This window comes from Cupressus sempervirens, chromosome 3 (genome assembly GCF_028749045.1).
Source record: "Cupressus sempervirens isolate cs-2001-9-10 chromosome 3, ASM2874904v1, whole genome shotgun sequence".
Taxonomy (NCBI): domain Eukaryota; kingdom Viridiplantae; phylum Streptophyta; class Pinopsida; order Cupressales; family Cupressaceae; genus Cupressus; species Cupressus sempervirens.
Genome location: NC_143120.1, coordinates 513,422,333 through 513,494,421, shown reverse-complemented (window position 1 = coordinate 513,494,421; position 72,089 = coordinate 513,422,333). Strand labels below are relative to the sequence as shown.

The 72,089-nt window shown below is 35.8% G+C and overlaps 1 protein-coding gene across 2 annotated transcripts; it reads right to left on the bottom strand.

Annotated features, from left to right (window-relative positions):
* Positions 1-26,524: 26,524 nt before the first annotated feature.
* LOC149567428 (uncharacterized) lies at positions 26,525-60,901 on the bottom strand. 2 transcript variants are annotated; one of them, XM_089820613.1, is made up of 4 exons: positions 60,102-60,901; positions 58,480-58,640; positions 58,305-58,365; positions 26,525-26,980 (listed from the first exon to the last, which is right to left on the bottom strand). In XM_089820613.1, the coding sequence occupies exons 1-4, from the start codon at positions 60,672-60,674 to the stop codon at positions 26,630-26,632; spliced, it is 1,146 nt and encodes a 381-aa protein (XP_089676739.1). In that variant the 5' UTR covers positions 60,675-60,901; the 3' UTR covers positions 26,525-26,629. The 2 variants fall into 2 exon arrangements, with proteins under 2 accessions (XP_089676739.1, XP_089676740.1); XM_089820614.1 differs by lacking the exon at positions 26,525-26,980 and adding an exon at positions 29,642-30,120 and having other exon boundaries at positions 60,102-60,871.
* Positions 60,902-72,089: the final 11,188 nt, after the last annotated feature.

The following is a 72,089-nucleotide window of genomic DNA, read 5'->3' as shown; positions in this document are numbered from 1 at the left end:
TGTTCAAAAAAATATAGAACCTGGTCTTTAGATATTGTTCCATTTAGAATAAAAGTGATTTGACTTCTCATGTGTAAATATTATTGATATCTATGGTTGTAATATAATAGAGATGGCGATGTAGTAAATAATAATATTACGCAACAGAACCCAGTACAATAGAGTGTGGGAAAGCCACAATGTGAAAAATATCAAAATTGAATAGTCAAAATATAATGGCTAAATTGGAGAAAAATAAAGTATTTCTAATCCACTCAATGTATATACTCTCAAACAATTATTCAAGCTACAAGAAAAGCATGCAATCCTACAACCGTAGAAAAAAATTTAAGGCCGCTCATGATAAGGGTCTAAGGGACCAAAATGCCAGTTAAATAGCTTTCTGTAATTTCTCCATGGTGGTCCTTTTGTTGTGTCTATATTAGGAAGCTAATTGTCTTGTGTAATCTTGCCTCGAAAAGTTCCTTCATGCTACTCATTTGTAGCCTATCCTTGTAAAAGGGTCGATAAACCAAACCAATTGAATTGTCTTGCAACATGTTTGTAATGGTTTCAACCATTGATCAACAATGTTAAATTGTTTTCTTCAATCCATGAGACTACCGACATATTAAAGAAATTTGACCCACTATGGCCAATATGGAAATAAAAGAGAATCAACTAAGGGAAAAAATTGAAGAGGTTAGGTCATGGACCCAAATAGTAAAGGAACCAAAAAACACACCAAATAACATCATAGAAAAGCAAGTAAGGAGACATATCAGGGAAGAATTAGGAGATAGAAATGAAAAGGCAACAAACCTTATCATCAAAGGGCTAAGATATTATGGCGAATGTGAAAATACAAAAGAATTAATAAAAGACCTTCTTAGAGACCAACTGGATTGGAATGGAGCATTCTTGCAAACACAAAGAATTGGAAAATGGATAAAAGGCAACAAGGGTAGGCACGTAAGGGTGATGTTGAAAATCTAGAAGAAGAAAAAAAATCCTAATTAGAAAGAGGCTTCTCAAAGGCACACATATTTACTTAGATGATGACCTTACCATAACCCAACAAGAGAAAAGAAGAAAGGAATAAAAAAAAATTAAAGTTGCAAGAGATAATGGAAAATGGGCATGGCTACAAAACGTAAAAGCCCAAATCAGTGACAAAATAACACATGATAAATAGGAATTCAGGCTCACCCAAGAACATTTAACTATGGTTATTTGGAACTATAGGGGTTAACCTTGGAAAAGAGGACCTAGGTTGGGGCCCATAGCTAGAGATAACAACATTATTTTGTTTATAGAAATACATAAACATGATAGGTCTAAAGTTCTAGAATTTGAGGGGCACAAGAAAGTCTCATGTGGAATGAGAGGACATATAGTGGCAAGGGACATGGAGGCATTACCATTCTAATTAAGGAAGCTTGGGACATATTTATAAGTATTGATAAAGAGGATGTAAATAAATAGTAGATATAGATGAAAATAACAAAAAATCAGGAATCTATAAGGGTGGCAACCTGCTACTTTGCTCTTAAAGGCTTGAGAATTTATAAGAAGAAGAATATTGACCAAGAAGATCCTTTTGCTTTGCTCAAAAAGGACATTTCTTCTCATAGCTCTGTAGGCAAAATTCTGATAATTGGCAACTTTAACACTAGGACAACATTGAACAAACAACTAAACTCTCAGTCTCAAAAGGAGTTACAAAGAAAGCAGTGATTCAATATGGTTGGAAGAAGAGGGAAATCAGTACTACAAAAGGTCTTTGCAAGACAACAAGGACAAAGTCAACCACTACGGGGCAAAATTATTGGGTTTTTACTGCCTTTTCAACATGGTTATTTGCGATGGTATTGGAAAATGACCTGATTTGGGCAACATCACGTGTAAAACCTAAAATAGGAAGAGTGTGGTGGATTATGTCATATTTCTCTCAAGGCTATACCATAAAGATTATTAATTTTGAGATAGGAGAATACCCCATTGGGATAAATTCTGATCATAACCTGATTTTACTGAAGCTATCCATTGGGATAAAAGGACAACAGAATATTCAAACCACTTACCAAAAGAGAAGGGGGCCTCTAGTTGGCAGAGTTTTAATTACAAAGGAAAATTAGAATAATTTCAAAGAGTCTCTCAACCAGCTATCTAATAATCAAGGAAATTGTATTAACACTTGAAAACAACACCTCATGGTCAATGATAATCTTGTCCTTATTATTAATAAGGATTTGGAGGAATGTCAAAACTTTAGGATCAAAAGAGACGCTAAGATTACTTTTGTAATAAAGAGCTAACGTAACCTAGAGAAGGCTCAAGCTGATTAGCCTCAGGAAAAATAGTCCCAAGAAGTCCTTGAAAGAGCTTTAACAAAAAAAGAAACAAATAGAGAATAACATCACGAGGGCTTAGTGGATGGAGTATGCCAAGATACTCTATGAATGTGAGTTGGGAGAACATAGTACTGTAGTAATTAAGTCCATAGGTGACCTGTTTATAATGAAGATAATGCATAGGGCATTATGAGGTTAGCAACAGGTAAATCCCAAGATATTGACGGGTTGTAGGCTAAATATTTAAAATGGGGTGTTGATATTCCTATACCTCATATCAATCACATCTTCAACAATGCCAATGAGGAGGGGTTCCCTATAAAATGGACCATTAATGTGGTGATTACTATTCACAAAAGTGGAGACATAAACAACCCTTCAAATTATTGGACTATTATGGTTAATCCACTCCTTAGCAAGCTATTTGGTAGCATGGTAGAGCAAAAAATGAGTAAATAGGCTGAAATAGAAGGAAAAAGAGCAAAGGGGTAGGTAAAATTTAGACCCAAGCATTCCACTATGAATCACATGGTTATGCTAAAATACTTGGTTGAAAAAATATGGGACACTTAGGGGGTTGAGGCCTTTTGCTATTTTGTGGATGTTCCTAAAACTTTTGCACACGTGTAAAATTTTGAGCATACATGCAATGAAAGTACAAAAAATGCTATTCATTTCATTCAAACAATAGAAATGTCATTGCATTTATTTATTTTCAAATATGCATTGATATTTTCAAACAATGAAATGAATTAATATGCTGAACAAAAAAAGATCTCACACAAGCCGTGAGTATAGCTCACTATACTACATTTCTTTCATAAGGAAATACATGAACAAATAAATATAAATGAAAGAAAAGAAGTGTAAAGATAACCACTCATTGCCTGTTGCTTTGACTAGTTATAAATCCTCTGTTTGGCGCACTCATCCGGCTCCGAGCTCCATGATATTCAGCATGTGCAAAAAAATTAAAACAACTGGTGTTAGATCTCGAAGGATCTAAGCAATGACCAATTATCTCTACAATGACATATTCTATATGTTGATGCATTTCACTACAAAAGAAAGTAATCTAAGAAAAAGAAATGAAAGTTATTCGTGAGTGTCACAAGCCCGTGCTTGAACCTCACATAATAATATGCTACAGGATTACAATTGTGCTAAGAGTTAAAGAATTTTCATTAGAAATGAGAACTTGCAATAGGATAGTAAGTACAACAAAGAAGCAATGATTAATGTCATGATAAAATATCACAAACTTCAGAACAGCAAACATGCATATCAAAAGAGAAAAGGCATATGGTTGATGATCTTTATTACAGAGGTGGAATAGACACTTAAAAGTGGGCCAAGGCTCAGATTGGGCAATACCTTGGAATTGATTTGTCAGCATCTGTTCTTAGTAAAAAATGAGATTATCATTAGAGGCCTTACCCTACTGAGTTTTATGAACTGGATCCTTGTATGGAATGTAATAGAGGCAAATCATTTATCAACAAAAGAATAAGGAAGACCAATTTTTCTTACAATCATTGATACTCATAGTAACGCTCTCTCTTATTATTTGAATCTAAAAGAAGTCCAACCAAAGATCTAGTTAAAAAAATGGTATATTGACTGTACTGGCTGCTTAAGTTTCATTGGATTTGTCTATGAGATTTGCCCAATAGATTTTGATCTTAGTTACACTGGTAGTTTACTTAAACTTGTTGATAATCCATACTATGTGAGGATAAAAGAAATACCTTATGTAACATAACAACAAGATAAGGAAAATCAAGTAAAGTATTTCTAAAGCAACAACAATAATGATGCCTTATCTATGGAGCTTCCTTCTAGTAAAGATGGAATTAATAAACGGAAGTGGATTACCTAGTTTGTTGTTCCGAGTATGGTATTTACAGTGATGGTCTATGCAATCATTGGGTTTTTGGTGCTTCTTTTTATAGGGATCAAACAAGTGATAACATTCTTCAGAACAAGTAGATGGAAAGTGGAGTCGGGCAGGGAGCTGCTGGTATCTGTATTATATCACTCACTAATCTTGGCCTAGTGATCAAGGTTCAAGATTGATAAAACAAATGGAGTCATATATGTTATAACCCATAGTAAATGACAGTCTCATGGCAAAATATGAATGCCAACAGCAGAAGGAAATGGTTAAGCTTCGCACTCTAAGAAACTTAAGGCTTTTGGAGAGCCTTTCATTCAAAAATTGACACCCACATGGTGTAAAGGAAAGCAATGATACCTGTTGATTCAGATGTGTCAAGTTAAATTACACAGTGACGACAAGTGAGAAAAGAAACACTCACATATATAGGTAGTAGACCCACGTGTATCATGGCGACTGATGATCCAAAGGGAAAAAGCTCCATCAAAACCCTCATTTGAAATAAATTGCAACTCACATAACCAACAAAAAGAGGATGAGTTAAGTGTTGTTACAACCACATTAAAACCCATTCGGGTTCTTATAAAACATGGCTTTCAAATTCATTCCAAGGGAAAACAAAGAAGAGAAATGAATAGTTCAAATGACAAAGCTTTGATGGCAGCTATATGCAAGAATTATCCAGCAAATTATCATGAAACATGTAAAAAAAATTGTGTGCAGTAATGCATCTTGTTTTAAAATACGACCAAAATATACTGGATATATTATACAACAGTGTACAGGGTAGAAGACCAGCAAAGGAAAAGTAAAATGTTGTTGTAATCTCTAGAAACCCATTTGGGTATTTGCAAAAATGACAATTACAATACCTTCTCATGGTACTTTCTTCATGGCGGCATCAAACATGGAGCCCGAACAACAGATTCAAAATCTTCAAACAAGAAACCCTCATGCTATATGCAAGTGCGGAAAAGAACTTCAAAACCAAATGATATTGTTACCACCAGCAAGGAAAGTATGCGAATGATGAGCAAAATCTCGACAAAGAGACTCCCAGAAACCCTCCTAGTCGTAGCTCCAAAGAAGCCTCCACAATGAGATGCAAAAAACAACAAATGAGTATTAGGTTTTTTTTTCAACCTTTTTTATGCCCTTTTGTTTTTTGCATAAATTTTTGAGATCCGTGGGCATATCATGGGATTTTTATCCCTTTTCCATTATTTTGCATAAAACAAAATGTGACAAGAGGTGTTTGTTAACCTCACGGGCTACTTTTGTTTCTTTTGCATAGGATATATTTTATATAAGAAATAATATTAATGTGAATTTGATATTATTTCTTATTTTAAAATGCAAAAGAATAAAAGGGAGGAGTTTTAATTTAATTGTTTCTTTTGCATAAGTATCTTTGTAAAGGAAATATTTAAATGATATACTTATAAATCATTAAATATTTTCCTTGTTTTTTTTTCAAATGCAAAAAGAAAATATGAGTCATTAGGTTCTTCTTATCATGGTCTTTAAGGCTCAAGTCAATTGGGAACATCTGGAGGAAAAACAAGATTTCTGGGTCGAGTTTGCCTTCATCTTAACAATTAAGAGACATTTTGTTAATTGTTAGAGTATTTTTAGAGATATTTTAAGTGATTCATAGGGTGCTTTATGACTGAATGGAGCTTTTTGAGCAAAAGACCATTATTTTAAAAGTTTCCAACCCCTCTTTTCCAGGCTATCTTTCTGCATACGACTCAAACAGTTGGGGTACTTATTGAATTTTGTAAGTCATTTGTAGAGAGTTCTGATTTTGATAGTGAAGTTTTGAGACATCTTTCTGAGTCCTAAACTTTATTACAGGGTCTGTAATTTAGCATATTTTGGAGATATAATATCAGTAACAACACTGTGATCATGCTTTTGCGGAGTTAATTGACGCTTTTTTCCTTTCTGCAATTCTGTGTGCATCTTTGAATGATTTGATGGATTAACTTGTGAATTTTTCCTTATTCCTTGTCTTTCTGTCTCATTCCAGCACCTTTGTGTAGAAAAGTAATTTTGCTTGCAGGTTGTGATATGTGTTTATAGGTGAAATTAGTTTAAAAGAGGCATTAGTTTATCCTCCTTTTTGTAGTTTCAGTCTGCAACCTTATTACAAATCCTTTGTGCAAGCCTTTACAGGAAATTGTGTTTTATGTATATTTCATAGAGCTATATTATCCTCTCTGTTATGTGTGTGTTACATCTTCATAGTAACTTCTGGTGTATCACCTCCTTAGTTTAGACTTTAGGTTTTAAGTTGTTTTTTTCAGTCACTTCTCACCTTTTCCCTACAAGTTTTTTATTAAGTTTTAGAGTGTTTCACTGAAGAATCTAATAGGAGCTGGCCTAGAATCCAGAGATTTCATTTCATTAGCAAGTCTCACATGGTGAAATGACTCCCATGTTAAGTAAGGGTCATTGAAAATTACCAGTTCAGTAGGGTGCAAATCCTGAAACTTAATAGTGGACTCAAAAAAAGTGTTTGACACATTGCCACATAACAAACTCTGGGATATGATGGAAAAGTTGGAAATTCCTAAGTAGATTAGGACTACAGTTCATAGATTGTATGAACATGTTAAGGCTAGAATTAGAATTATGGATGGGATGTATGAATATTTTTTCATGACATTGGTGTCAAACAAGGGTGCTCGTTATCACCAACTCTATTTGGGCTTTACATTGACAAGCTAGAAGAATGGTTAAATAGGGCCAGTGGCGAGGGGGTGGAGTTGGCCAACTATGTGATAAAAAAAATTTTGTATGCAAACAATCTCATCATAATCCCTAAGACAACTAACGGTTTGAGAAGACACTTGAAGGAATTGGAAAGTTTTTCCTAGGAGGTGGGAATGCATGTGAACACTAGTACAACCAAAGTTAAGACTCTACACTAAGAAAGTGCACTTCTATAAACCCTTCTATCCAAGGTATCCTATAGATTGGAACACTTGAATGGCGGTGTAATGTCCCACTAGGGAACCCAAAAGAAATTAACCTAAAGTTTCACTATGTTTGCCAAACTTTTTTTTTGAAAGATAATAGCAACAAGAGATAATATATAGCGGAAGTAATAAATCACATACATACAACCATCATAAATAGATTACATCTCTTAAGGGTTCCATGATGTTGAATCACATGTAAAAGTTTATTAGTATTAAATGTAGCACAACAAAAATCCACATCATAGAATAATCACAAGTACAAATCCATTTAAAGAATAATACAATTACATAAGATGCTACTTGGCATAACTAGAATGCATGATCATCTATTGTACAAGTCACAGGGTATGAAAAGCTCAAAGAATATACATCATCTCATAAGATCTCTAGAAAACCAAGTATAGTATTATAGAATATAATTATTCAATAGAAATACAAGATCAGAAAGAAAAGATCAATTGCACAAGTACACCCAACAACGACATCCAATGATAAAACGATCGGATCTCAATGGTATAAGAAAAATGCACTACCACCCAACCTTGTGGAACCTAAATGGCCCACTCCCACCCTGTTGAGGAGATAGTGATGAGTCCCAAATAGATAACAATCCACAAGTCTAACCAACATCTAGGTAAAGGAAATCCTGATAGCAATCTATCTCAAAGGTACCAAAACACTAGTATCATCTAATCCCAGAGGCAACAAAGACACGTAAGAAATCTACTATGTAAGTGGGCAAGTGTCATCAATTGAGCCAACTCTAAGGTTGCCCTGGCAGCCTCTCTGGACTTTGACCCTCTAGTGTCTCTATGTGGCACTAGTATCCTTTCATATAAAGAAGGCATACTAACGAAGCAAGGTCACAACCAAGCATCCTCTCTACTCCCATCCTAACCTATACTAGCACTCAAGGCATGGGTGAGGAAAACATTAACTCTTATTAGTTTATTTTAAACCTATTTAATGAAATGTTATCACTTATTAAAACAACTTACAATGGGCTACCCAGGCAACCACTTAGGGCTTCAACCTCCATTGCAAGCCACTTCCCAACGTACGCATAGATTACCTACCTTAGGCTCATAAAAAGTACAACTCATAAAATCACAATTTTCAACTCAATCCTTTGCAAGCGATCGAAAAGCACCTATAGATTAAAACACAATATTCACCTCAGTCCTTTACAAGCAACTGGAAATCCCCTAAAGACCAATTATACTATTCACCTCAGTTCTTTACAAGCAACTGGAAAGCACCATAAGACAAATCACCATAATCACCTCAATCCTATACAAGCAATCGGAAAGCATCTAAAAGATAATTGATTGAAACTCAAAGGTTAAATCAAGAAAACACACCATTCAACTGAGTTCTATACAAGCAACTAGAAAGCATCAACAAACAACAAATGAAATCTCATCAGAGAAGATACGTGACACATCACCGTGGTCGGATCTAAAAGATCGTATACATAACATCATCATAGAACAAAAACTCCCTAAGCCTCTAGTAAACATCCTAAACTAGTCAACACTCTAAGTCAACCCCAAACCCAACACAAAAGAAATCATACAACTAGCAGTGTAGTTTCATAGATTTTGTCTAGTTTGAAAACATATAATTTGATCTAACAGTAGGATTCAAGTTTCTTCGTTTCTTATAAGTTTTTGACTTAATAAGGTTTACAAAACATAGAGGTTCTGTAGACACAAATTGTCCAAAAACCCATTTCTTGACCAATTAGATAAATATTTATTATTTATTTAATTCCCCTACCTTAATTAAATAAATTTTACATTTATTTAATTATGTTTGCCTTACCTTGATTTAAATAAACTAAGGTTTATTTAAATCCTAGCCTTCCCACTTGCATCCTAACCCATTCACTTTAATTAAGTACTTTGTTTACTTAATTAATCCCTTTCCTAATCTCACTTGGAATTAAATATTAAATTTAATCCTATTTGAGCACATGGCTCCTACCTTTAACCCTCACCTAATCTCACTAGCCTACCTAACCCATCATTCTAAACCTACCCACTTCCTTAATCATGCTTGCTTTGCATAATCACCTAGCTAATTCACCTTTTTAATCCTAAGTGTGTGCTCACACATGTGTGAGAGATGTTCACACTTTCCTCATCCCTCATGTCTTCCATGCCTCTTGCACACTTGTCCTCTTGCATGAGAATCAAGTTGTCTCACACATGTGTGAGAAGCCATGCCTTCTCACACCTCTTGCACACTTGTCCTCTTGCATGAGAATCAAGTCGTCTCACACATGTGTGAGAAGCCACACTTCTCACACCCCTTGATCATGTCACCATCAAAGGTTGCTCACACGTGTGAGCATATTGCCCCCTTTGAATGGTCAAAACCCTAATCCATGTGTAGACTACTTGGCCTCCACCTCATTGACACCTCATTGATCCTAAGAGATCTTAGCCCTTCATCTTGCATTCAATCTTAGTTGTCCATTGCATCTCTTTTCCTATAAAAGGAGAGCCCTCTCCTCATTTCCACAAGCACCATCTACCTCATTGTTATGCTGCAGGAATAGTGGGTAACCACATCCCATAATGTGAAATCATCTCCACTTGGTGATTTCATGAGCTTTGCATAGTGCTATTTTGATTTCATGTTATGCTTATTTACATGTTTATCTTTCATATTTTGAGGTTTGCATGATCATGTAATAATAGATGTTAGTTGCTTAATGTTTATTCCTCTTATTACATTTTTATGCAATACATTTTGGCACGTCTGGTGGGACCCACTTCACAGGTTCGAACTAACCATCTAATGTGTTTTTGAGTGTTCAAGCTTGTAGGTTGAAGGCTTGCATTTGGAGATCAATTTTGATGAGGAGCCTCTAATTGAGCCATAAAGCCCATCATCACGTTTGGAGGACATAAGGGAAGTTTTTTGACATAAAACACTCTATATTTTGCTTATTTCTTTATTTTCAAGTTGTAGAGGTACATATACATTAAATATACTCTTCGTTATTTTAAAAAAATAAAAATAAAAAAATTCCCTCTTTGTTGTTAAATAAATGTCTATGCTTGTTGATAATTAACTAGGTTTAAAATTTAAAAAAATGGGAGTCATTTTATTTTATTGTGTTTATGCACTTTTTTTTTTTTTTAAATCATTTACATTTACATATTAAAAATTATAGGGGGGGGGGGCTGGGGGATAAATATATAAAAATAGTTCTTATCATAAGTTAGGTTAAAAATTTCAAAAATCAAAATTTTTAAAAAAATAAATTAATTTAACCCTTTTTGCAGGGTTGGCCACCCGCAGGTGCCACCCGTGAGCACCGCCCCCACGCTCACCACCATCTCGTGGCACCGCTCACTATACATCCTCGGCCACCCGCTTTCAACTTTTTGCATGCGTTGCAGACTCCTTTGCCCCCTCTATAACTCCACCACCCGCAGCCGCATCCCAACCTACGACGTCACTCCTCCTTTCCACTGCTCACTCCCCTCCCCGCGGCCACAGCCCTGCCTCCCATCCGCTGGTGCTCACCCTCGTAGTCGTTGTTGCTGCTCCTTACTCGACCCTTCCTCTGCTGCACCACCTATGACCTCCCACTCTGCCTCCACCCACGGCTAGCCCTGCAACGCCCGCGAGCCACACTTCCAAACGCCACTGCCTTCGCAAAACCCCATCGCTGCTTCTACCAACACCGCCTCCCTAACCTCCGCCCACCTCTACCTCCTCCCCATGGCCCTGCTTCCCATCTACAACCTCATCCTGCACCCCCCATGGCTTACCTTGCACCGCTCACGTGCATTAACCCTAGGTCGTTGCACCTCCACCCTCCTTCCCTCCACTCGCTGTTCTCCACCTCCTCGTCTGCCGTAAAACCCTACCTGCTTCCTTCCCTACTCCATCGTCGCTTCCCTCCCCCACCTCCGCCCGCCATTCTTGTGCCTATTTCATTTTCTTTTCAAATTTTGACATGTAGACTAATATCATAGCGCATAGCACATTAATGTTCTTTTCAAACATTCTTTATTTTTATTTTTATTTTTAAACAAAGTTTATCTTTTTAATCAATCAGATTTGACCCTTTTTTTTTATAAAGAAAAAATGTCAAAAAACCAAAAAAATAAAAAATTGCTTGACGTGCACCTAACTGTCAACTTTTTGCTCACAGGTCACTGACATCATCACTACATCAGCAGTCCACATGCCCATTTAGATCATAAAGAGCAGCCCTTGGTTTTTTGCTCATAACTTGAGCATATGGACTCCGTTTTTTTAAAAAAAAACATCATTGGAAAGTTGATTTCGAGCCCATTGTAATGGTGGTGGTTTTATGAGATTTTGATGCTGTTTATATCTATTTTTTTCTTGTCAAAGACAAAACTTTGTGCTAACCTTTTCATTGTAGGGTTGTTTCACGTTTGTCCTACATTTTTTATGCCCTAACTTGTGTTTTTTGCATGGATATTTGGTCACTAACCATATTTCTTGCAAATTTTTGCTTTAATTTTGTTTTGGGAATGAACTTGTATGCTTAAACACTAGTCTTTGAATGCATGGCTAAAGCTAAAATAATCGAATTCAATCTTGAATGCCTTAAGGGAATGGACATGTATGCTTAGGCTAGCAAACATTTAGAATTGGTGCTTAAAACGAACTCATACAACCTTGAATGCCTTAAGGGAAATTTATTTCATTTTCAACAATTTTGTTTATGCACGCTCGCTTTACTTTCTTGTTGACAAATTCGCATTTTTCATTTACATTGGCACCATTTCAAGTTGGAAAGAACATTGTATGCTATAAACACATGTGTCTTCAATGTAGATTAAAAAACCTAAAGCTTCATTGGGAAAGAACAAGTGTCTTTTAAACCCCAAGGCCACTTATGTATTCTCTCCCCTTGCGCCTTTGAGTGATCTTGGGTGCACAAGAAATAAGTGGTCTTGTTTTTCTTTTTTTAGGAGGCCTGTTTAGGGATTTCATCACCCCTTGGGATGACCTCAACTCTCGTGTTCTGGCGGAGTATAAAAATCGGGAGGTGAATCAAAAGACACCTCTCTTGAAAGCAAAATATTGTCACTCTTGGCTAAGCCCTAAAGAACTTTATACCTTTGGGAAGTGAAGGAGGAGATTTGGGTTACCGTCTCCCCCCGGCTGTGTGGCAATATTTTCTTTCATCTACAGATTTGGGCCTCACGTACCTTGCGTATATCGAGGATGCCCTCTAGTTGATCCTTGTACATCCTAGTTGCAACCTCATAGGATTGTTGGTGTGTTTGACATGCTTGAGTGTTCAAAAACCTCCCCAATTGAATGGGACAAACACCATCTAAACCTGCCTTGTATATATTTCATTGTTTGATTTTACATCTCAAAATTGAAAAAACCCAAAAACATTATAAAATGCAAAAATTCAAAAACATCATAAAACATAAAAATCAAAAAAAAATCAAGCAATCTCAAAAATGACAAAAACAAGTCTTGGTTCAAGTCCTCTTAGTTAAGTTGTCAACATCAATTCCACCTCATCAAAGTCATCACCCTCACACATCTCTTATCTTCATCATTCAAACCATTCCTTGATCATCGCTCTTCGTCCACATCATTTCTTTGTCTTCGTAATCATTCAATCTCATTCACAATCTTCATCCTAGTCATGATTCGTCATCATCTAGATTCAATTTCCTTCGTCAATCTCATAATTCATTTTTAATTCAATCCTTCAACTCATCATCCTTCTGATCTAATCCCTTGTCAAATCCAGTCATTTCTAATCAATTCTTAATTCGATCCATTTACATCTTCCTCCATAATCAATCTTTATAATTTCATTCATGCCTTCTTCTAATTCAGTTTTGCATCACATCTTCTACTTTGAACAAAGGAGCATTTTCATGAATATTGGACTTTCATTCAAATCTAACATTCACTTGTTTGCAATATCATAGGGTTTTTATCAAATCAAATCAAACCCTAGTTCAATCAAATTATATCCAATCAACATCAAATCAAAATCAAATCAAGTCAATATCAAGTCCAATCCATTTCAAATCAAATCAAAACAAAGTCCAAAATTGCTCCTAGTCCTAAGTTCATATTCCATCATCAAATCTTCCATCACTCTTCATCTAACATCTATGGATCCGAGTTGGCTTAATCAAATGGTTGACAATCTTCAAAGACAATATGGAGTTATAACTCCCGTTCAACCTACATATCAAATCCATCCTCAACACTTCATATCCAACTCTCATCCACCTCATGTTCATTATTCTTCTACCTTTGAGAAGGGAAATCCACCTCATTATCCTTACACTACATACGCTTCTATTCATAGCCCACACACTGCCTCCAACACAAATGCCCTTGCCATGGAAATGGAACAATTAAAGAATTATCTCTTAGAAAGTCAACAAAAAGAGGCCACCTTCCATGCCATGTGTCCTCTTCCCCCATGTTTCGAAGATCCTAGTCCTCATGTCCCATCCAACCCCAACCCTCCATGCAATCCCCTATCCATAGTTCCACCTTCACACAATCCTAATCCTCTGAAAACCTCATCCCCACCTCGTAAGGGTTTTTTCACATCACTCTTGGCTAAGTGTAAAATACAAAATGAAGAGAGCCAATCACCCAAAGTCATACCCCCAATTCCATCTCAAGACCTTCCTCCAAAGCATGACATTATAGATTCATCTTCTCCTCTAGATCTGAGCATTTCTTCATCCCATCATTCCCCTATCCCTCAATATCCATTTATCCTTCCTAGTCCAACTCATGATTCCCTTCCTAATCAAGATCAAGGCATTCCATGTACCACCAATTCCATTCCATCTCAAGAGTTAGCCTCCATAGATCCTCCACTTTATGAAGAGGTTCCTTCCATTAGCTCTCCTCCATGTCAAGATCAAATCACTCCATCTCATGATCCTATTTCATCTCATGATCCACTCATTCCACTACATGATCCTCTTTTAAGTCAAGATCAAAGCATCCCTTCATTTGCCTTTCATGATCCCACTCCATCCCAAGATCCTATTATCCCTAATAATCCCCCTTGCAATCCTAATCCTCCACATGATCCTACCACTCATGAACCCCATCTACCTGGACTCGCATCTTTTGTTGAAAATGCTAAGTATCCCATTGAAGAAATAACGTCTCAAGATGTTGGTACACCTTCCACTTCTTCCAAACCTAAAATTCCTCCATCCAAACCCCAATTTTCCCATCCTCCATATTCCAAGTCCTTTTTGGGACCTTATATCCATATTCCCATTCCTTCCTCACTTCCATCCATTCTAGGTCCTTATATTCCACCGCTGAACCCTTCATCCCTTCCTTCCATTTTGGGTCCTTACATACACCCATCCACCATATCCATGTTTTCCCCTTCATCCCCTCATTGATGGGGAAGGCTAGGATAGACTAGCTAGTCTATGCTTCTCATCCAACAATAGAATCTTGGTTTTTTCACTACACCTATATGGTCTATAGAATTTCTTGCAACTTAGAACATCCCCTGACCTTCCCTAACCTTCCCACCAAGTGAAATAATCAAATCTTGCTCCATGACTCACTTATCCTCCTAGAAGTGCAATTCTTCCAAAATGCATATGTAGGTCTACCAGGGTTCCACGATAATACCTAGTCCAACTAAGGTTTTGATGAGTTTTAAGGTGCTATTGGAAAACTTTTAGTATGCTTGAATAGATGCTAACAATGGGTTCATACCCGATTTCTTGGTTTCTTTACAAAAAGGCTACTGGAAGAGCCCCAAATTAGGCCTCCACCTGGATTTGTAGGGCTAGTAACTTATTACCCTTAAGGATTCATCAGACCTGGTCTTAATAAAATTTGTTTCATACATCACATGCTCAAAGATTTTTGAGGTTTTAAGCCACCAAAAAGCTGTACAACAATAATGGTAAAAATGAGGGTTTTGAAGGGTTTTGAGGGCTGCCTGTTGTCCTCAACTTTCAAACACCTTATTCAACTCATAGAAACTTCTCCTCTACAAAAAAGAACCTTCTTATATACCTCTTGAATCCCTCCAAAGGGAAAGTCTTGAATCTTTATGCTTTGCTCTTGAGAACAAATTCTTTGATGCTTGCTCCTAGCCGGGCATTGCCTAGCTCGTCTAGGGCTTTGTCAAACAAATGCTTACACACATTTTCTGGGCCCTTGCTTGCAATATGTTACACATTAGGGTCTGTAGTCTTGGAATCCAAATGGCCATGGAAATCCCACGATGGAAACAAGAGCTACAACCCGTTCATTGTTGACAACTCAAAACTGGACAGCAAACTCTTACTTTGAAAGAAATTCAACAAAACCTTCCAAAACGTGTTTAGAAATCTAATATAATGCATTTATAATGGAGAATATACAAGATAATAACTAGAACATGCAAAAAAATGACATTAAAAACGTGATTTTCTGCCAAACAACACCAAAAACCAGTCAAAACATATTAAAAACCAGTCACAGCTTGCTGTAGCAGCACAATGCAATACAAAAAAATGACTTCCAACCCTTGGTTCATGTTTTTCCAACTTTAAATAGGATATCCCATGGTGTATGGGTTGAGTTAGGGCATTTTTAGCCACTTAAACAAGTTAGCTTGCTCTCTAACACAAGTTGCTTAACACTTTTACATAAGTGACCAGCAACTTAGCAATTTTTAGTTCTTTTTTTTTTTTTCTCTTTGCAATTTTGTCACCAAGACCATTTTTGGGTCTTCTCAAGGAACTCTTGGGCTTCAAAATTCCTCCAATACACCATTCCAATGTTTTAGGAACACCCTATGCACTAGAAATCAAAACATCACAACATGACGATACATTGTCAATCACTTAGACCAAGAGCCTAAACTAGAGCAAAACACACCAAATGAGATAGAAACTCTTATTCTATCTACATACTTCTTAGAAGAAGTTCATCACACCAAAATTTGATATGGTGGGAGCCTTGAAAGGGTGCTCCTGCACCACTCATGCTCCTATTAAAGATCAACAAAGGCACGCATCCTTGAATTCCTTCCAACGTTCACCATCCATACGCTCTCCTTCATACACCCCTACCATAGCCAATGGAAGCAAATTGGATGCCAAAGAGATAGAAAATAAAGCCAAAAATCCACAAAAGTCCAAGGATCAACATGTCCCCTCTAAACGACATGTCCAAGAAACGAAAAATCCGATCCAACGTAAAATCAAAAAGCCACAAAGGCTCAAAATCAAAAATGAAAAAATTTTGTGGATACCAAAGCTACTTAATGTAGCAATGAATCTTAAAGAAAGATTCCAAATGACATCCAATGCTGCTAATCCAAAGGCTTCCCGCATTCATAATTCATCCAAGCTTCCACTTTTTGAATCCATTTTAGGTCCTTATATACCCAAATCCACCATCCTAAATCCATCGTCTCCTTCATCCATTTTGGGTCCCTATATCCCAAAATTCAAACTTTCTCCTACATACCCTCCAAAATTCCCTCCGTTCCATCACCCTTCAAGGTGTGTGCCAATGATGATCTTTTTGTCTCCTTCACCCACCCATCCACAAGTCTTCCAACCTAGCATCCATCAACCATGTCTTTCTCCCACCCCCTCCACCCCGTTAATCCAAACCTTTTCATAAGTCCTTGACCTTCATTCCCCAACCCATTTCATCCTTCTTTTCACTACCCTACCAACATCTAGGAGAAAATAGTAAAAATTCCTTGAAAATAAGAAAGAAAGAGAAATACATATCAAGGGATACCATCCATATAACTAGATGTTTGAGTCCTCCCTTCATTCTCCTATCATGTCTCCATTGTCTTCCACTTCCACTTATCCATCCATTCACTTTGCCTCTTCCACTTGCACTCTACACTGGGGACAAGCTCCATCCGTACCAAACTTCCATCTACCATTCATCATCATTTTCCATCTTTGATCTTCACTTTCACTTTCTTTTCATCCATCCATATGCGCTTTCCATGTCCCTTTCTTGTTGTCCATCCATTATCCTACATACTTCCATAATCTTTTCATATATTTGATCTTGACATGCTATCCATATCTTGCATTCCATAGTCCCTATCATGCTTATTTCATCCATCTTCCATCCATATTCCTACGTACTTCCATCCCCCTTTCATATGTCCTTGATCTTGGTTATCCCATCCATTTCATCCACTTCATATCCATTTCATGGCCATGCTCGTGATCCATACTAGAGGCACAATACCAAATGTTCATACATGCTTTGGAGGAGCACATGCCTCCTCTTCCTCCATATGCTAGCCTTTGTTCCATCTTTCCATTTTCATGCATCCTTTCCCACCACCTTTTCTTCCATTTTCCTATCCTTGGTATGGGGCATTGAGACTCCTTCGAAACATGGTCCTTGGCTCTGCATTTTCCAACACCATATCATTTGGCCCCTCATATCCTTTCACCATCCCTTTCGTCCACCGAATCTCGTTGCTTTTCCTCCATTTACCATGCCTTGGTTCTCCCTTGTCATTGGTCCCAATCCATTATATCCCACATTCATTCAATCACTTCATTTCTATCCATTCTATCCATTCGTTCATATCACATTCAATCTACTTCTTCCACTCACTTCAATCAACTTCATTTATCCTCTAATTCAATCCTTTTCAATTCTTCTAATTCTTTCACATCAAATCCATTCTACTCTCATCATTCTTCATCCTATCAACATCTATTCTTCCAATCTCATCCACGTTCATTCTTCTATCCATCATAAAATCAAAAAATCAAAATATAAAGTCTTAACCAATGTGCAATGAATACTAATTCAATCAATCTAATCTTGCAATCTTGTACATCAATCCTTAATCAATTCATCAATTTGACCCAATCACTTGATAATCCATTAATCATATTCAAACATCATTATCATGGGATGAATCCTTCCCAATCCTTGGATGTGCATTATGCTTATCGTTAACTTGGCCATCCTTAAAAAATCATCATCAATCAATCCATTAATGGGTTTTCAGTTGGACTAGGGGCAAAATGTTGGTTTGCTTTTAGTTTTTCGTGCATGATTGCTTGTTACTTGTATGCATTAGTATTTTTTGCATTTCTCATGGTCTTTGCATCCTATTGTCCCAAGGAATCATGGTCTTCCATATCATGGTTTCACATGGCATCTGGTTGTATTAGACCCCTATTTTCATGTACTTGACACATTGTCATCTTGGTTCCTCATACCTTGGTGCATAGTGTTGAATACAATATCAAACTTAGGTTGTTCATGCCATTGCAGCATAACTCCCTTCCATCCTCCCATCCATTTCGAGAGAACATCTGTGTTCTCCTAACCCACATGTCCTCTTGAGGGGGCATACCCTTCCATCCTCATCATCCTTCCTCATCCTTCCATGACTGGGGCATCATGCTACTAGTCTTATCCTCCTAGCCACTATATTTTATTCTTCTTTGATATAACATTACTAATGCTATATCAAATAGGGGCAAAATGTAGACACCTAAAATTGTCCAAAACCCCATTTCCTGACCAATTAAATAAATATTTATTATTTATTTAATTCCCTTACCTTAATTAAATAAATTTTACATTTATTTAATTATGTTCGCCTTACCTTGATTTAAATAAACTAAGGTTTATTTAAATCCTAGCCTTCCCACTTGCATCCTAACCCATTCACTTTAATTAAGTACTTTGTTTACTTAATTAATCCCTTTCTTAATCCCACTTGGAATTAAATATTAAATTTAATCCTATTTGAGCACATGGCTCCTACCTTTAACCCTCACCTACCCTCACTAGCCTACCTAACCCATCATTTTAAACCTACCCACTTCCTTAATCATGCTTGCTTTGCATAATCACCTAGCTAATTCACCTTTTAATCCTAAGTGTGTGCTCACACATGTGTGAGAGATGTTCACACTTTCCTCATCCCTCATGTCTTCCATGCCTTTTGCACACTTGTCCTCTTGCATGAGAATCAAGTTGTCTCACACATGTGTGAGAAGCCATGCCTTCTCACACCTCTTGCACACTTGTCCTCTTGCATGAGAATTGAAAGTTGTCTCACACGTGTGAGAAGCCATGCTTGTCACACCCCTTGATCATGTCACCATCAAAGGTTGCTCACACATGTGTGAGCATATTGCTCCCTTTGAATGGTCAAAACCCTAATCCATGTGGAGACTACTTGGCCTCCACCTCATTGACACCTCATTGATCCTAAGAGATCCTAGCCCTTCATCTTGCATTCAATCTTAGTTGTCCATTCCATCTCTTTTCTTATAAAAGGAGAGCCCTCTTCTCATTTCCACAAGCACCATCTACCTCATTGTTATGTTGCAGGAATAGTGAGCAACCACATGCCATAATGTGAAATCATCTCCACTTGGTGATTTTATGAGGTTTGCATAGTGCTATTTCGATTTCATGTTATGCTTATTTACATGTTTATCTTTCATATTTTGAGGTTTGCATGATCATGTAGGAATAGATTTTAGTTGCTTAATGTTTATTCCTCTTATTACATTTTTATGCAATACAGGTTCAATATACAAATAGGGTTTTAGTTTGCTCATTTACAAAGTGTCATAATAGCTAAGGTTTTTCGAGTTGCAAGTATCTCAAAAGACTCAACAATTCAATAAAATCACCTTGGTAAAAAACCCATCTGAAAAAAAGAGAAATACCTTTTTAAAACCAAAATCTTACTTTTATAAACAATTATCTCTTATTTAAATGTTGGAAATTCCAATTTTCAATGTAATATTTGTATATTTAAAAATAATGGAAAAAACTTTAATTTAAAATTTATACAAATCTAATAATAATTATAAAATTATTGTTATTAATAATATTAAATTAAAATAACTAATACTTATTAATTATAACTAATATAATTAATTTAATAATAATCATAATTAATATTAAATTTTATTAAAAACACATTTAACAATTATTATATTTAATAAAAATAAATTTTCAAATTAACCTACCTTTAATCCTCTTGTGAAGGGACACGACCTATACAAAGCAGTCGCAGGCTGCCTTTGGTAGCTGTGGACTACTTAGGCAGCCGTGGTCTGCCTTTCGCAGCTGTGGACTACTCAGGCAATTGTGTGCTCCCAACCACTAACCAAGAAAAAAATTAAGGAGGGGAGAGGTGGGGGTGGTGGGCTGCCTCCTTATTTCATTTATATATTTTTGTTTATATAATATGTTTTATAGAAAAGAAAACAAACGATCTCCATAACCCCAACCTTATTTAATAATGTTACCACAGTAATAATTTATCACTGTAGTAATATATATATATATATATATATTGCAAAATTACCAATAGAGATTTAATAGGAAAACAAATACAAGTAATCAAATTTGTAAGTTTAATCCTTGGTATCTTTTTTCAAACCCCATCTCGAATTCAAACATCCAACAAGGGTTTCAGATATAAATTCTTTCACATATGATTTTCGAAGCAAAGAATAGTAAATATACAAACAAGGGTTTCAACCCAAAAAGAATTCTAAAACAGATCCATCAATCACGAAGAAGACAGAATGATTTCACAAAAGAAACTATTGCACAAAGCTCATGAAATCCTACTTGGATCTGATGCTAAATGACGAACGCATAGAACTCGCAAACCATTCTTTTTCTTTTGAAAACCCTCTTCTCGAAAATTGGCTCCTCCAAACCTGTGTGTGGAGAAATGGGCTCTCATTTCATATAAAGAGTTTTTCCCAAATTAGAGCTTTGATTTTGCAATCACGAGAAACCTTTTTTCCTTTATTATTTTGTTATATTTTAATTTCAGTGCAAGCTTTTGTATTTTAATTAAAATAATTTTTAGACATTTTTTTAATAATATATTTATTAATTCAACTAATAATATTATTAGGCAAAAAGCCTACAATGCAACGGTAACTTGCGAACCTCTCATGTGGGAGGTCTTAGGTTCGAATCTACCTTCACTTAACATATAATAATAATTAATTATAATAAATAATAATTAATCTAGGCTTCGACCATTTACCAATTTTATAAATTTAAAAAAAATTAATAATATTATTTAGAGTTTATTATTAAAATGAAACTCTTAAATAAATTATTATTAAATTAAATAAATATAAATATGCCAAAATTAGAACTTTAATAATATCTTTTAAATTTAATTTTCTTATTTAATTAATTTCTCAATTAATTAAATACTGATTTTTTTTTATAAAATTTTCATTAAATTAAATCATTAAATACTCTATTTTGATTTAATTATAACTAAAAATCACAACAAACCCACAAGACTAAATACAAAAACTCATTATAAAGTACAAAATACTAGATCAAACTCAAGTCAAAATCACGAATTCACGTCACTAGACGAATTTGAAAGGGTAAACAACTCAAATACTTGTCATATTTTCTAAGACAAATGACTTAGGATTAGGATTTAGACTCAAGAATTATATCCCCTCTTTTACCATTGAGATATTGCGATAAGGCAAGCTTTTCTTGGCAATTTAAGGAAGTCGATGCTCAATACTTGCAATCTACATAAAATTTGAGCATTTACATACACATATAATCTAAACTAAATAGGCAATGGCAGGGAGTGGTGCATCGTGTAAATCTCGAGGTGACTACGACTCCCTCCCTCAACCACATCAGCAATGTCAAACATAAAGTAAAACATACAAGTACACCATACACATGCAAGTATGGGTAAGTATCCATAAGAACTACATATATTTCATTCATTTAACTAACATCATGAGATAAATGAAATCATTGTATGAACATACATGTATCATCATAGAACTAATCTTGAACACATGAAATAACTAAGTAACTCATCACATATAATTTCACTAAGTATGAAATAACATCTAATCAAATCTGGTAACCATGTACTGATAATTATAAAACAAAATCATAAAACTGACCTAAAAGAATATGGTTAGGAGATCAGATCAAGGTTTATAACTACAATGAGTTAAATCCGTAGTCAACAAGCAAAGAAGGTCTACTATGCAGATTTGTTGTATATGATATCAAATTAGTATCAAAGCTAAGATCCATTTGATCGATGATTATTGACTATTATTGTGTTGATGTCAAATTTTGCAAGTGAATCAATCTCGTGAAGATATTATGGCCCGTACTTGGTATAAATACCTAAGTGTCGAATGGGCAATGAACATAGATGACTGTTGCGTATGTCAGGATGTCATGTGGATCACTTGTGCCAAGTTGAATTGCTCGAATTGGGGAACTCTTGCCACAAGTGCTACGGCTTTTACGATTCAAATCTCGTCATTGGGCATGATCACTATAAGCTATCAAAGAAATCCACAATGCTTGCTCGATCATATATATTCCTTCACACACTGACCAAATTATAAGCTCCCTAGATCTCACACAGATCATGTGAATGTTCAAGGAATTGTTAATTCAAAAACAACAATTAACAGGAAGTTTTTTTTTTATAATAATACAAATGCTATAGTTCAATGAGATTAACACAAATGTTTGATCCCACCTATCGCATGCAGATGTGGGAAGTGGTTAGTTTACCAACCGATATTGTCAAATCATTCACATAGGAGCTCGGGTCATATTGTTGATCTGTTTGAAGAAAAGGAAATGGTGAATAGAGATGGCTTAGGAAAACGTGTGTAATGGCTTTACTGGGGAAAATTTGAAGCTCGATGGAGATATGGAGAAAACTCGGTGATGGAGGGTTGTGAATCAAATTGATGGAAGAGCGGATTCAAATTATTTTCAAGGTGACTCTATTTCCGGTTGCCTTAGTTGCTCTCACAATTGTTTCCATCATAATACTTGTCGCTCCTATTAAATCATCATCAATTGCACCCTTCTATAGCAAAGGGTATGAATTGTGTAGTTTCAGCAATTGCCTAATTTCCATTTGTAGGCTATGAGGTCTCATAGTTGTTGTGATGCTCTTGAGCTTCACTCTAAGGGAATCAATAGGCATGTCGGAGGCCTGTGTAGCGCAATGTGTGTCCTGTGCACTAATTATAAGCTTTGGAGCAGGATTTGGGAAATCATCAACATGTAGTGGAAGGTTTATTTTCGAGGTAATTGGGAACCTCTCATATTGCCTCAAATGCTTACAACCTAAGATTTCCTCCCAATCCCTATGTGAACTTAGTTGAGTTCACTGATTGAAGTGGAATCTATTTAGTAAACTCAAGATTATTATTGGTTTCTAGAACAAAACGCATGGAGTATTTGTCTCTATGCTCACCACAATGGCGTAAGAATTCTAGTGCATAAAGCAATATTCGAAATATCAAAATTGTCAGGAATATATGCAAAAGGGAATTTTGTTGGAACCGGTTAAAGAAGAATTTAGGAGTTGGACATCTATTCCTCCTTTTGGCATACGATTTCACTAGTTGTGACATCTTACTCTTATTGCACAATTGGAGTAACCTTTGTTTCCAGGAAATTTGTGGGCCCAAATTATATTTGGCTGGCCCATTATATATAGTTTGTGATTCTTGTTTTTGTTGTAGTCTGGAATAACATATGTGAGACATTATCAGGCTAGTAGATATTTGTTCCAAAAAATATCACGAGGCAAATGAAAGTTTAGGAATTTGCAAAGGGGCAAAATCAAACATTCTAATTAGTTGGATATCCACCGTCAAAAGAAATTTTATAGCCATGTTTGGTGTTTGAATGTTTAGTTGTGTGACGTTATCATTCCTTCTGTATGTGTTAGCACTGTATCTGGATGGGTTGATTTTTCAATGAAAGTTACCATGCTTGCTAAAAGTTTTATTTCATTATGATCACCTTTACATTATCAGGTTACAGAATTTTCATTAACTTCTTTGCAGCATCTCATCAGGTCTCTTATGGTGTCCTTCGCAGGTCTTATTTTCTCTGAGCCGTATTGTTCTTAATTTGTTGCAGAAGAAATTCTATTGCTGCTATATTTGTGGTTGAATCTCCATATTCCTATGATGGTGAAGTCATCAATTTGGAAAGTATAATCCCGATCAGTGATAATAGGAGTGTGAAGCTAATTTTTAATGGGTCCATTTGAGCCATAGAGTTATACATGCACAAAACTTATTTTGCACTCGCTTTGAATATTTGGATAAAGTTAATAGAGGGGGTTGTTGTAATACATAAGAAAGATGTTACAGGAGATAATGTTGCAAGTATTAAGGAAGGAAAGTCGAAGTTTTATGTTGGCGGGCTTATCATGAATGTGAGTTTTGTAGTATATTCAAAGGATTCCATTGAACACGTCTACATTTGGTATGATAGCCATTATCGTAATTCTACTCAAGATATGCAGATGAGACACAAGACTGAAGTAGATCTTATGGGTCAAAGATATAAGAGTGGGAATTTTACATTGTGGGGAGAGAATAATAATAAATGTTTCATTCCCACTTCAACCATCTTTAGAGGGGAGATGTTTCATTCTCAAATAATCTAAGGCAATTTCTGATTTAATGTTTATGGACTCTCATGTGCAGATAAGTATTTCTTATCCTTGAGTATTATATTTATCTACTTATATAAGTCTCTCTCTTATTTGTAATTCTATATATACTAGAAAGAGTTATTTGTCTTGATATTTACATTTATGTCTAAGGATGTTCTTGTAGGAAAAGAAGTTTGATACTTTACACATGCTACCAAATATCGTGCAGACCCGATCTTATAATACTAGCTCCAAAGAATTTGTGATCTAGAATTCATCAATCATCTCTTGATTGGGCTAGATGAAGTGAGGCTCTTAAAGAGAATATTTTAATGATTGAGATTATAAGTATCCTTCCATATCAAGAGGGAGTCTGGTACTTCATCAGAGGCAACCTTATATGAGGAGGTCAGAAGGTTGATATCAGTTTCGAAGGGAGTGACATTTCGTCAAAAGAAACCTTGGACAGAAAAGTCAATAAATTAAGAGGGATAAGTTCGAGGTGAAATTCCTTATAATGCATACTTCTCTGTGAGAGAGACATTTGAGGTGAAAACCCTTGTTCCACCATCTAGAAGCATCTATGGTGGATCCATCATCTGACACGGTTTATAGTGGATATCATGTGAGTTACTAAATGATTTTCTTGGAAAACATCATTAGAAATGACAATCTTTCATTGATGTATTTGTGAGGTCACTATTGTAAGGTGACGATCTTAACAATGGCTTGACCTATTACCATGATGGACTACATTAAGTTATTTTCATGAAATGTGTTAGAGATCATGATAACAAACGTATCATGATAGACTACATAAAATTGTTGTCCCAGAATGTGTCAAAGATCATAATACTACATTTATTTTTCTTGACTTCTTGATCTATTATCATGATAGACTTCATTAACTTGTTGTCCTTGAATGTGTCGAAGATCATGATAACTAACGTATCACAATAAACTATATTAAGTTGATGTCCTGGAGTGTGTCAGAGATCGTGATACTTGTCATAATGGAGAATACTTTTTTGTCCCTGAGATCAAGGTTGTTATCTGATAAACCACATTTAGTATTGTCCTAGAGTGCGTCGAAAATCAAATAACTCATATCTTTCTAGGATATGATATTCTTATTGATAGGCATCTTGGCACTGATGCTAGTGCACATATCAAAAGAATGTGAGATTGATAAGATTGTTCATAATCATATCATCATTTTGTGAGATGGTTGTGTTGTTTAAATCCTCCCTCACTAAGAGAGAGTGTTGATGAAATAGCATCAGTCAAATCATATCTAATTTGAAGGATATATGTTGATATCCATAAATATGTAATTCCATGAATATCATATTGAGATGATATCTCTATATATGCTTGAGAGCATAATGTGTTTTATAAAAATCCTCCCTAGCTAAGAGGGAGTGTTAATGTTGTAGCTTCAGTCGGATTGAATTGATCTAAAAGCAATTCCCAATGGTTATTGGTTAAACATTATTGGATTTGATTAATCATCCATATATATAGTCTAATGGAAATTAACTTACCATAACCAATATTGATTAACATAGAGACATGTCCCTTGTACTCCTATATGTATGCATGTGGATCTACACTTGAAACACACAGAAATAATTGCAGTGTTATTATATTTGCAACAATCCTATACCTTTACAATTTAGAGACTGTTCTACATTTCATTGCAGCAATACAATCCTTTCATATATAATATATTTAAGCACTTTCGATTTTCCAAGTCATTTCAAGATAATTACTATTGAAACACAAGTATATATCTCACAATTAAAATCTTCAAAAATGTCAATGAAAATTAACTTAACTCGTAGCTTAGCTATTTATTCACATTAGAAAAATAATCATACACAGTTTATTGTGCACATAGCTATTAGTTCATGTCCTTACTCCTCCCTTATTGAAACTCTTGGATAAAGGTACTCATTCTATAAGATACACCATTCATATCCTCTATAATCAACTTCAACCCTGTCATGTCCGTGACCTCAAAATGAAAATCTTTTGAGATATGCCCACCACTCTCTCTAACATTGCCCTTGTGCAGCGTACCTTCAGAAAGTCCTTTAAACCATTTAAAAAGTCCTAGATTATATTTTGATTTTTCCGAATTCTCAACATGGTATAGTTCTTTTTCGGCAGAATCTCCATATTTGGTGTATGATAGGTTTCTGACTTTGCAAACAAATAACTGTGAACCTACAATTGCCTTGCGTAAAGATTCATTCTGTGCATCGTCACCAATGACCTGCGAAAAAGATAAGGCATGTATCCTTGAAACATGAGAGTTTGCCATGAAGAAAAATATACAATCAGTTGAAGAGGTTAGGCATATGAAAAAAGTTATGAACCATCCGCGCACCAATTTGAAAAATATAACTTGTAAACAACCTTTTGATTGCAACATGTTCTTTACAATTTTAGAGATTTATATTTAGCATTATGTCTGCTGCTCACAATATCGAATCTACCTTGAAATTCAAGAATATAATAATCCCAAAAATATATGCCAGCAGATGAAGCACTGTACAGATGGCAACAATAAAGGAGCAAACAGAAAAAAAAAAAATCATTGGTACCATAAGTATAATAAATCTCATACGTTTGAGTATAATAAATCTCATACGTATAATTATAATAAATCTCATACGTTACCAAGATGGTATAAATATAATTTGCTTAGAAGGCATCAAATATTTAAGGGATTATTCTGGATTATTCTCCCAAATGCCCTTCCACCATCCGCGAATCATTTTCAGTTATTTTACATCATGCTTGAGTAATATCTAATGTTTCAAAGGTTATAATTTTTTAATATCGATCACCTGAACTGTTCAATTCAAATAAGGTCTACAATGAACATTAAGAGTATTTTTCGTAAATGAATTGGCTAAGCATAAAATGATAAGAAAAAAAAACTTGCCACCATAAAGAGAATTTTTAGTAAATGAATTGGCTAAGCAGAAAATAATAAGAAATAAAACCAAATTCCACCTATTAGGGAGTAATAATGAAATGGTAAAGCAATCAGGTTCTGAAACATAGAACCGAAGTAGACTATATGAAAACAATCAGTATAATCAGCATAAGCTCTTTTAGAACAAAAGCAAACTATATAAAAGCACTTTTGGGGAAACCACAGAATCTCATTTAGTTATCAAAAGAATATGATGTAAAATCAGCATTACAAGCTTGTCTAATGAAACTCGTGCATTTCATATTGGCTCTTTTTAGTTTTCCAGACTTATGTATATCACTTTTAATATTCTCTAAAACAGGTTGGAACTTGGGAGATATTTTTCACAGTATTCAAATTATGATATTGCTATCAGGATTCAATTGTGTAGTTTTTGGATCAAACTCATTGACCCATATTATGAGTAGTGGTTTACACAAACCCATCTCTCTTGACAATGAATAGAACACTAAGCATTCATTTGATCTAGGTGATGCTCACAGAGGTGAAGCAGTGGGACTTCCTAGGAGGTCACCCATCTCAGTTTTACTCCAGCTTGAGCGCGCTTAAACAAAAACCTTTACCAAGTGTTGTGCCTTATGAACCGTCCATTAGAAAGCCCCTTAAGCTCATCAATTGATAAGTGGGAGATATTTTCCACAGCAAGTCAAATTGTGATATTGCTATTAGGATTTAACTATGTAGTTTTTGAGTCAAACTCATTGACCCATATTTCATGAGTAGTGGTTTACACAAACCCGTCATCTCTCATGACAATGAATAGAACACTTAGCACTCATCGCTGGAGTAGTATTGAGATGGGTGACCTCCTGGGAAGTCCCAGTGCTTCACCTCTGTGAGCATCATCAAGATCCAATGAGCGCTAAGTGTTCTATTCATTGTCATGAGAGATTGGTTTGTGCAAACCACTACTCATGAAATATGGGTCAATGGGTTTGACTCAAAAACTACACAGTTGAATCCTGATAGCAATATCAAAGGTTGGAACTTCTCAGTATCTACAAAGGTGCAAGCAATCCTGAACAAGTTACATTTCTTCCAAATGATGTAGAAAGTAATTTCTAGTTTGTAACTGAAACCAAGATGGATCAGGCAACTCTGGGTGAAACAGCCCAACAGCAAGCACCTGAGTAAGAACACACTGAAAAATTATCCCCACTTTTGGGCCAATGTCATTTCCAAATGGCACCAAAATGGGAGGGAGGTGTTGAAACTCTCTCTTTTTTAAATCTAATTCTTTTGTCAAAAAAATACATGCTTTATAACAGACACAATTAGTTCTGTTTTGAATTGGTTTGGTTTATAAATAATCTTTCAAGTATTTCTCTTCAATATTGGTGTTCTCTCAAAGTCTGAAGAAGTATACAAAAGAATTTTAGTTAGAATGATGTTTGAGACCATGTTTGGAAGCTTGGAAACCAGAGAGAGAGATTTCTACAAGTAAATGAACACTAGTAATAAAACATTAAATGATGTTTCTAGAGGCTACATGCCAATTACCTTCTAAAGCAATTTCTTGTTTACACTTCTCACATGATACCACAACGTACATGACCATGCATCTAAAATCTCTTTTACAATCATTGACTCTAAGTCTGGATCATGATATATTTGATGCAGTTATACTACAGATTCTTGCTATCGATGCTGTCATGATTAATTTAATTGTTGTTGTACTGCTGCACTGATATAATTAATTAACTTTTTCTAATGTTATGAATGATTTATTATTTTATTTATAAAGAATTGCTTTGCTACAGGAGATGATCGGCCATCCCTGGCTGCTTCAAGGACGACCGCACATCCCCTAAATATTGTCATCCCCTAAAATGGAAATGCATTTTTTAAATGTTTCAAGAGTTTGCTTGTTTGGGGAGGGCATCCCCTACCATCATGGTGTCCCCAAAATGCATAAGGAAAGGAAAATAGGCATCTTAAAAATAGGAATCCACCCATGTAACGTCTGAAAATTTAACTGTAATAACCTTAGATCTGACAGGTAAACATTAATTAAAGCTAACACTTCAAATCGGTCCTAGTTGATGCCTGAGAAATTCTTCTAAAAAATCTCAATCATACTTTGACAACAATAGAGGACATTTACTTGCAAAAACGTTAAAAACACTATAACAAAATTGTAGCATTACTGTAGCAAGCTAAAAATATCTCCAACCCCTACACAAAACAACACAATGGTGATTCCCAAGTGCAATAACCCGAAGATTAGAAGCAAGGGTTCTTGATTCCAAATGTGGAATCCAAGAGGACTTATGTCCTCTATGACCATGAACAAATAAACGTTTTTGGCCCAGCAAACATGTCCCTGTGTACTCCTGAGTTTCGCACTTGGATGCCCTAAATTGAACAAACTGCTCAAATGTGAAAAAAGGACATGACAGACATCACAACACCTGCCAATGCAAATTGAACATCAGCACTGATCCCAGCAAAACAATTATGTGAGGTAGGATACTATTGGCACATCATGACAAAAGCGTCTGGATTAGCTACATTAAATAGACATGAACTTGACGTTTGAAGTGGCAGAAATCTAAAATAATCCCAAAAAATCCAAAAATCATAAAGAAATTTTCATCCAACAGTGAAAACCATTATCATGGTACCTTGAGAAGTACTATGATGAAAAGTTCAAATTTCTTTGCAGGCATCAAGCATATATCGTCTATGTTGAACCTTGTACTTGAGTGTAACAACCGGTTTTCTTCTAACTAACTTCATCATTAAACTAACTAATTTCTATTTCATATTCACATGACATAGTATTCAATAACAGATTTAAAACTGAAATTAAATCTACATTGCTTTTCAATTCCATCAAGAATAACATTATCTAATAATTTACATGATAAGATGAAAATAAATACTTAACAATTTATCGTTCAACTGAAATGGAAATGCAGAGCTAAATACGCATGATCGTCTAACTAATTTAAAGAAACTATCTAATTTTAAAATAAATGATCTTAAAGCTTGAAAGGGAAATACTAATCTTACAGGGTAAAAAGAACATACAGTTTTATTTGTGAGACTGTCTTAATTGGTTGTCCAAGCTCTGGCTTTGGTGAGAGGAGAAGCATTAACATAGGCTTAATCCCCCAACCGCAAACCTTTTTACTTATCCCCACAAGTTCTAATTTAATAGAACGGCCCTCCCTACCCCAAGGTCAGGCTTGGGATGTTCATTGATCTAGCCATCAGAGTATTCAGGTGGGTTAAGGTCCTAGCAATTATCTGATGGAATAACTGAAGCGTCTGGACAACAATAAGATCAATTTGTTCTGGCAAGTCTGTCTAATTCCATCCTGGCCAAGGATTTCGAAATGTGGGTTTATAACTCGATCTCCAACACTCAGCTTGACAACTAATTTCAAAAGTGGAACTTGCATGAGCTAAATGCATTAGTTTATTTTTGTATTATTGGTTACTAATTTCATTCTTATATATTTCCTTTACAGGTTCATCTACACCTCCTCACCATAAACAGGCCATCTAGCCGGTGATTCCTCGGTGCCATCAATTAACTTCTTAAATATATCTTGTACCTTCTTCACAATATTCTGGCTCTTTAGCCTGTGAATCCCTTGGTACTTGGATTTGTAACTCATCTCAGATTTGATCATTATTCCATGTTGTATAACATCTTTTATCAAGAAAGAAATCATTCAAGAAAGCTTGGTAGAGTAACACATGTTCAGATATTATGATTATGACATTCTTTATATTTAAATCAATGTTGTGGCAGTCGATTAAACTTGAAGATTTATCAAACTAGAATATTGACTGCAGACGACTTCATTTATGTAACATTAACATTTAAAAAGATGGCTGAATGAAATACGTTTGACTATAATACAGTCGTATTCTCTTTCAAATCAGGAAAACGACAGTTTTGCAATGATTACTTGGAAACGATGACTTTTAAATTGGCTTTACATAAAGTCAACTCAGCGTAACAAGAAGGTAATAAATGGAAAGGAAAGATCACTTCTTACGTGACACACACTGTTACCGTAGTCAGAGGAGACTCCCGCTTGGCTCAATTTGTCTCTCTGTTCTGTATGTAGCGTAACTTGGTAACAATGAATAGGAATGCGACTACTATAAGGCTTCGGTGCTATGTTCAATATTCTAAAGGCAATGACAAATTCAAGCATGAAGGGTAAAATGATTCATTAGTGATCCCCAAAACACAACAAAGGATGAATAAATAAGTTTGAGCCGACCTTACGGCTACCCAGCAGTTACAAAAGATCATGCTCGATTCTTTATTCAATCGGCTAGAAAGAAAATAGAAAGGGAAAAATTAAAAAGAAAGAAGATGAAGAGTTTAAATATTAAATATTATTTATATTATCTTATTTCCTTGATTATGTTTATAGGTACGTAGTTGTAAGGTGGCATTTTCAGATTAATGAACTTAATGTAATGATGGCACTTTATGATTATTTATCTATGATCATAGTTAAGCGAATAAAATAATATTTAAATGATATTATTATTCCATAATTTCTTAAAGGTAAGAACTTTGTTTTTTTTTTTAATATTTATATTGTTTTTTACTTATAGCTCATGCGGTTCCACCATAAAATATATTGTCAAGCCTTAATAACCTTGCCAAGGCAGTTTTTAGGTCAAACCTATCATTTCTGATGACTGAACCTTATGACCATCCCCTTTCGATGACCTTGTTTCATAATGCTTCCCCTCTCTCTTTGATGTCATTTCTGATGACTGAACCTTATGACCATCCCCTTTCGATGACCTTGTTTCATAATGCTTCCCCTCTCTCTTTGATCTTCATCTTGTAAACATTTAAAACAACATTCTCGCCAAAACATCAATTCAAGATTCATAATTTGTTAAATAAAATCATCGAGTGATCGTTAGGAAATTTCATTATAATAGCTAACTCATTCATCATAAATGTACAACGGCTAAAATTAACTGATTCCATTTCACATGAACACAACGGCTAGATTTAACTGACTCGGTTTCATATGATAATTAGATCGATGCAATGGCTAAAATTAACTGATTCAATTTCACATGAACATGAAGAAATAAATAACGGCTATAACTAACATAATATAACAACGGCTATAATGAACTAACTCAATTTCACATGAACATGAAAAATTAATTTGGTTCAACGGCTATAATCAATTTAAAATTTTAGGGCAAAAATTGGGATGTAACATTGAGGCGATATAACGTCTTGAATTAAAAGCCAAATCACAATTTCGCAATGGACAATGCATGGACGTTAACCATTTTGATCACTATGATCCCTATGTTGGCAAGGTGAGAACATGTGGTGAAAGATGTTAGACTCATTATTACGAAAACGTGCTTGATGGCAAAAAGCTGCACAGTTCCCACATAGTACCTGACACAAATTTGAAAGAAATGAGATACTTTTCTTGGTGACAAACCTTCCAGAACCTTAACATTAAAATTAACAATGTTGAAAATAAAAATAATTTTTAATGTTGTGGTGGCAGTCATGGAGACTTGCAATACCAAAAGCATAAATAGTTCTATCATTTTTGGTGATGATCTGCACAAAAAGTTTACAATTAAAATGTTATTCTAATGAATTGTATAGTCAACTTACTAATAACTTCAGAAATGTAATATTTAGATCTGAAATATATACCAGATTAAAAATTCTGCATATACCCTTCATGGTTCAACTGTTCAAATCTGAGATGAGCAGCAACAAAGGCTGTGCACACTTTGATATCCCTCATGCAACCAAAGAACAAATCTTTGTTACCCCTCAAAAGCCTATGGCAGCACCTTGGAAGTTTACAACCAATAGCACTTAAGATTCCCCCTTTTATTTTAGTTGCCACCTTCAACAAGTAGATAAAGATAAAGATAAATTTACTAATGTCCAACAAGTGACCACAAGTGGATCAAGGGGGCTGAAAAGAACAAACAAGGGGCAGTGCTCAGTAGGAACACCAAACAGTGACCAAAGAAAAACACAAACAACAGCCATGAAACAACTAATAGACAAATAGGCAGTGAGGTAGGAGGGGTGGGAGGGGCAAATCGGGTCCCAACCCACCAAGCCAACGTGAAGAAATTGGGGCAGCGAAGAACCCCAAGACCAAGAGGTAAGTCCTAGGGCAATGCCGCTGAATATTTTGAGTCTGACTGGAAGAGGGCAACCTATGCATGTAGCCCTTGCGGGGTCTCACGGACCAAAAAGGACTAGGAGACGTAATCAACAGCCTTCTGGTACTGCGTGTGGGAATAGTCCCCGAGCAAAAGGAGGTAATGAGTTGGCAAGACTTCGGGAGTGGGGTGCTGAAGCGAATGATCACGAAGTCTAACAGCCTCTTGCAGGTAGAGAGCAAGGCATCTTCGATATGTGAACCTGAAGGAGGTGGAGGGAGATCGGGTCCGTCTAAAAAGGCAGTAGAGCCTCCCTCTGATCTCATAGAAAATAGGGCAGCGAAAGATGAAGTGGTCCTCAGTCTCAACCTTGCTGATGTCACAAAACTAGCAAACTCTGTTAGTTTTGTCCAAGTGATGGTTTGTCTCAACCTACAGCCGATGAGATTCAACTCTCAAAGAACCAAGAAGAATACTTAGAGAATATGACCAATGGCAAGAGATGTAAGAAGGACAAACTATAAGCCAGTCTTGCAACTCAAGAAAGTCCTCCGCATAGAATGTCATTTTAAGGCCAAGGTCCCCATGAGGGTTGACCCAGGTGGTATGAATAAACTACTTGTAAATGTCAGTTCTAAATTCTACTACACTTGTTCAGCCCCTGTCTAGAAGGGAGGATGATCAATCTCAATTGCAATAGAACCAAGGAGAGTTGAGGCCAAGGGAGTACTAGGAAGGGGAGACGATCAATCTCAATCCTCATAGAGCCAAGGAGGGTCGAGGCCCCAAAAAACAAGCTGTGATTTCGACCAAAAGGTGCAACATAAAAGGCAATAGACTCTGAGGAGCAGTAAGGAAGTTAAGGGTGCCTATGGCGCCCCATACTAGAATCAGCAAAACCACACAAGCGGTGAAAGAATCAGATGAGATTAAATATGACCTTAAGTCTAAAGGGTTGGGCACTAAAACTCAGGCAAAATGACATTTTGAGATGTAACCTATTTACACTAAATGATGCACCAAAGGAGAAGACTATGAACCCACTCGATAGTTGCCAAGAAAGAAGCTTGCATACATCTGGTTAAAAGATATAGGAAGAAGACCCCGCACCTTAAGTTCACAAGACCGCCTTGTGCGCTCTTCAACGAGCTTGGACTGGACAAGCTCTTCAACCCTAACCAGAGGACTACTATTACTATAAACCGTAGTCTAGGACTTTAGTTGTTTCTCAGTTTCACACTTGAGGGAATCTTGCAAAGTTTTAATCTCAGACTATTTAGCTTTCAATTCCGAAATATTAGTGTCTTTCATAATGGTGTGTTCCATGTTTGTGTTGAGGAGCCTAAGTTTGGTATTCTCCTCCATCAGTGAAGATACTCTGGTTGAAATCCCTTGCAATAAGCATTTCAGAGAGTAGTTTTCTGATTTCAATTTCCCTACAAGGTCCAAATTTTCTTACAAAATATTATTTGTAGAAGACTTACATTGGTAAGTCTAGAGAGGAGTAGAGCACGAAAGCAAGAAGTCATCATCTGGAATCGCCATGGTGAGAAGGAAGCTAAATTGCAAAGATGTGAGCAAACAACCCACGAACAATGAAGAGCAAGCAAGGAATGAACAAACCAAACAAAGTAAAGTGGAGAGTCACGAGCTAACAAGTCCCAAACAAACCATTTGAAAACAATCTAGAAAGCAACAAACAAATAGGCCACATGAGTCGAGCAGCCACACGAGGCAAGTGGTGGGATGGTCATGAGAAGATTTAAGTGAGAAAAGAACTCAACCAATACAAGTCTTACAACCAACGAACAATGAAGACTCCCTACATACTACACCAAACTTCTCTCCAAGTGCTCCTTAGTCTCAACCTCGCTAATGTCGACAAACTAGCAAGCTTTGTTAGTTTTGTCCAAGTGATGGTATGGCTCAACCTAGAGCCGATGAGATTCAACTCTAAAAGTACCAAGAAGAATCCTAAGAGAATATGACCAATGGCAAGAGATGTAAGAAGGACAAACAATAAGCTAGTCTTGCAACTCAAGAAAGTCCTCTGCATAAAATGTTATCTTGGGGCCAAGGTCCCCATGAGGGTTGACCCTAGTGTTATGAATAAACTACTTGCAAATGTTAGTTCTAATACACTTGTTCAATCCCTGTCTAGAAGGGAGGACGATCGACCTCAATCCCAATAGAACCAAGGAAGGTTGAGGCCAAGAGAGTACTAGGAAGGGGGGACGATCAATCTCAATCCTCATAGAGCCAAGGATAGTCGAGGCCCCAAAAAACCAGTTGCGGTTTTGACCAAAAGGTGCAACATAAAAAGAAATAGACTCCAAGGAGCAGTAAGGAAGTTAAGGGTACCTATGGTGCCCCATACCAGAATCAACAAAACCACACAGGTGGTGTAAGAACCAGATGAGATTAAAGATGACCTTAAGTCTAAAGGGGTGGGCACTAAAACTCAACCAAAATGACATTTTGAGAGTAAACTATATACAATAAATGATGCAATAAAGGAGAAGACTATGAACCCACTCGATAGAAATCTTGTTCGACTCCAATAGAGAAGCCCCCCAAACAATAGAACCATAAAGAACCGTAGGATAAATGAGAGTGTTTGGAAGAGGTGTCCTACAAGTGATGCTAGAAGCATTGCCTCTCAAGAAGGAATCGTATCCCTTGTTGATAAAGCAAGGACCAGAGAACTTAACCCCCAAATAGGTATAAGATGAAACAATCTCAATCTCAAAACCATCAAAGAATAAGTGAAGATGGGAGATCTTAAGACTCGCATCACAGATCGTCACCTTTGTTTTCCCCAACCTAATTGTCAGCTATGTTGGTTTCTGAACCCGCAGATTGGAAATCCAAGAGCTTGCCACTTCTCTGATAGGATTCCACAATCAATTTTGGCCAATGAACGAGACTCACCTCGATTCCCTTGCACTTCAAGCTTCGCTACACTTAGGCGGGTAGACCTTCTCCTCGAACCAGATCACTTAGTTCAAAGCTTTTCTAAAGCAAATTTAAGATTTGGTGAGTTCTTCGATTGGAAAAGTCCTCGAACTTGATCAAAATGAAACTTAGTGTTGAGTGTTTGAATTGAACGAAGTATATAAGGTTTTAACAAAGGATTTGAAATTTGTAAGAAGGAAGATAGAGATTTTCTAACTTCAAATATAAATCCAATACTTCAATAACAAAAAAGAACAGTGCTTTAGCTTATTTGGGCAACAGAGTCAACTACAATGAAGATTATAACGTACAACTTTATAATGTTTGATGCACAAACTTTAAACAATTTAATAATCAAGACGTGATGGATCAAATATATATACACAATTCTTAACTAGTCCAGATTACGTTTTAACTCCTAAGGTCGAGGAGGCAGACTGGACATAGATTCGGAAACACTTAAATATTTCACAATATTTGCGATGATCGAGCTTAAAATGCCATAGATGACCTCGTCCACTTATCTAACATAAATTGTTTACAGAATTTTCTTTAAATGATTATAAAGGATGAATCAATTGCGGTTATAATCTCCATGCCTCCAACAAAAATAAATAAAGGACATTTTATTTTGTTATTAAAATAAAATATTTGAATTTACATTACAACGCCATATTATAAGCACCTTATTCCTCCTTGAAAATAAATATATTACATCTTATAATTGCTTGTTCGAATCTGTTATCTGAATATGTCTCCGTATATTTATACCTTGGAAGTAGAAGTAAGGTGTTCCTTCATTCATGAAATGATACAACTCTTCTTCTAAATAATATATCCTTTGTTAAATAAACTTTTAGCAATCATACCTTTTTGAACTTCAAATCACATCCTTTGAAAATAGATGTTCAGCCGCTGAAGTCCTCATGACTATAATTTGGAATTTATAACAATCGTTAATTGAATCCTTCTATCATTATCCTCAAACCATGAGGGATATAATGTCGGATTGGATCCTAACACTGCTGACTGGTCATCTAGATTTCAACAGCATCTCAGTGGTTTGTATTATGGTTTCTGCACTATCATTTAACCTTCCTCCTGTCTTTATTGATGTAACTACATAATCCTGACACCTCAAAATCATAATTGTTGTTGCTGTTTTGGGAGTCAACTTTCAAACTGGTCATCATTTTCTATGATTTATCTCCATTAAAAGAAAAATCCTTCTCATATTCATTTGTCAGGCATCTTATCACATATGCATCAAGAACATATCGTTTAAAGGAAGAATTTGATTTCCATGCTATTATATAAATTCATTGAATACACCATTTGTTATTGCCACTGATGAACACAATATTGATATTGACGTGATTGAAACCCCAAGTCACTTAAATAAATATTTGCATGTTCCTTCAATCACTTGACTCCTGCAAACACACTTGATAAATTTTTGAAGGCTCGTTACCATTGTCTTACTCTGAATGTCCAATATTCTAAGACGTGGAAAGACACATCATGCAAACTTCATCCAAATCGGCGTATATCATAAACGACTGGGATGGCAGTTAATCATTTATTTCTTTACTCATGTTTATCAGGATTTATTGTCTGTGATTCAAAACATGATCTTTAGCAGAGACCGAAAACCATGAAAGATAGGTGTAATGTCTTTTCTGGAGTGACATTGTGAACAGGTCTTCTAGGGACGTTACTAATTCTACATATAGTTGGATCTGCTTCAAATAGTTGGGTTTATGATCTCCACATAATCATTTGGTGTGTTCATCATTTTGTTTTTAGGACCTATGAGATACATAAGGCTTGGTGTGTATTGCATAAGCTATAAAGATTAGAGTATTCATCATTTTTGCTATCTTTGCCGTATTGAAGTTCTCTTGCTTGCAGTCTAGTTGCAAAGCTTCCCTTAACACTTGAACTTTGGCATTTCACACAATAGTATCGAAAGACATCTCGTCTCTCTTCACAAATACCTAATTTGGATTTGAATATCACTCTTGTTACAAATTGTTTCACATTTTCATCAAAAGCTGCTGAAAAAAGAAGAGTCTGAAGATCACTCTAAGATTAATGAATGTCCTTTATAATTCTCATCGAGTCATCTCTAAATCCATCTTGAGCAGTATAATCTGCTTCATCAAAGACAAGAATACTGATGTGTCTCATGCTCAAAACTTTTTCCATCATCCACTTTCAAGTGTACCAGGGGTACCAATTACAACATGCTCAGTAAAAAGTTTGCACCTCTTGACATAACTTTCATCTTCAGTAGGCACAGCACATGCTGAAGTTATAGATCTATGCTTTACCAATTTTAGAAGGACTTCTTGATTCGGTATTCCAGTATCTCTGTTGTTGCTGTGACAGGTCTGCCTAGCATAAGATTACAAGGGGGGGATAAGTCCCAGTAAATTGCTGAGCGTACTTCGTAGTCAGGTTCTTACATCTCTGTTTAGCAAGCCCTGCATGTGAACATAAATCTCTGAATCCATTCGTGCTCCAGATTTCATATCTGTTGTGTCATTTTTGCTTCCAAATAACTCCATTTCATATGACTGAGATTTTACATTCATCATATGCAGACCTGAAATGCATCTACATTCAGGATCATTGCCATCAATAGCACAAGCCATGTAATAACCCCAGCTGGTTATAACTTACACAATCAGCAAATTTCATTTACAACTCCATAATTTGACATTTAATCAAACACTTGGCAATCATCCTCCAATACTTCAACATTAATTAAATAATTAATACTGAAATTAATAGGGCACTAACATATTGACCTTCCAATTATCATTTAGAAATTCACAATTGAATTCTATACAAAATCAATTTAGTTTTTTCATATACTACTGCTGCCACAATATTGAAGCAATTACAAATTAATAAACCTGTTAACTTCCAGCATTTGGTCTGATTGCAGCAATCCCACAATCCTTGCTTTGCATGCCAAACTATCAATCCTTATACAGTCAAAGTGCAGGGAATAATCTCACACACAAACTCACTGTCAATAGAGGCATGAACACCTGTTATGGCTGAACACTAAGAGCAGCAATAGACCACCAAAATCAGAGTGGTATTTGCAGTAATAGACACCAGCCTTCCATCTATATCCCACGCCTCAGCAATGGAAATGGAGTGATCACAACCTTCGGCAATAGACTTCTCCTTAGCCACAAGAAAATACAGTAGGAGAGATGACCAATTGTATACCTTAGCACAATTGCCAATGCAACTCAGAACAAAATCTTTGATTTGAATCTACAATACTTCAGCTGTAGATCCAATGCAATAATTCAAAATTCAGACCCTTCAGCAAGGGCACAATCAGAACTCAAAAAAAGCTACAAAAGCAACGACAGCAAATAAATATCCAAGCATGTTTTTCTCAACAAATGGGTTTGTATTTATAACCTCCAGATTTTCTTTTGTCGCCAAAATGTAACTTCACTCAAGAAGCTTCACCACACAACATTAATTAGAAGCTTCCATTAGATTCTCTCACTTGACTTGGCTTCACTAATTAATAAATGGCTCTTTCCAATGATAACTCAACCTTCAACTCGAGTGAAATTATAAAGTTAAATTATAACTTTATAATAAGCCATTTAACCATTTAATAATAATTTGGCCACTAAAAATACAATAACGCCCAAAATACTCATCAATTAAATATGTCGTTTGAAATAGGAGTCATATCTATTATTTCTCCATGTGACCAAATGCACTTTCCAAAAATAGAAAGGGTCCATCTCAATCAACACCAACTTACCACAAATAGTAGGTACACAAAACTAAGCCCAAACGAAGTCCAATCTGAGCCAAACGAAGACCAACATGTAGCTTACTGAATAGTGGAGAAGATAAGACCTTCCCAAGCCAAGCCACTGCCTCAGAAGACCCTCTATCCACAATGATTAGCCTACGAGGATCACAATAATAGGCTAATCCTTGAAACTCCAATGCTGGCAAAAATGAGGACATTACAGTCCTCCCTCCTCGAGATTGCTTGTCCTCAAGCAATCGAGCAACACAATGAACTCTAACCTCCACCTGGATCCCAAATCAAGAAGTGTGTGACATTCCTATCAACACTAAGCCAATTGCTAACCTGCATCATCGAGACCAGCCACATGTCCTGCAGCCTAACACCCAAAACTTGTGTAGATGATGTAGAAGTCAAAATGTCACCATAAGGCAACTCCATAAACGATCTATGCATCCTCTTCTTCACTGTATCCACCCACATAATATATATTGGACTAGAATCTTGATCATCACCAACAATCGTTGAAAAAGATGTAGCTACAGGCGAACCATATGTACTCATGCCAACTGTATCAACAATAGGTGTAGCCACATCAAAATATGTGGACAGGAACAATTCTAACTGCCGCAACAGAAAACTAAACCGAATCTACATTTGATGAAAACTCATAATCATCAACATGTACATCATCATCAGAAAACACAAAACATCAACAACTGCATGCATATTGCTAAATTCCTCCATAGATGGCTCAACCGACGTAGAAGTAGCCGCCAACACCGATATGACTATATCATCGCATGCTCCTATTCCCACTATCATCGCATCACCATCAAATGCATAATCCTGGGAACTCATGCCAACAACTGCATCATCCAACTCAACCTGAAATGAATTCTCATCACTCCACACCCATTCTAACCAACTCATGCAGTGTCTCAAAAGAAATGTCTCGCTCATCTGTAGCCGCAACTGTATCATCACTTTTTGCTCTTCGAAAAAGCGATATCACGCTTTGCTCAAATCTTGGATTCGAAATCAGTTGGGTCATCCGTTTGTGATTTTGATTCAACTCATTCACTAGCACATCCAACTATTTCACAATACCCCGTATTTCATTTTCTCCATCCCTAGGTGGAAAAGTACGCCCTCTGCGGGTATAATGAATACCAAACCTCTTGTCAGCATCCATAACGCTGAAAACCAAATCTCCAAAATAAAGCACCAATCAAACTGAGCCCAATTCCTGTAGGTTGGCAAAAAACCGCTCTGATACCACTGTAACAACCCCAGCTGGTTATAACTTACACAATCAGCAAATTTCTTTTATAATTCAATTGTTTGACATTTCGTCAAACACTTTGCAAGCAAGCTCTGATTGCTATAAATCAGAATTTGAAGTCAGCCTGTTATACTTTCAAACTATGTAATATAAACATGATTTTACAAATTAAGAACCTGGTCTTTGCCGTAGAATGTAATTACAAAGTCAAACCAAAAGCCACCTGGTCCAATTTCAATTTGGCGTTCACAGTCTACCCTTACAAATTTTGCCCAAAACTGATATAGAAATCACACAGAACATAAGAACCCTTGGCATTCAAGCTGTAAATCCAACACAATAAGTCTGATGCAAATCAAACAAATTAGGATATCTAGAATTACCAAACTCCAATTAGTAGACTAAACTCTCGCCCAGCAACAAAGAAATTATCATATTCAATTGTATAAATGCTCCTAAGCCACAATTATTATAGAAAGAGGAAACGATAATAGAACTCAAAAGTCTACAATACCTCAGATGTGGATTCTCAAAATTAAATCTACAATACTTCAGCAAGGGCACAAAAATCAGAACTCAAGAAAAGCCACAAAGGCAACAAAAGCAAATAAATATTCAAACATGCTTTTCTCAACAAATGGGCTTGTATGTATAACCTCTAGATTCCCTTTTGTTGCCAAAATGTAATTTCACTCAAGAAGCTTCACCACACAACATTAATTAGAAGTTTTCATTAGATTCTCTCACTTCACTTGGCTTAACTAATTAATAAATGGCTCTTTCTAATGATAACTCAAGTGAAATTATAAAGTTAAACTATAATTTTATAATAAGTCATTTAATAATTTAATAATAATTTAGCCACTAAAAATATAATAACTCCCAAAATACTCATCTTTTAAATATGTCATCTGAAATAGGAGTCATACCTATTATTTCTCCATGGGACCAAATGCACTTTCCAAAAATAAAAAAGGTCCATTTCGATCAACACCAACTTACCACAAATAGTAGGTATACAAAACTAAGCCCAAACGAAGTCCAATCTGAGCCAAACGAAGACCACCTTGTAGCTTACTGAATAGGGGAGAAGATAAGACCTTCCCAACCCAAGCCACTGCCTCAGAAGACCCTCTATTCACAATTATTAGCCTACGAGGATCACAATAATAGGCTAATCCTTGAAACTCCAATGCTAGCAAAAATGGGGACATTACAAGCCAACACCGATATAGAACCATGTCTGAGTTGAATACTTGTGAAGAATCAGGTTCTAGGAAAAAGGTCAATAAAGGACAGGGAACAAATATAATAGTCAAGCCATAGAATGTGGTTATCATTTCAGGGTTGAGACAAAATATAAATCAAAATATAGCCTTTCAAATATCTAGAATGCTGAAAGAGATAGTTAAAATCTAAGATTTACTCAATCTGAAAGTTTATGTTCAAGGGGAAAGAATCAGCAATTTTGAAGATAAGATCAATAGTTGGAAAAGTTAAAAAGGGTGGTAGATAAATGAAGACCCTAATTTTATAAATCAAGATTCCATCAAGCTGTCTTAAGTCAGAAAAAGAGGCCAAATAATCCAACTATATTTGTAAGCCCTCTAGAGAGGAGACCAAAAGAACGTTATTTGAGAAAAGAAAGATGGAGATCAAGACCAAGTGAAGGCAACCATCCCCCTCTAACAAATGCTCATGTAAAAAATCCTCTAACTCATCCATGTAGATCCCAAACAAAGTAGCAGATAGGGGGCAACCCTGTTTAACCCCAATGGTACTGGTGATAAAGCTAGAAAACCCACAAGAAGTCCTAAGATGGTCTTGTGGCCTCTAGTAGTCTCATAATGGCAGTCAAAAGAACCTTGGAGATGTCAATTTTACAAAGTCTCTGAAAAGGAGCCCAATATTGAACCATGTCAAATGGTTTGCAGAAGTCCACAAAGAAGCAATATTGTAAAGTTTCTGCAAATTCTAAGTAATCAGATCTGAGATAATACCTTTCTATATGGTTGTTGTTTTGATCTTCCTTCTATCTGACCTTGAAATGAGATGTCAATATTAATTGTTATTCTGAAATATATTTGTTTCAGCAAGTATTCGATTTGTGGCAGAGTTGCTTAAAAGAGCAAACTTGATATTCTATTGTGTGCTCTTTAACTACAACCACACCTTACTCATATACCATAACCAAAGGGCATGCCCCTTAAAGGGATGACCCTATCTAGGTCGGCCCACAATGCTCTCTCATAATCGACACCTAGAAGGAGATATAGTTTAACAAACAAACATAACTAAATTTAGTTAAGGTTAATGCTAACATATACTCATCACAATAAATCGTCGATCATGCCTAGACAAGGTGCAATGTGTTAATAAGCCTTTAGACGGAGATTACATGAAAGATGAAGTCTATACAATCTGCACAGTCAGACCAGTATGATTATTGTAGTTATAGTTTTAACACTCCCTCTTAACATATCTAGCATCATCAATTATGATGAAAAGGTATAGAATGATACTCTATATCTATCTGAATCTTCTTAGCATGTGGTATCATTGAACACATGATACTATGTCATATTACTATATTTGTGATATGACAAATCACTGATACTAGTGATAACAGTATTGCAATGAATACCATATACAGGATAACATCCAGAGAATAATTAAATTCTTCATTTATCCAAGTTGTGACTCGTAGGTACTGGCATTCCTATATTACAATATGATCCTGAATTAAGATCTACCAGAACACAAGACAAACTCCGAAGAATAATAAAATTCTTCTTTTATCCAAATTGTGACTCATAGCCATAACAATGTCTAGATCACAATGTGATCTTGAACTCATCTAGATCTAACAGTAGATCTCTACTGTTTAGCACATTCTCTAAGAGATCGTCACCTCTAAAATAATGAATACAAATGGTGGAGCCCATAACAGTCAATAGCCTAACAATAAAATTATTTTATTAGTAATTTAAAAAATAAAAACAAATTACAATTCAACCATATCAAGTCTTTTCCTGAAGTGATCTATCTTCACTCGAGAGAGAGGTTTGGTAAGAATATTTGTTGTCTGATATGCAATGCAAATGTATTCTAATTTTACAGTATTCCTGTCTACCATATCTCTTACATAATGGTAAAGAATTTCGATATGTTTGGATCTATCATGAAAAATTAGATTCACAAAAAGCTTGATTGAACTCTGATTATCACAATGAATAATCATAGGATTTATGGCTTGACCAAATAATCCCACAAGTAACTTTCTAAGCCAAACTACTTCTGGAGAGGTCAACTCTACTGCAATGTATTCGGCTTCTGTGGAACTTTGTGCTACTGAAGACTGCAATCTGCATATCCATGATATCATTGTTGAGCCTAAACTGAAATAGCATCCTAAAGTGCTTTTCCTGTCAGTAACACTTCCAGCCCAATCTGAGTCTGTGTATCCATGTAGGTCCAATTCAACTTTCTCATACTTGAGCCCCAGGTTAAGAGCGCCTTGTAAGTTTCTCATGATGTATTTGACTGCAACTAGGTGAATCTCCTTTGGCTCACACATAAACTGACTTAATGCATTAATAGCATAGCAATATCAAGTCTTGTATTTATCAAGTACATAAGGGACCCAATCATCTGTCTGTAAAGAGTAGACTCTATGGAAGGTGAGTCTGTTGCTACTTCCTTAAGTTTATGTAAGTTAGTCTCCATGGGAGAAGACATAGGCCTACTATTCCACATTCCAAATCTCTTCAAGATGTCTAATCTATACTTTCCTTGATTGAGTATGATGTTAGAATTTTGCCATACTTCCAATCCTAGGAAGTAATGGAGTCTTAAATCTTTCCTCTCAAATTCTTTGATTAGATCTTTCTTGCATTGATCTATGAGATGATCATCACCTATTATTAGTAAATCATCAACATATAGTATCAAAATTACAATATCATCTTTATCCCTTTTATGATATAGATTTGGATCAGCTTCATTCTTGGAGAATCCTAAGCCGGTGAGATACTTATCAATTCTTTCATACCGTGCCCTTGGAGCCTATTTAAGCCCATAAAGAGCTTTCTTGAGCCTACAGAAAAAAAATTAGGTTTATGAGTTTCAAATCCTTCAGGTTGCTCCAAATATATCTCTTCTGTAATCTTTCCATTCAGAAATGTTGTTTTTACATCCATCTGATGTACTTTTCATCCCTTCAATGCTACAATAGCTAGGACTGCTCTTACAGAGGTGTATCTGGCAACAGGAGCAAAGGTTTCTTCATAATCAATCCCTTCTTTCTGAGAGAATCCCCTGGCCACGAATCTGGCTTTGTATTTGTTGGTGTAATTAAATATTCACTAATTACACTTACTTGAGCTTACTTAGGATAATGCATTGCATAGTAGTTTGTGATTGAGACACTTGGGAGTTTGCACCTCAATTAAACACATGGTGTAGGAGAATTCCACTCTGGGTGGTCATAGTTGTTATCTCATTCCACCTTTAGTGTACTTATCACATTATCATCATCACACATACTTCATTGCATAATGGAGGATGGTCCACCTTTGGTGGACATGTGATTCCACCTTGTGTGGGTGATAGCTTATCTTCTCCTTATCATTGTCTCTTATTGCCTCTCTTATATAAGGAGGCCTATTATGTACATTTCAAATCAATCTACTGGATGTCAATCAAGTCCATTATCAATAATAGCATTCTTGCATCTTCATGCAATTGTCTTGCCAATCTCTTGTGGAAGTAATCTTGATCTTTCATTTGATCCTTAGGGTGTTGTAGAGTCACCTAAAACTCTAACATGGTATCAGAGCTCTCATTGTGTGAAGACCTCTTCTCAAGAAGTGCAATCTTGGCTTGACTCATTGTTGGTGCAGCATTTGGCAATTTGGACATCACAATTTGGAGGAAATTTCGGGAGTCATATTTTAACCTTCTATTGCAGGTGAAAACTGAAGCTTGTTGATGCAAATCAGAGGTTGGCATCATATAGAGGAGGTCCAAGAACCCCTAAATCAAATTTTGTTTCAACCAAATCAAACATTTGAGGCCAAATCTAGAGCCATTTGATTTTTGAAGGTGCGGCGGTGGCGATTTAGAGAAAATAATTTCAGAGGCGATTTTCAAACAACGATATCTCCCTCATACGGACTCCTTTTTCTAAGCAATTTTTTTTGTTTTGGGGTAGAATTTCACAATCTACATAGTGGTGCAGGTGATTTTGGATCTCTATCTCTGAATTTTTCTGAAAATTGCAAATCCCATTTTTTACAACTTTCAAGGCTTTGTTTGGGCACATCCGGTAACATTTTCAGGTGCAATTTTTTTTAAAAGTGCATGGATTTTCCTCTACTTTTCAGATCTGTAAGTAGATTTCAGTGATTTGGAGCGGACATATCACTTTTAGAAATAGGCCTTTTTTGGTTATATTTGCACTTGGTGAATACTTGGATTTCAATTTTCTTAATTGAGTCAGTAATTTGAAGGAGTTATCAATTGATTTCAGTCATCATTGGATTTCATTATGGATTTTTCAAAAGTTCTTTTACTCACTCCATATAACTATCATGAATGGAAACAAGCAGTCTCTACTCAGTTGATGAGTACTAGATTGCTTAGAATGATTCTTGGACATAATCTAGAACCAGTTACAGGTGTTGAAGAAAGAAGGAAATGGTTTGATAGAAGGGATAAAGCACTTGGCTCTCTTAAATCTACCATCTCCAATGATTTGTTATATCATATTGTATCCTGCACACATCCTCATGATGTCTGAACTACATTGGAAGGAATCTTTGGTAAACCTAATAGAATAAGAAAATTCAAATTGGAGAATGAGCTTATTGGCCTAAGTCCATATGATTTTGACAATATTCAAGACTTTTTCTCTAAGTTTAATTCCATTAGATTGGAGTTTTTCTAATTGTGGCATTACTAAAGATGATAAGCAATTAATATTATCTATTCTTTCCAAACTAGGTCCTGAATATTCAATCTTTGTTTCCACATTTTATGCTACCATGGATGCTCTTGGTAGTGCATACAAAATGACTTCTCTTGATGAATTTGCAACTCAGCTCACAAGGGAACAAGCAAAGTTAGCACACATGGGTCAATTGAAGCCTTTAAAGCATCAAGCATTGGTTGTGATAGGACTCTAAATTCTAGTCTCCATTTTTGTACACGCTCCTATCACTTTGTTATCCATGTCATGTCAGCCAATGTAAGTGTCATGGTTATTATGGTTAATCAGAAAGATACAGCCAGGAGATGCCTATGTTTGAAATATATATATATTCAAGTCCATGATTAAATTAATACGAAGAAAAGTAATAATACTGATGTGAAGGCTAATAAGAGGAGTGAATAGAACAAACAAACAGAACCAATACATCCTTTGTTATCCACTATAGTTTTAGAAATCTGAGATGGAATATTAGTTTCATGGAGCTTATCAGAAATCTATATCCTTTCAAAGAGTCTTTGCAATGTGCCTATTGTTTAGGAAAAGCTTACTAGAAAATCCTTTCTTTGTGCTGTATAGCATAATGCTGCAAATTGAGTTGTTTGTCATTTGAACCAAAGTTATAGTACTGGATTATTGTAACACTCTAAACAGTTTATAAGCATCATCTAATCTGCCTGTTGTACACAGACCATCAACAAGTAACCCATAAGTTATTAGGAACAAATCAAGATTCCGACATTTTTATGAAGAAGTCATAAGCTAAATGAACAAGATCGGGCCTGCACATTAAGTTTATTAGAGAATTGAATGAAACTGTGACAGGATCAAAGCCTGCTCTATGCAACAATAAGGTAGAAATGTTTGAATAAAGGAGGAGTCTGCATTTTCAAAAGAAACGATAAAGTTGAAGGCCTGATAATGATGAAGCCAAACATATTGCTGAAGATGAACCCTTGAATATGATGCCCAATAGAAGACATGTTTTTGTGAAAATTTTCCAGATCTTATCACACGAATACCATAGTGTGACTACCCAAATCGTTGGATGCATCCATTTTGTAGAAGACTTAATCTATTCAGCATCTGTCAATAAGAAAGAAAAGTAAAAGTAGAAGCGGGGACATGAGTTATGGTCTGAGCCTAAGCCCTCGTCTCGTCACAAACACAGCTATGGAAGCAGAGATAGGTTCAGAAATCAATGCTTGCTTTTTCCCACCACTCTCCTTGTGTGAAATATTGCCCGTGGAAATGGACCAAAGGATCTTCGAGTACCATTTGAATAGTTTGGAATGGTAAAAGGTGTTTATCGTCCAAAATTTTTTTTTTTACTAGAATACACGATGAATTCCACATGTAGAATGACAGCTTCAAATTTTACGCTTGGAATGCGTCCATGGAGATTCGACCCATTAATCCAGTATAACATCAAGGAGCCACGCTAGTGGACAAAGCAGAATTTTTTGAGGTTTCAACGTCATCGGGAATCTTGTAACTTCGAAGGGCCTCATAAAAGATATAATATTGGCAGCAAACATATCAGCAAAATGAATAAGAGCTTCCTATTATCGATCAAGGTCATTTGATTCTTCAAAGGGCTACAGTTATAATAATGGAGATTATCGCATATTAAAGAGATGACTTAATCATAAACCTATGATAATTAGGGTGAAAGGGCACGTTGTTTAAAGTTAGGACTTTTCATTTGCATATAAATATAAAGATGCAAAGAAGGAAACAAGAATATATCCGAACATTTAGATTGAGAAGAGGCATTTCATATTTATATTTTATTGTAAGGAGGAATAAGAGTTCAATATGATTTTAGAATAAAATTCAATTATTTCATTATTATACAATTATTTTATTTTAATAGTAAAATAAAAATGTTCTTTGTTTATCATTAATGGCACGGAGATTTAAAACTACAGGCGAATCGTCCCTCATAATTATATTTTAAAATTTTGTATATGATTTTGTTATCAGATAAGTGGACATGGTCAATTAAGCATTTTAAATTTGATCATCATAGGTGTTGTGAAATATTTAATTGTTTCCACAGCTGTGTCCGGTTTGTCTCAGTGGAGTTAAAATTCAATCTGGACTAATTTAAGATTGCATCATAATTGGTCTGTCGCATCTAGATTATCAAAATTATTGGCAGTAGAAGTGCATTGAACATTATGAAGTTGTATGTAAAAATTCTCTGAAGTTGACTCTATCGCCCGGATGAGCAAAGGCACTGGTCTTTTTGTTGAAGTCAAAAAATCAATATATTCCTCCTGCAAGCATCAAATTCATTATTTACAAAATTTATACAGAACATTCAATCATCAAGTATTCAGCATCTAGTTTTAGTTTCATTCTGATCGAGTTCAAGGACCTTGCCAGCCGAGGAACTTGCAAAGTTTAAATTCGCTATAAGAAAACCCTTGAATTGAGTAGTCAGTGTTCAAGGTGAAGGTTAACCCGCCTGGGTGTAGCGGAGCCCGAAGTGCAGGAGAATCTAAGCGATTTCCGTTCGTTGGCCAGAATTGATTGAGAAATCCTATCGGAGAAGTGGCAGGCTCTTGGATTTCCAATCTGCGGTTTTGGGAACCAACAGATTGCAAATGACTCCTCTCCAAAGGCTCCCAAAGGAAAGGGAAACAAACAACACAAGGTGATGACTCTCCTTCACAACATAATATTGAATCCAAGGCCTCTTCAAGAGAGGAATCATCTAGAAGAAAGAGAGATAAATGTGATTATTGCAAAAAGTTAGGACATGATGAGCATAAATGTTTCCATAAGAAGATTGGTACTCTTACTCACATTCTTCAAAAGAACAATATCCAGTTGCCCTCATCAGTGTCTTCTCCTTCTTCTCAATATCAGGCAGCTGCTACATCTACATCATCATCTAGAGGCAAAGGACAAGCACTCATTGCTTTCACACATCCTAAGCAAGGTAAATGGCTTCTTGATTCAGGTGCATCACATTACATGGCATCTTCTATGGATAAGTTTTCTTCTATTGAGCCTTGTACTTCTCCACCTATATTGATGAGTAATAATACATACATGAATGTTTGTGGGAAAAGTTTTGTTCCTGTGGGAGAGGGTACATTTAATGATGTTCTTTGCATACCATCCTTGACCACTAATCTCCTTTCCATTTACCAAATTACTCATGGGGCACAAGGTAAAATTGTTGAGTTCACTCCTGATTATGTCTATATTAGGGACATGAAGACTAGAGATGTCATAGCTATGGGAGTTGTCGATCATACATCACGCTTGTATTCTTTTGCAAATTTTGTTGATAATGATGATGATATTCATGATGTACCTAACCCTTTATCAAGGGTGAATAATTCATGTGAGGAGAACATTGGACACTTGAATCATTGTGTTCTTGAGACTAGTGTTGAACTTCCTACTCCTCCACCTCTTGCTTCTTCAGACATGAGTTCTACTATTCAGCAAGATGATCTTTATGCTTCAGATCTTGCAATGTGGGATGAATTCCTAGATGCTCTTTCGGATGAGTCATAATACAGATTTGGCTAATACATCTGAGGAGGTTTCTCTTTGAGATACTTCTTCACCTTCTTTGGAGATTGGATTTCCCAACTCTTCATGTGCTCTTAGTTTTTCACATCTCATAGGTCAGCTTGATGGTGTGACAGAATCTTTGAGCTTAAAGACACCTATTTAGTCTTCAGAGATGCATACATGGAGACCTTCTTCCTCCTTCCTCACTTTTTACACGGAGTGGCTTCTTCATTATTTGATGTATTTATTTCTTCCTAAGGGGAAACATGTTTCTTGTAGGTATTAATTTATATTTTGCTTGCAGGTACTCTTCATCTATATTGGAGCTTCTTCATTATGGGGGGGATATCATGTCTCCTTATTTCCTTCCTATGGGGGGATCATTCTTTGTATATACCTGATGTATGCAATTTTTGGGGGGCCTTGAGTACTCCATCCATCCATGCATCTTGTTTTCATCTCTCTTTTTGGAGGAGGGTTTTTCCCATGAGATTTTCTCTCTTTCTCCACTTTATGAGAGATTACATTTCATGTATTGTATTGCATATTGTACATGGGTACCTTAAATTAGCCAAGTAGTCAGGACCCATCTTGCATTGTGAGTTTAAGTGCATTCCCCTAAATTGCACTTAAGGGGCGTTGTTGGTGTAATTAAATATTCACTAATTACACTTACTTAAGCTTACTTAGGATAATGCATTGCACAGTAGTTTGTGATTGAGACAATTGGGAGTTTGCATCTCAATTAAACACATGGTGTAGGAGAAATTCCACTCTGGGTGGTCATAGTTGTTATCTCATTCCAGCTTTAGTGTACTTATCACATTATCATCCCCATCATCGCACATACTTCATTGCATAATGAAGGATGGTCCACCTTGGTGGACATGTGATTCCAACTTGTGTGGGTGATAGCTTATCTTCTCCTTATCATTGTCTCTTATCGCCTCTCCTATATAAGGAAGCCTATTATGTACATTTCAAATCAATCCATTGGATGTCAATCAAGTCCATTATCAATAATAGCATTCTTGCATCTTCATGCAATTGTCTTGCCAATCTCTTGTGGAAGTTATCATGATCTTTCATTTGATCCTGGGGGTGTTGTAGAGTCACCTAAAACTCTAACAATATTTTTCAATGCTATCGTCAGCAGCATGCTTGATTTTAAATATCCAATCGAAAAAACAACAGATTTTCCTTCAGGTCTTGGAACAATTTCCCAAACATTATTCTTCATAATGGATTGGTATTCTTCTATCATGGCATCCTTCCAAGCTATATGTTTAATAGCATCTCAAACATTGGTTGGTACTGATTTAGACAAATCATTCATGTTTGTTGCATAACTAGAAAATCTTTTGGGTTTTTGCTTTCTCTAAATGTTCCAGATGGTGCAACGAAGTCTTGTGCTTCCTCTACTGTCTTAATGGCCCAAAGTGGTCTTTTCTTAGAATTTTGGGTTTCTTCAAGATTGAGGTTTTGAATTTCATCTTCAATTTCTTCAATGTTCTCCCTTTGAGACTCAAATTCAGTATTTTCTTCAGAACTAGGTAAGGGAGAGGGTTCTTCAGAACTTAGAGCTCTTTTGAATGCTAAATCTTCTTCAAATATTACATCCCTACTAAGTTTAATATTTTTCTAACCAAGTATGAAAATCCTATATGCTTTAGATATTTCACTATACCCAACAAAAATACCTTTCCTCCCGAAGGGTTCTAACTTAGTTCTCTTTTCTTTTGGAACATGTATATATACTGGACACCCAAAAATCCTAAGATGACTTATATTAGGTTTAACCTTAGTAAAGACTTCTTCGGGAGTTTTATCTCTAAGGTAGGAGTGACAATTTTTGTTTTCAAATATAGATAACAGTACAAGAGGCTTCTACCCAAAGATAATATTCTAGATTTTGATTAAATATCATAGCTCTTGCAGCTACTATAATTGTCCCATTCTTCCTTTTTGCTACCGCATTTTGTTGTAGGTTATGAGGAACAGTAAACTCCCTCTTAATTCCTATTTCTTTACAAAACTCTTTAAACAAATCTGACGTATATTCCCCTCCATTATCGGTCCTAAGAGTTTTAATTTTATGTCCTGATAAGTTTTCAATTAAAGTTTTAAATTCTTTAAATCTCTTAAGGATTTAACCATATCCTGTGTACACTAGTGAAATACCCATCAAGTCATGAACCGTGACAAGTGTGATAGCTGCAATATTTGTAGACAAGCACAATATGGATAAATTGCACATCATGGCAGGAAGTGTGGTTGATCTACGAAGAAGTTAGCCCAGTCAAGCATTCAAATATATATACAACAACAGTAATCGAAGATGTACAAAGTTATATGTTGCGGAGTTGATTCAATCTGCCTGCATATAGGAGTTACACAACACAAAAACAAATAACATACACACAATGGTACCAATCCTAATAGCAGTGTTGATGGAAAGATAAAGAAATAGATGAGTTAGAAGCAAATATGTTGTACAAGAAGCAAAAGAAACTAGATCACAGTGAAGAGGATTTCAAACAAAGGAAGTGCCTTAAAAGGAGATAGACAAGCAAGCCAACATGTGTGAAGTGAAAATTATTGGGATGAATACAAAGGTGAAAAAATATGCAGATCGACCACCTTCTCATTCCCATGAAACACAATCAATCATTGGAGATTTATAAATGAAGACTTTCCTAGTATCACCTAAAAGCATGGATGGACTTACCACTGGAATCAGACATGTATCCTCTGTGTGTGTCTATTGGAGTTGGGAAGTTCTTATCAGAAATATATTGTTGGCAATCCATCTCAATGTAGACACTATCGGGAGTCTTATGTAGCTAGAGACAATGGCAAGAAGCAAATTTGGCACGTCCATGCACGCTTGAAAGCTTCTAAATATGCATGTGTGGCATTTGTGTTGTGGAAACCTATAGTTAATAGTTTGACCATATATGAAGAAATCACAATAGGAAGACATCCAGTGGTAATTGACACTGATGAAATTAGATGGGCATGCTGTATACGTCTAGCAAAAGATAGTTAAACCCGATGGCAGCAGATGTTAATGAAACCCAAATTGAAATACAAAAATCTATCATATACATCTCAGGAAAGAAGTGTGGCACGAGTTAATCAATTGAAGGCTCAAACTATTATTAATGACCATCTACGTCAAAAATGGGTGTCGTTAGGAGTAACTAATTAAGGATGTGATTGATATCAAAGTCTTCTATCATTACAAGTTCAAAACAATTAGGAGTATTTATTTCTAAGGTTGATTTCATTTTAGAAACACCAAAGTTTAATTGAAAGTTTCATATAATGATCGGGAAATTAAAATGTGAAGAGTTTCAATTTAGTTATGAAGGGAAGTATTCTTTCAATTTGAAAAGACACCCTCTCTTTTATTCTCAAGTATATAAATAAGGAGTGATATAAAAAATAACAAGACATATTCAACATTCCAAAGAAGAAATATTCATATATTCATTTGTAAGGAGGAACAAGGAGCGAAAATATGGCTTTGTAATATGAATTCAAAAAAAAATTAATATTGAAATAAAAGGCCCTTTGTTTATTTTTACTAAGGGCATGGAGATTTATACTGCAGTTGATTTGTCATTTGTAATTATCTTTAAATTCTATAAGCAATTTCAATGTTTGATAAGTAGACAGGGTCATTTATGGCATTTTAAACTCAATAATTATAGATATAGTGAAATATTGAATTGTTTCGGTATTTATATCCAGTTTGTCTCCCCACCTTGAGAGTTAAAGTGCAATCTGGATTAGTTTAAAATTGCATATATATTCTTGATCCGTCGCGATTGGATTATTAAATTGTTTGTAGTTCAAGTGCATAGAACTTTATAAAGTTGTACATGATAATCTTCATTGTAGTTGACTTTGTTGCCCGGATGAGCAAAGGCAGTGGTCTTTATATTATAGAAGTCAGAAAATCTATATCTTCCTTCTACAAGCATCAAATCCATTATTGACAAATATTATACAAAACATTCATTCAATTCAAACATTCAGCATTCAGTTTCATCTTGATCAAGTTTGAAGACCTTGCCAACCAGAGAACTCGCAAAGCTTAAATTCGTTGTAGAAAAGCCTTGGACCAAGTAGTCAACATTTGAGGTGACAGTTTACCCGCCTAGGTGTAGCAAAGCCTGAAGTCAGGGGAATCCAGAAGTATTCCCATTCGTTGGCCAGCACTAATTGTGGAATCCTATTGGAGAAGTGGCAAGCTCTTGGATTTCCAATCTGCAGTTTTGGGAACCAACACCAGTAAACACACCTTCAAACACACGTTGAACTTGCTTTCAACATTGCAACCCAATAAATGTCCCAATTGCAGATAGAATTTTTCTTTATTTCACTTTTAACTGATCTTGAATTTACGATACCAAAAACAAATATGATTAAAACAACTGAAAAGGAAAACAAGGTGTTGTGAACATTTATTTCTCCACCGCAACATATTGAAGTTGAATAGGCATGCGTAAAAAAGAAACAAGAGTCGACGATTACCATGAGTTGAGACTCCTCCATTAGTGACAGCATCTCCAAAACATGCGCAGAAGAATGACAAGTCTCTACTGTCAAGGCTAACTCATTGCATATTTGGCATTCATTTGTTTTATGTATTTTCTTGGCCCCATGCTGAAAAACAAATACTTGACGTTCTTTTTCATGATTGAGGATCCAGTCAGACAGCATCACTGAATCTCCTACAGCCATGACCCATCAGCCCTTGATCTTGGTCATACTTAATGATGTTGTATCGGTTGCAGTCTCTAATAACTTTAGTGTCCTTGAAGTGAACCTCTGGATCAGCAATAGATTCCATTTCTTTTGTAACATATTCGAAGCACAGTTATGTGAGCGAGATACTACCATTACGGAGAATGGTTTATATCAAAAATATAAACCTCACGATAATTATTTTGGGCAGATTGTTTGAAAAACAGTCCCCGAAACGAGGCTCTTGACCATGATATTCATAGTAAATCGGCTCCAAAGGGACGTCGGCTGCAAAAGTAACTTTAAGCTTCGATGGCTTTGCTCCAGCATGATCCAGATCATCAAATCATTCTCCTTCGATAGTCTGATGGAGGTAGGATGGGATCATAAATGACAGCAGGAGATAGAATGACTGCCTACAATAATGCTACGACAATGCAGGACTGAAGCAAATAGATAAGTAAAATCCCTTGATTCACACAAGCTAAAAGGAAGAGTTAACACAATAGTCTCCATCAACTGCAGTACTTGATTGTAGGAGAAAAATCACACTACATAGAATGATCACAATACACGTTGTACATAAAAGATGCTCAAAGACTATGTCGAGGAACCAAAAGGATAACATCCATTATGCTCCAATGAACTGATGGCACAATATGAATTTCACTGATAAAAGGCCAACACTCACTTCGTATGATTATGAAGATAGAATGCATCAACCTTCAAAACAGAGAGCTCTCCCAATAGAGCAATCTTCATCGCATACAAATTCCCTAGTGAAGACTAGAACACAAGAGAAACTGCCTTATTGTCGTTATCGAACCTGCTTTGATACCATGTTAATATTTTGCTCAGAAAATAATGATAAACAGCAATATGAAAATATAAAAATGGCACAAAAGGATACCAGCAACTTTATCCTAGGAAAATCCTTCCGCTTGAAGGGAAAAACCCAGCCACGCCAGCAAAGTATTTCTCTTATTGATAACAAAAATGTTCAAGTACAATGCTTTCACTTGATGCAATCCATATATAAAGAATAGAGAGACTCTTCATTACACAACTAAAGGTCTCTTCATTTTCCAACTAAAAACTCTTCAGAATTTCCATAGGCATGCCTCTTTGCATGACGAATGACACGTCCCTTTATATAATATTATTTCATATATTATTACATATGTCTTCTTCAGCTGAAGTCATAACGATCATATTTCTATTTCATAAAATCAGAGATAAAGATCTCTATCGCAACTACAATCTTCAACAGTCATGACTGATCAATAACACTAAATCTTTGTAATTTTTCACGCCTTCCAAACTTTATGCAAAGAGAACTAAAATTTGCATATATTATTATATTTGATAATTGCAATTTCTAAGATGACTGCAATAGATGTAAACTGCTATCGTTTTGAATTTGAATCATGATAAATCATTCGGGTGATGCAAGGAGAAGACAAGAAAGGGCAACTAGAATTCCCCCCATGATATTTGATAATTGCGATTTCCAACATGACTGCAATAGATGTAACCTGCTATTGCTTTGAATTTGAATCATGATAAATGACAAAAATTACAATGTAATACAACATGGCATGATCAAAATAATATTTGTAGCATATATGTGTGGGTATTTGAGATGGTTTGGGCCAAAAAATTCTTATAATCCAAACACTTTTAAAGTCGTCCTAAATATTATATCTTAAAATGCTTATTTTGCTTCATAATTTTCTCTTTGGTCTAAAAGATTTTCTTGAAGTCTCAAGGGCTTCACATGTGTAATGTTAAAAAATAAAAATGAAAAAGCTTGAATTCTATAAGGTGAAAGCCTTGAAACTTGAAGGTCTGTGGCTTTTACAAAAGTAAAACCATTCGTAAAATGAGCATATGCTCACACAATATAAACTAAAAGTCTCAGTTGGCTTTTACATAGATACTTCAAAAGAAGCAAAAGTATATCCCATTCCCAGAACAGATGTAGTATGTGAGTACGCACATGCAAGACAGTGCACTTTGTAAAGTACACAGCAGTTAACTCAAAACATGAAAAATACTTCAATAAATAAGAACACCGATACTGAAGTGTACTTATATTGTTTGATTTGAAGCATACAAATAAAATGCTCACCAGTAACACCTGCCATGGAGGAAGGTCCCAGATTGCACAAAATGATTTCAGAATCTCACTGCTGTAGATAAAAAGGCAAATGTACTAGGGGCTGTCATTACAAAGAAAGAAATAAATGATATCAAAATTCTCTTTACAAAATTTATTCAAATAAACAAGTGGGCCAGGAGCAAACTATTGATTTGCAGAATTTGCAACTTCTGAAGTTGACTTCTCTGTTTCGTCTATTTCTAGATTCCTTAAATATTGGAACTTGAAATTTCTGAGCTCTTCTAGCAATTCATTAAGCTGTGACTGATCTCCTCGTGCTATAAGTGCTTGTGGTATTCCTCTTTCCTGTTGAAACGCAGTTCAACAGTGACATGTCAACAAACATACCAAAACAAATTATATCACAAGTTTGATTACTCAAACAAAGACTCCATATAACTCTTCCAAACAAAAGTAAAGAACATATCAACTTTTGCTCGCTCAGAATTCAATAATTTAAGGAGCTCAAAAAAAAAAATTAAAGAAGCAAAGTCCAAAAACCTGCTGTAATTTTTAACAGAGTACATTGATATAGAGGAGACAAAGTTTAAATCCCCTCAGCACATCAAGCATCCTACAACCCAGAGAGTGTCCTAGGTGCATGGGCAATGAAGCTAGCCATGTTAACACAACCTACAAAGGGCTTGAGAATTGACACCCCTGTTTGTGTCTTCGAATACTTTTGGTTCAGTGATTTGCTTTTAGAAATGATTTGAGGACGAACAACTCGGCAATGTTATGTAAGAGTAAATTAGGAAATACAAACAACCTGCTCTCCATCTTATGTTGAGTACGAACCAAAATATGAAGGCAAGCAACCTGCAGTACATCTTATGTTTATTTCAGTGTAAATGGGTATCATTGCTTGTATCTTCTTAAGTTGAAGAAAGTTTAAATGTATTTTTGCCCACTGGATATAGCTTGCTGAAGGGTAAGTCAGCTTACTCTGGTAGTTATGTATATGGAATTCCAATTAATCCAGTTATATATATAGAAATTATCCATAAGCAAATAGTGAAGTTCCATCATTCAGAAACCAGAAAAAAAGCTGACCTCGAACAACACCAAGTTGAAAACAAAATTAATTCCGAATGCTTTTAGATACTTGTGTGCTAAGTGGGTCTCCTCCCTTAAAATTATTATCCCCATACGCGAGGAAAACTGTCGTTACAGTAATCACCACTCGTGGAGTACATCTTAACATGATTGAAGCATGGACGATTCAAATCCCAGAAAACAAATTAAAAGTCTAGTTATAACAATCTCATCTAACTCTATATAATTGGCTTGATATTTTTGATTTGAACGATGTTATAATGTTGTTACAGGATGCCTTCTCAGATTCGGCAAATAAGATGCAACAATGAAATCATAACTACGACAAACTGCAACTTTTAATAATTCATGCCAAGTACAGCAGACAAGGAGTTAAGATTCTGGATAATAGGTTGGTAAAGCATACAATGTAACCAGCCTATGTTTCCATGGGAATATCAACAAAGCATAGTGCAGATAAAACAGAGAAAACAATGCTGTAGTTTTCAAATTTCAATGCCGACTGGAGTAATGTCGTGTTTTCGGGTGATAAAATCACAATTTCTGACAGCGTTCCAGATTTATGACGAGATTGAAAATAATTGGCTGGCGCGGCAGTCTGAGGCGTGATGACTTGCAAACTTTTCCAGATATTTACAAACAACTGTAAACTAAAAACAAAAATGCATTATCGCAGGATATAATTGAAAGAGTAGAAAAGGAGAAACGTACCTCGAGATAAAGGAGGAGCGCAGCGGAATTGGTTGTGAGACGCCAGGCCTTGTGAGGAGTTGTAGATTGAACGGGGTAAGAAGCGTTAGCATTGGTGTCTATGGAAAACCTTTCCCTTTCTCTCCTGGCTTGAGCCATCATCTTCTTGGCTCTGATCTGCTCCATGTATTTGGCTCTCACACTGTCCCCTCTGCCCATCACCTCTTCCAGCATCTGCTTCTTCGCCAACCTTTCCTTGCCCTCTATCAAAGTTCTATTTTGCAACTCGGGAGGATCGTAAACCCCAAGACTACGTACAACCTCAGTAGCATTCACTTCACCAGAGCAAGAACTGGTACAGGCAGAGGTGGGAATGAGATTGCTCAAGTCACTTTGGCCATCAGAAGAAGAAGTAGAGTCAGTTAAAGAGATTGCATTTGAGGGTGTCCTCTGAATAAAGGAGAGCATGTCAAAGATGACGGCCCTTATGGGGAACCTCGTGGTGCTGTTGCCGTGGGCCGCTGTGGAGTACCTCTGGTAGACATTATTCCCAACTGCGCCGAGCCACCTCTCGAAAGGCGGACTGATGGCCATCAACTGGACAAAGGGCTCCTCGAATAGCGAACAAAATTTAGTGAACAGTTGTTACTGAACAACCTACCATCAGATCTCTCCTCTGAACAAGGATAGGAAACTCCGTAGTTAAGCGCTTAGGCTGGAGTAGTATTCGGATGGGTGACCTCTCGGAAAGTCCCCGTGCTTCACCCCTGTGAGCATCACCTAGATCCAATGAATGAGTGCTGAGTGTTCCATTCATTCTCATGAGAGATAGATTCACTTGAATCATCATAAAACATGGTCAATGAGTTTGACTGAAAAATCACACAGTTAAATTCCGATAGCAATATCACAATTTGACTTGTTGAGAAAATTATCTTCTATTTATCAATTGATGAGCTTAAGGGGCTTTCTAATGAATGGCTCATAAGGCACAACACTTGGTGAAGGTTTTTCAAATGGGGTTGCAAGCTTTGGGTTTAACCATGGAGGAAACTTCATAGTTAAGTGCGCTTAGGTTGGAGTAGTACTAGGATGGGTGACCTCCTGCGAAGTCTCGCTGCTTCACCCCTGTGAGCATCACCTAAATCCAATGAGTGTTAAGTGTTCTATTCATTCTTATGAGAGATGGATTCACGTTGAATCACTACTCATGAAACATGGTTAATGAGTTTGACTGAAAAATCACACAATTAAATCCCGATAGCAATATCACAATTTGACTTGCTGTGGAAATTATCTCCTACTTATCAATTGATGAGCTTAAGGGGCTTTCTAATGAATGGTTCATAAGGCACAACACTTGGTGAAGGTTTTGCAAATGGGTTTGCAAGCTTTGGGTTTAACCATGGAGGAAACTCCGTAGTTAAGCACACTTAGGCTGAAGTAGTACCGGGATGGGTGATCTTCCGAGAAGTCTCGGTGCTTCACTCCTGTGAGCATCACCTAGATCCAATGAGTGCTAAGTGTTCCATTCATTCTCATGAGAGATGGATTCACGTTGAATCACTACTCATGAAACATGGTCAATGAGTTTGACTGAAAAATCACACAATTAAATCCCGATAACAACATCACAATTTGACTTGCTGTGGAAATTATCTCCTACTTATCAAAGGATAGGAAAACAAAATTCCAAATAGAGGTGTAATGGTTATGCAGACTATAATCAATCAATCAATCAATGTATGTTTTTAATGATAGATCAAAAGTAGTCTAAGGCAAGGGTTCTATGCGAGGGGCTTGGGTTCTATTTTTGTGGAGCGGGTGGTTCCATATTATTTTTTAGGGGGGCTAAAGGTTTAATTAGAATCTTTTTCTATAAAATGGGAGCTAAAATTTTAGCTCTTTTAATTTGAGCGGGTGAAAATAGGGTGGGGTCAACTTAGAGAAGAATTTTGTCATTTGTAAACAGTTTGATCTTCATTTTCCCACCATAATGAAATAATCCCACCAAACAAGTTTATGAAGTAATATAATTTTATTTTTTAAAATTTATGAGACAGCTAGCTTCCTTGAATTTAGGAGCTGATTTTTTTGAAGTTAATTCACATATAAATCCATAGGACCACTTCTCTTTTTAATTATCCCTAAAAAATCTCAACGGCACCTGCTCTATTTTTAAGCAAGCGGGTGCCCATGAGACCCTAGCCTAAGGCTATGGGCACCAGCTTTCTTGGTGTGCGAGCTTTTTTAGGGATATTTAAAAAGAGAAGTGATCCTAAAAATAGCTCCTAAATTCAAGTAAGTTGTTTGCCTCATTAAATTTATTCATAAATTTGTTTGGTGAGATTTCATTTTGGTGGGAAAATGAAGTGTAGGTTGTTGACACATGGCATAATTCTTCCCCCACCTGTTTTTCACCCACTCAAATTGAGAAGGCTAAAAATTCAAGGCTCCTATTATGTAGGAAAAGACTCTAATTAAACCTCTAGCCCCCCCTCTAAAAAATTGTCATGGAGCCACCCGCTCCACAAAAATAGAGCCCAAACCCCTCCCATAGGACCCTTGACCTCCTAAGAACAATTGCACTAGATAATTTCTATGTTCCTTTCCATTCTCAATCTTTTGATATGGATCTTAACCCAAAAAAATAGTCTATTTATCTTGTCCCCTTCCATGCATGTTGTCCGCCTTCAAGATGACATCATTGAGAGGTCGGATGTTATCTTATACCTCACATTATGAGAGAAAATCTTATTCTGTTTCAACCACTCCTAACCTACAAAATATGCAAGTTCTCTCCTCCAAATCCCGTCGTCAGTTGTGCCACTAATAACCTTGCATTTCCTTTAATAGCATCCCCAAGGTACATTTTTTCGTCAAATTCCCCAATTAGATTGAAATCTTTAATATAATAGGCTTTTTTCTACTCATATTATTGCTGGAGTTAATGTTCCAACAGTGGTCAATAATAATTGTTGCACATGTGGCAAACCTTATTGAGTTGCTAGTAACACAAGTTTAATTTAGTTGTGAATCAAAGAGTTCTAGTTTGAATCAAGTTCTTATTGTAGATGTGTTTGAGTTAGGTGTCCATAAGTTTCAATTAGTTGTTAAGTTTGTGTGTGTTGTCAATCATGAAGTAGTTTGTTGTCAATCTAATTAGTAGTCATTTAGGAATGTTGTTGAGTCAATTATTATATAAATTTGCATCTATTGTTCAATAGAATAACAAGCTGAAAGTTCTTTCTTCTCTTCTTTTTTATTGTTATTCTATTTTTCCAGTATGGTATTAGAACTATCTTCCTATTAAGTTTTGTTTGTCAGAGAAGTTGTTAAGAAGATGAGGTCAAGAGAAGAACCATTGAATGATTATGATTTCATTGAAGAATTTGTTTGATTTTGAAGAGATCAATGCTTTGAAAAGTAGCAAAAGATGTGGTAGAGTCTAGATGGATGCTTTAATAGTTTGAGGTTCTATAGGGTCGGAGAAGCTATACCTTTATGAGGGTTATGAAGCATTCCATGTGGAGATGGTGTGTCCAATAGTTCAAAGAGATTTGAAAGTCTAGAAGCTTGGCATCATACTTTTACGAGGGTTATGAGACATTTCATGTGGAGATGGTGTGTCCAATGGTGTTTCAGAGCTAGATGATAGTTGCATAACTATAAGAAAGTCTTACTCATGTATGACATATTTTCAAAGTATAATTTCTACATAATATTTCCTTTAGTTGTCACATTGTATGGGGGTGTTGGAGTTAATGTTCCAACAATAGCCAATAATAATTGTTGCACATGTGGCAAATCTTGTTGAATTGTTGGCAACACAAGTTTAGTTTAGGTGTCAGTCAAAAAGTTCTAGTTTGAATCAAGTTCTTATTGTAGATGTGTTTGAGTTAGGTGTCCATAAGTTTGAGTTAGCTATTAAGTTTGTGTGTGTTGTCAATCATGAAGTAGTTGTTGGAAATATAAGATAGGCTAGGTTACTAAGAGGGGAGAGGTGAATCAGTAACCAATAAAACTTAACTTTAATTCACCAATTAATCCTTCATATGTATTCTGATCTAATTGCGTGCATGAAAAACTGAAAGCATTAAAACATTCATAACACTTTGACACACAATATGGTAACTCAGAAACCTTCAAAATAGAAAGTAAAATTGGGATGGGGATGATACCCACAAGCTTTAGTACTATAGTATAAAGTTGGCCTGTTAAGGCTTACAATGATCACTTTTGATGATCTGCCCTGTTAGGAGCAATAAGAACTGCTAGGTCCACCTTGCAAAAGGATCTACAAACATACAGTGAAGCATGCACTTGGTAAAGAGATTTACAAAAGACTGTTAAGTCTACCTTGTGAAAGGATTTAATTGTTCCACTTGTTAAGATGAATCAGTGGTTGATATCTTATCTACAACTTTGATTTGTTGAATGAGATTCCTTTGGAGTGTAATGATCACCTTGTTGTGATAGATAAATTTTTGTTGCTCCTTATATTGCTTGTAGCCTCCTTACTTCACACTTCTGCTCTTATATATATATATATATCTTCAACACCTATTTGGATGTAATACAATGCATTACATATATAACAATCCAATTTACAATTCATCAAAGTCAATTGTAATACAAGTTTCACCAAAATACACAAAGTCAGCCCAATTGCAAGTACTCAGGTTCTAAAGACAAACTCGATGAGTTTTTAACACTTGGCAACTATTGTCAACACTCGGCATCATCATGCACTTGGTAGACGTAGAAGTTCGGCTCATAATAATCACTTCCAAGTAGTCTAAACTCAGTCTGCACTAGTGACTCGATGAACACTGTGAAACTCGACATATAAATTGAATCACTTGGTTGACACTGCATAGCTCAGTCAACACTATCACTATGAGCTTGGTATAAACTAAATCACTTGGTTTTCATTGCATAGCTCGGTCAACACTAGATTCACATTACTGAAGCTACGAACTCGATAAACATTAGAAAACTCAATTTGCACTAAGAAACTCGGTAAATACTATGAAACTTGGTTTACACTGATAATCATCAACTTGGTAGATACTGCTCGGTGAGAACTAAATATTGTTCCTAGAACTCAGTAGCAATTGTAGAACTCGATATAGCTTGAATTTCTTAGTTAACACTGTAGACTGCAAGATAAGCTCAATAGTTGCTAACCATCTGACTAAGTGTGTGTGCCACTAATAAACAAACTTGACTATAATGTCAACAATCTCCCCCTTTGGCATAAATGACAAAAACACTTATCAATGAAAACTGAATTCAAAAGATTCAAAATAATCTTTAGTCTCCATCATGTGTCTTCAACTCAATAAAATACTTTGTTTTTTAGATTTTTCAAAATTGCTTTTGTAAGAGATGTTTATATGAATATCTGTACATGTATATGTATAATATTATGATGCTCCCTCATACATATATAATCAACATACTTTACATGTTATACATCTTCTCATCTTCTCCCTTTTTATTGTATCATCACATAGTCTCCCCTTTTTACATATTCTCCCCCTTTTTGACATAATGTCAAAGGTGTATGCTATACAGTTGTTCCAAAGTGTGACAAGAAGTCATAATGTACCTTTAAAATTAGTGACATTGTCTTGTCCCAATTTTCTTGCAACACCTTGCTTGCATGTAATGCAGTCTGAACTTCTACTGATAACTCCATCATGTGATCAACTATGGAGAAGTTGTTATCATGGATGAGAGTTTTGACATGTGCAATGTGTTTCTACAATGCATCCATGTTTGGAAGAATTTTGCCTTGTATATCTACAAGTCTGCCCCTTATCCGGGTTTCTTCCCTTAGTAATTATGCTTGCATATTAGTTAGAAATTTGATCTTTGTGTAATGAGTAGAATTGTAGCTTGGATCAAGTGACAGTTGATGTGCACTCACCTTCAAATCTTCATCTATCTTGGAGAGTTTATCTTTGATTTCCTGTGTAAAGATAGATGTATCACATAGTTTACCAAATAGAGAAGTGACATTTTTGGCAAAGGTTTCTAATGAGTTGAGAATAGTAGATAAGCCTACTTGATATATTGCAATCTTCTGTGCAACTAGCTCCAATACTTTGTTTTCAAAATTCTTTTATGCTCTTTGCAACAATTTCTCTTGCCCATTTAAATCTTCATTAAATTTCTAAACCGCTTATGTTAATTGAGCCAAAATAGGTTGAGAAGTATCAACCTCAATGTTGATACATCTGCAAGAATGTTCTTTGCATCTTCTAGTTCTTGATGTTCTTTGGTCCTCCTCTCTCTAAGCCTTTGTTGCTTAGCTTTCTTCTGCAAAATCTCACCTATTATATGCATTTGATCGAGATTCAAAGTAGAGATATCCCAATTCAGAATAACTATATCCTCAACAAGATCAATGTCTTCTTCTTTGTCTTCGCCTTTGCTAGAAACTTTAGTACTCGGTTGAGGTTTGCTCTGAACTATCTTTGTACTAACTATTTGCATACTTGGAATAGTAGCAATAGTGGAAATGGAAGGACTAGAACAAAAGTAGATATTGCACTAATTGTAGAAATACCTTGTTGTTGAGTAGCCAAAATTGATGAAGGAGGAAGCACTGACTGCTCAGTAGATGAAGTGATAATCACTTCAGTCAATTAAGTACTAAGCTGAACAGGTGCAGAGATTGGTTAAGTGCTTAGATTTGCAATGTTTTCCACAACCAACTCAGCAGAAGCTTTCTCTGAGCTTGATGGCTTTAAAGCTTTGCTCAGAGAGTGAGGAAGTGAGGCCATAACTGCTACTGCAATCTTTTCAAGGTCAGTTTCCTTAATGCTTTGAATGTCAGGGAGATTCTCCTCAGTGGCTTCCTATTCTTACTCATCATCATTTGTTTCTTCTTCATTATCATTGTCCTCTTCTTCCTTATCATCTTCACCATCATCTTTGACATGAACAAAAAAATCACTCTTCTGATGAAGATTGAAGATATTCTTCCATGTATTAGTGGCATTCCTCACAACATGCTCAATGTCATTGATTAGTATTAAGCAAGTGTTAAATTTCAAAGTGAGTTTTTCTTCATTCTACTTCGTGGACTCTTTTATTTATTAGTCATAAAGACTCGGCATGAGTTGCCTCAGAGTCTGCTCATATATATCCTTTGTAGTTTTCTTGGCTTGATTCTTTCCATCAATTCTTTGAGAATTTGTTGTGCAAGTTGATCAGGTGAATATTTCCATTTGCCTAGCTTAGACATAATCATGTCTTCAACTTGCTTCTTCTCCTCTGCATTTCTGGTTTCATATCTTAATGATTTAAAATTTGTCATGCCAGCTCCAAAATCAATCTCTTTCAATTTATCTTGAAATGTAGGTGGAGGTCGTTTGAAAATCACATCCTGTGCTTTTTCACCTAATTTCAATTTCTTTCTAGATGTTGTTCTTGTAAATACTGCAGTGGATGACTTCGTAGGTTTGGTTATAATAACCTTACATTTCTTCTTGTTTGGATCTTCTTCTTCTTATTTTGTTTCATCTGCCTCATCTTCTACATCATCTTCTATCACATCAACTCTTTTACCTTCTGTCAATAGGAGAGTAGAACTAGTGTGTCTCAGTTTTGCTATCCTCTTCTTTCCTTTGATGACAGCCTGAGGAAGCATTTATCTCTAGTTCAATTATGGCTTTGGCTTCATCATATGTATTGAAATATGTGGCCTTGGGATCCACAGGTTCATTCAATAATGCCTCAATGATGTCCTTGTGTCATCAATATTAAACTCATAACCAAGAGGCTTAATCCGTACCATTCTAGGTTTGGCTGCTTGTATGTACACTTTGTCACAATCTACCATAAAACAAACATCATCCTTGTAATCTTCTACAAGTTTCTTTGGAATTCTAAATTTTTTATTCATCTTATCTTTGAATGAATCAAAATAATTATCTATGATACTGACATAGTTTTCACCCATCTCTACTATATACTCATTGATTTGATATAGTATAGGTACATCTTTTCTCCATACAACTGTACCTTTTGAAGGGAAAAACTTATGTAAAAAGAAAAATAAACAAGTTAAAAGTGAACCAAACTTATATGGGTTATTCTTCAAAGTTCTGATGCTCTTCATGTTCTTGTTGAATTAGTTCAACATCAGCTCGGTAAGGTCAAAGGACATGTTGTTCTTCACCACTTTGAAAGCGAGATCCACTACCTTACATGATACATTGTTGAGATGACTGGATCTATATATTTTGTGTGCAATTACGTGAATTCCAAACTTTAGCTTCATGTCAGCTACACAACTGATCTTCACACCTCTTCCATCTCATTTGACAAGAGTTTTCTTTTCCAATTCTACTCGACTTAGGGTTTTGGTAGTGTTTGCTTTGGTCAACATCGGGAGTCTTGTGATTTAATGAATCATTTTCTTGTTATCAAGATAGGCTGCTTCAACCATAGCTACCCATTATGTACATGGCTAATGATAAACCTTATCCATTTTATTTGAAAGTCTAGGGGCATATGTGAAATGTGGGTTAAACCCTTGGTTTCCAAGTGTTGATGCTCGGGTTTCAATGCACCATTCACACACAACTTTTCCAAAGTTTCATCCATTTCTAGGGTTCCAATGTCTTGAATTGAACAATGAAAATGTGAGCAAATATCATTAACCAGTAGTACATTTGGTGGAATCTAGGACTAAGCTCTGATTAGATCAAGTGTTTTCGCAATTGTCAGACTCAACTTGGAGTCTGGTGCTTCCCACTCAACTCCTCAAACCAAACATCTCAAACCCTTTCTTGGCTTTGTTGTTGGAGGATGCCATGCTCGATAGGGTTTATAAAAACATGGAAACCCTCAACAATAATTCACATAGAAATCGCTCTTCACATATAGCTTTTAAAAATTCATGGTGAAAAATGAATTTGATTTCACCCTTTCTAACAAATTTCACTTTCCAACTGCCATAAATGCTTAGTACATTTGCTTGCTTGATGACAGGCTGTCTTCCACTTAGTTTGAATTAATTTCTTAGTAGAGTCATTCATGACTCGATGTCCACACAATGACTTAGTTACTCTTGACCTTGCTCAATAGGGTCTTGCAACTTGACCTAGCTTGGTAAGGTCTAGAATTTCCTTAGACACTCGGTGATCCCTTTACATTTTGAATGTTGATATGGATCTTTCCTTTTTGCTAACTAGAACTGATGTAAGATGTCTACTTCAAAATCTTAGTTCCAGTTATCCTTATGTGAGATCAAGTAGAAGTGTTTGAGTCACCCAATTCTTGAGTGACATGTGCTTCATTGCTCAAACTTGCATTCTCAGAAGATTTCAAAATCTATTGTCGTCTCATCTATTTTCTAATGCTATCAGCCTTAGCTTTCTTTTCATCTTCAATTCTTCTAGTGTTCATACAGTTCTTGGCGACGTGTCCAAGTTTTGTACAAATGAAACATCTTCTAGTGGAGTCTCTTGTCTTCATGTGATGTTTTACATAGTTTATTTCAATGTGTCCAAATTCTCCATAGGAGTGACATCTACAAGTCATGTGTTGTAGTCCCAACCAAATATAGCTTTTACAATATATTGTTTTGGGTTCAATATCTTAGTTTTGCATTCATAAGATTTGTGCCCATGCTTCTTGCATTTGTGACATTTGCCTTCAAATTTAGGTTTCTCCTTGCATTCATTAGCTCTATGACCATGCTTATTGCAATTGTAACATTTTCCATTGAATTTAGCTTTACCAATTCTCCAACATTTGTTTGATGTATGACCCAACTTACCATAGTGATTGCAAGTAGGTCTTTGATTCTTTTGAGCTCCTTGCTTGGATGATTCACCTTCTTCTGTATATCCAATTCCTGCTTTGCCTTTCTGTCTGTATTGGGTTTTCTCATTTAATTGATCCATGTCTACTTGAGATTTCATCATCCTCTCATTGGTTTGCTTTTCAATGTTTAGATCATTCTACAATCTTTCATTCTTTGATCTTAGATTCATGATTTTTTTCATTTGCATTAGTAAATTGATCAATGAAGTCTGCCTGTTGAAGGGATAGATGTTGAATTTCATTATTCTTTCCTTCTAACTCTTCTTTTATCTTGTTTTTCTCTTCCATGACTTCACACAATCTTACTAATTGAATTTCTTGTTCTCTTTTTAGCTTCCTTACTTCTTCTTGAAGTATATTATTCTTTGAACTAACAGTTCTCTGATTGCTTTGTTAGTTTCATCTAAATTACTTTTTGAATGGACATCTTCAATTCTTTCTTTAGTGTAGAGTTTTTCATTCATCTGTACTACAAGATCTTTTCTTCTTTTTAGGGATTGAGAAAGTTGTTCCTTTGCTTTCTTAAGTTGCCCAATAGCCAATTCCAAATCTAGCTTTTCATTATCAATAGTCTTATCAAGTTTGAATACTTCCATTGCCTCTGATATTTGCTCAAGCTTTTAAACTTCTTCTTTGAGAACCACAAAGCTCTAATAACAATTGTTGAAAATATAAGATAGGCTAGGTTATTGAGAGGGGAGGGGTGAATCAGTAACCAATAAAACTCAATCTTAATTCACCAATTAATCTTTCATATGTATTATGATCTAATTGCATGCATGAAAAAATGAAAGCATTAAAATATTCATAACATTCATGACACTTTGACACACAATATGGTAACCTAGAAACCTTCCAAATAGAAAGTAAAATTGGGGTGGGGATGATACCCACAAGATTTAGTACTGCAGTATAAGGTTGGCATGTTAAGGCTTACAATGATCATTTATGGTGATTTGCCCTATTAGGAGTAATAAGGATTGCTAGGTCCACCTTGCAAAAGGATTTACAAACATATAGTGAAGTATGCACTCAGTAAAGAGATTTACAAAAGACTGTTTAGTCTACCTTGTGAAAGGATTTAACTGTTCCACCTATAAGGATGAATCAGTGGCTGATCTCTAATCTGCAACTTTGATTTGCTGAATGATATTCCTTTGGAGTGTAATGATCACCTTGTTGTGATAGATAAATCTGTGTTGCTCCTCATATTGCTTGTAGCCTCCTTACTTCACACTTCTACTCTTTTTTTTTTTTTTTAATTCTTCGACACCTATTTGGATGTGATACAACACATTGCATATATACCAATCCAATTTACAATTCATCAAAGTCAACTACAATACAAGTTTCACCAAAATACACAAAGTTGGCCCAACTATAGGTACTCAAGTTCTGAAGACAAACTCGGTGAAATTTTGACACTCAGCAACCATTGTCAATGTTTGACTCATGCACTTGGTAGATATAGAAGCTCGGCTCATACTATTCACTTCTAAGTAGTCTAAACTTGATCTGCACTAGCGACTCAGTGAACACTGTAAAACTCAACATATAAACTGAATCACTTGGTTGACATTGCATAGCTCGGTCAACACTATCACTATGAGCTTGGTATAAACTAAATCACTTGGTTGTCACTACATAGCTCGATCAACCCTAGATTCACATTATTGAAGCTACGAACTCAGTAAACACTAGAAAACTCAGTTTACACTAAGAAACTCGGTTAACACTATGAAACTTGGTTTACATTGATAATCATCAACTTGGTAGATACTGCTCAATGCAAGCTGAGTATTATTCCTGGAACTCGGTAGCAACTGTAGAAGTTGGTATAGCTTGAATTACTTGGTTAACATTGTAGACTACAAGATAAGCTTAGTAGTTGCTAACCATTTGATTAAGTGTGTGTGTCACTAATAAACAAACTTAACTATTATGTCAACAGTAGTTTGCAATCAATCTAATTAGTAGTCATTTAGGAATGTTGTTGGGTCAGCTATTGTATAAATTTGCATATATTATTCAATAGAATAATAATCTAAAAGTTATTTCTTCTCTTCTTTTTTACTACTATTTTATTTTTCCAATAATTATTGTTCCACATGGCACTGTGAAACTTCCCTCTAACAAACTTTCTTATGTCCACATTTGTGTTCA

What these genes read in the sequence shown, in the direction of transcription:
- LOC149567428 (XM_089820613.1), bottom strand. Translation starts at nt 60,674, where the DNA reads ATGGCCATCAGTCCGCCTTTCGAGAGGTGGCTCGGCGCAGTTGGGAAT. An exon ending in GCAAATTCTGCAAATCAATA is followed by an intron (nt 58,366 to 58,479) that starts GTTTGCTCCTGG and finishes TTTTATCTACAG; the next exon opens with CAGTGAGATTCTGAAATCAT. An exon ending in CTCCATGGCAGGTGTTACTG is followed by an intron (nt 26,981 to 58,304) that starts GTGAGCATTTTA and finishes TCTTTTTCGCAG; the next exon opens with GTCATTGGTGACGATGCACA.